The 72,089-nt window shown below is 42.8% G+C and overlaps 1 protein-coding gene across 3 annotated transcripts; it reads left to right on the top strand.

The window, feature by feature from the left end:
- The first annotated feature begins 39,717 nt into the window (after positions 1–39,717).
- On the top strand, positions 39,718–70,938 carry LOC121269701 (myb/SANT-like DNA-binding domain-containing protein 2). 3 transcript variants are annotated; one of them, XM_041174526.1, is made up of 6 exons: positions 39,718–40,103; positions 41,929–41,991; positions 45,852–46,200; positions 60,961–61,021; positions 62,964–63,104; positions 68,416–70,938. In XM_041174526.1, exons 1-6 carry the CDS (start codon positions 39,732–39,734, stop codon positions 68,432–68,434), a joined length of 1,005 nt encoding a protein of 334 aa, XP_041030460.1. In that variant the 5' UTR covers positions 39,718–39,731; the 3' UTR covers positions 68,435–70,938. The 3 variants fall into 3 exon arrangements, with proteins under 3 accessions (XP_041030460.1, XP_041030457.1, XP_041030459.1); XM_041174523.1 differs by having other exon boundaries at positions 62,964–70,938; XM_041174525.1 differs by lacking the exon at positions 41,929–41,991 and having other exon boundaries at positions 62,964–70,938.
- The last annotated feature ends 1,151 nt before the right edge of the window (positions 70,939–72,089 follow it).

The following is a 72,089-nucleotide window of genomic DNA, read 5'->3' as shown; positions in this document are numbered from 1 at the left end:
AAAAGAAGAGGTGTTAGGCGTCTTGAAGAATATTAAGGTGGATAAGTCCCCAGGGCCAGGTGGGATCTACCCCAGAATACTGAGGGAGGCAAGGGAGGAGATTGCTGGGGCCTTGACAGAAATCACTGCTTGTTTGTCCCTACAACTACACCCCCGCCCCCCCGCTCCACCTCTTTGTCTCTCTATCTCTCCGCCCCCCACACACACACCTTAAACCAGCTTATATTTCAACTCTTTCTTGGACTCGAACGCAAGTTCTGTCGAAGGGTCATGAGGACTCGAAACGTCAACTCTTTTCTTCTCCGCCGATGCTGCCAGACCTGCTGAGTTTTTCCAGGTAATTCTGTTTTTGTAATCGTTGTATCCTCACTGGCTATGGGTGAGGTTCCAGAAAACTGGAGAATGGCCAATGTTGTTTCATTGTTTAAGAAGGGTAGCAGGGATAATCCAGGAAATTACAGGCCGGTGAGCCTTACGTCAGTGGTAGGGAAATTATTGGAGAAGATTCTTCGTGACAGGATTTACTACCATTTGGAAGCAAATGAGCGTATTAGTGAGAGGCAGCATGGTTTTGTGAAGGGGAGGTCGTGTCTCACTAACTTGATCTAGTTTTTTGAGGAAGTGACAAAGATGATCGACGGTGGAAGGGCAGTGGATGTTATATACATGGATTTCAGTAAGGCCTTTGACAAGGTCCCTCATGGCAGATTGGTACAGAAGGTAAAGTCGCACGGGATCAAAGGTGAGCTGGCAAGATGGATACAGAATTGGCTTGATCATAGAAGACAGAGGGTAGCAGTGCTGGGACCTGTGCTGTTTGTAGTACACATAAATGATTTGGAGGAAAATGTAACTGGGCTAATTAATAAGTTTGCAGCGACACTAAAGTTGGAGGAGTTGCAGATAGTAACGAGGATTGTCAAAGGATACAACGGGATATAGATTTGTTCGAGACTTGGGCGGAGAAATGGCAGATGAAGTTTAATCCGGACAAATGCAAGGTAATGCATTTTGGAAGGTCTAATACAGGCAGGAATTATACAGTGAATGGCAGAATCCTTAAGTGCATCGACCGGGCAGAGGAATCTGGGTGTACAGGTCGACAGGTCAATGAAAGTGGCAACGCAGGTGGATAAGGTAGTCAGGAAGGCATATGGCATGCTTGCCTTCATTGGCAGGGGTATTGAGTATAAAAGCTGGGAAGTCATGCTGCAGCTGTATGGAGCCTTGGTTAGGCCACACTTGGAATATTGCATGCAATTCTGGTCACCACATTACCAGAAGAATATGGAGGCATTGGAGAGGGTGCAGAGGAGGTTTACCAGGATGTTAAACAAAAACAAAAATACATGGAAAAACTCAGCAGGTCTGGCAGCATCTGTGGAGAGGAATACAGTTAATGTTTCGAAACGTTAACTGTATTCCTCTCCGCAGATGCTGCCAGACCTGCTGAGTTTTTCCAGGTATTTTTGTTTTTTTTTTGGATTTCCAGCATCCGCAGTTTTTTGCTTTTACCAGGATGCTGCCTGGTCCAGAGGTTATTAGCTATAGGAGAGGTTGGAGAAACTCGGATTGTTCTCACTACAGCGACGGAGATTGAGGGGCAACTTGATAGAAGTTCACAAAATTATGAGTGGCACAGATAGAATAGATAGTCAGAAGCTTTTTCCCAGGGTGGAAAAGTCAATTACTAGGGGACATAGATTTAAGGTGAGAGGAGAAAACTATAGAGGAGATGTGCGGGGCAAGTTTTTTTATGCAGAGGGTAGTGAGTGTCCGGAATTCGCTGCCAGAGGAGGTGTGGAAGCAGGTACAATAATGGTGTTTAAGAGGCAGCTTGAGAAATACATGAATAGGTTGGGAATAGAGGGATACGGACCTCGGAAGTGCAAAATGTTTTAGTTGACGGGCAATATGATCAGCGCAGGTTTGGAAGGCCGAAGGGCCTGTTCCTGTGCTGTACTTTTCTTTGTTCTTTGTTCTTTGTTCTTTGGATGCTGGCAACCATGAGCCAATGTGATGGTGAGCATTGGCCTGAACCTGGCTATATCGCAGGTGGTGCAGCTACCTACAGATGAAGGAAAAGCAATGCCTTTCCCAGAATATAGTTGCGTCTGCAAGGACTAGGAGGTAATTCCATGTCAGTGGACATAAGGATACAAAAAGATATAGATAGGTTAAGTGGGTGGGCAAAGATCTGGCAAATGTTGGGAAAATGTGAAATTGTCCATTTTGGCAGGAAGAATAAAAAAGAGGCATATTATATAAATGGTGAGAGATTGCAGAGTCCTGAGGGGCAGAGAGATCTGGGTGTCCTATTGCATGAATCACAAAAGGCTAGTATGCAAGTTCAGCAAGTAATTAGGAAAGCTGATAGAATGATATAATTTATTGGGAGGGGAGTTGAATACAAAAGTAGGGAGGTTATGCTTCAGTTATACAGGGCACTAGTGAGACCACATCTGGAGTACTGTGTCCAGTATTGGTCACCTTACTTAAGGAAGGATTTAAATGATTTGGAAGCAGTTCAGAAAAGGTTTACCAGACTAATACCTGGAATGGGTGGGTTGTCTTGTGAGGAAAGGTTAGACAGGCTAGGCTTGTATCCACTGGAGTTTAGAAGAGTAAGAGGTAACTTGATTGAAACATATAGGATCCTGAGCGGTCTTGACAGGTTGGAAATGGAGAGGATATTTCCATTTGTGAAAAAATCTAGAACTAGGGATCACTGTTTAAAAATAAGTGGTCACCCATTTAAGACAGAGATGAGGCAATTTTTTTTCCCTGAGGGTCATGAGTTTTTTGGAACTCTCTTCCTGAAAGGTGGTGGAAGCAGAGTCTTTGAATATTTTTAAGGCAGAGGTGGATAGATTCTTGGTAAGCAAGGAGGTGATAAGTTATTGGGGGTTGGTGGTATGCAGATTTGAGGTTACTATCAGATCAGCCACGATCTTATTAAATGGCGGAGCAGGCTCAAGGGGCTGAATGGCCTACTCCTGCTCCTTGTTCGTATGTGCATATGTATGTACATATGGTCGGAGGCATTAAAAGTCACCGCTGCCCTAAGCTTCTTTCAGGGCTCCACTGGGGACCTGTGTAGCATCTTCCAGTCAGTGATGCACAAGTGCATCCAGGAGGTAACAGATGCCCTCTTCAGGAGAGTGCACCAATTTGTCCAATTCTGCTTGGATCCCAAGAGTCAAGGCAGCCAGAGTGTTGGGTTTTTCAGCAATCGCAGGATTCATGCAAGTGCAAAAGGCTATTGACTGCACACATGTTGTGTTGACAGCTCCCTGGCATCAGCCAGTCACATTCGTCAGCAGGAAATATGCAGCTGATATGTGATCACACGAGAAAAATCCTGCATGTTTATGCCCAGTTCCCAGGGAGTTTTCTTGATGCCTACATTCTGAATCACTCCCAGGTGCCACATGGTTTTGAAGGGCCTCAGCGATTGGAGGGCTGGCTCCTTGAGGTCAAGGGATACCCTGGCAGATGACACCAGTTCACCGTCCCCAGAGTGCTGCTGAGGAGAGATACAATGCCACACATGCCTCCGCATGGCCCATCACTGAGCAGACAATGGGCCTCCTAAAGATAAGGTTTAGATGTTTGGACTGCTCAGACGGGGCACTCCAATATTCCCCACAAAGAGATCATTGTTGTCTACTGCGCCCTGCACAACTTTGCACTGAAAGGGGGATATGTTGGCTGAGGGAGACTTGGAGGACCAAGATGTCCCTTCCAACCATGAAGACGGGGAAGGGGATGGTGATGACGAGGGCCAGGATGTCGCAGAGGGACATGTAGTGGCCCTTGACAATCTAATAGCTAGCAGATTCCAGGCAGAGTAAACTGCCGGTACTTATCCTTTACTATTTGGTTGTCAATCTTGTCCTGGCTGACAGCTGTGGTTGCTCTTTTGTAACCCACATTATAATTTGCTCTCATGTACCTTGATTTATGAGAGCTGAATTAAATTGCACTACTTAACGTCTGCCTTGCTAGTCATGCAATTCTTTGCATGCTCCAAACTGTGCTCCTTGTGCCAAATGCACACATCAGAACCTGCACTGCACTTCACTGTCCTGTGACCTCAGCCACCTATAAGTAGAAATGAAATGTTTCCCATGCTGTCACAAAGTCTGTAGGCATGGCACATTGAAAGCAACCTGAAATCGTACCTTGACAGGGTGCACTCTGGGCACCCTCACACCTGCTCACAATGGGAGTAGACCTTGCAGAGAGCTCTTTCAGGCAGAACCAGAAACCTGGGCACACAGGGAAGAACAGCATGAGTAGACCAGTTGGCCCCATGAGATTGCTCCTCCATGCACGTTGATCAGGGAAGTTCTTATAACTGGCTCCCGATTGCTAATCCCTTGACATCTTTATCATCACAAAAAGTATCAAAGTAACTTTGGAATGCCTCAACAGTACTGTGGGGTGTGGAGGCCCAACCACTCTGGACCCTCCAATTGCAAAGAACTCTACAAATTTTAGTCCTAGAGGCCTTAGTATTACTGCGAGACTATGATCCATTATTCTGGACACCCCAGCCAGGTTAAGCAACTTTCCAACATAGACCCTGCAAAGCCCTGGAGCAAGAGCTCCACAGAGACGCTTCACATAGAGAGACTCTGAGTCCTCCACAAAGTCCAGCTCATAGGTCCATTCTACTCGATCTCACCTCGTGGGATAACACCCCAGTCCTTTAATGATGTCCAGTGCACTTTGGTTACAATCTGTTTATGCAAGGTCTAATCCTGCCCTTGATAAGGAGATGAGCAGGCCAAACAACTCTCCATGTGAAGTCTCAAAAAGGCTGCAGTCAACTGCACACACACACCTCTTAATCCTACACTCAATCCCCTCTTGCAGTCAAGGCCAACTTGCCCATTGCCTCCTTACTCGTAGCCTTCACCCACATATTAGCTCAATATTACATTTGAACAAGGACAGCCAGGAATGGTTGGAAGTGCAGACCTCGTCATTCTCCTAACATCTAAGGAAGTCTCTTGTTTTCTATTGTCAGGCCACAGTGGAGTGGGTTGGTTAGTCGGAGTGGGGGGGTCAGGCGGTCAGTGGGGGGGATGGAGGTTGGGTTGTCAGGAGGTGGGGGTCAGATGGTCAGTGCAGCTGTGAGGGTCAGGTGGTCAGTGGTTGGGGGGGTCGGGTTTGTGTGACCAATGGGGGAGTCGGGTGGCCAGTGGGGGTTGGGTGGTCAGTTGGGGGAATAGGGGGTAGTCTGGTTGGGGTGGGAGTAGTTGGGGCATCCCGTGGAGGTTTGAGAGAGTGTGGGGAGTCCTGTGGTGGGGGTAGTTGGGGGGTGGCCATCAAGTTTAGGGGAGTCATGTTGGGGGTTGGGGTGGGAGTGAGGGGTCAGTACTATAGTTACACAAGATCTAGAAGTGGTTTTAATTCTTCTAATGTTTCCTGGGTAACTATTATTATGGGACAAACGGAATGATCTGAAGTTTGCGATTTATATCATACTTTGAATGGTTCTGATTGCAGGGCAATTGCCCAACAAAAGTTTGAACTTCCCGGGCCAATGCCATGCAATCCATTCCTGGGGATTTTGGATTTGGGGGGCTCCTCAGCACATCTTTGGGGTAACCCCCAATTACAACGTCCCAGAGCTTAGAAGTTATGGGCCTCTATCAACTCAAGCTCCGCATTTCTTGCCCGAACTTCTGAACTGGGCCTCTTCAGATATGTGGAATGTACCTGTTCTGAGAGCCCTTCTTCAGAGTGCAGGATTGTTGGGGGAAGCCATGCCATACCCTCTTTTTATGGCATTAACTGAAGTATTTTGCGTTTTCACCTATGAAGAGCATCACAACGAAGTCTGTTGATAGGGTAGGTAAGAAGAATTCTTTTTCCTGTTGGTCTCTGTTTCTGTCTCAACTGGCTTCTACACACTGGATGTCCTGTGCGCGATGCCATGGAACACTTAGATAAAAGCAAAATACTGCAGGTGCTGGAAATCTGAAACAAAAACAAAAATACCTGGAAAAACTCAAGTCTGACAGCATCTGTGGAGAGGAATACAGTTGACGTTTCAAGTCCGTATGACTCTTCATCAGAACTAAGGAGATAGAGAAATGAGGTGAAATATAAGCTGGTAAAGGGGATGGGACAGGTAGACCTGGATACATATTTCACTTCATTTCTGTATTTCCTTAGTTCTGATGAAGAGTCATACAGACTCGAAACGTTAACTGTGTTCCTCCCCGCAGATGCTGTCAAACCTGCTGAGTTTTTCCAAGTATTTTTGTTTTTGTACCATGGAACACTTGGTCATCTCAGGAGCTAGGACAGAAGAGAATAAGGGAGAAAAATCCTTACTACATGAGTGCCTGAATGATGTTATCTGTTTTTGGTTACCTGTCTCTCTGATATCAAGAGAACTCTGAAGCAGCAAAATTGGAATGTTACACATATCAGATCTAATAAAAATCAATCCATATATCCAGTAACAACTACAACAACTTGCATTTATACAGTGCCTTTAATGTAGTAAAATATCCTAAAGTGCTTCTCAGAAGCAGTATCAAACATATTTTAACCATGAGCCATGATGGGAGATATTTGGACAGGTGATTAGTTAGACATATTTTTTAAGCAATTCGTAAAGGAGGATTGAGATTTAGAGACATGGAGAGGGGTTGGGAATGAATTCCAGAGCTTAGGCCCTCAGAAGCTGAAGGCACAGCCACCAGTGACGAAAATCAAGAATATGCAAGAGGCCAGAATTGGAGGAGCACTGGGATCTTGGAGGGTTGTAGGTCTGGAGGAGATTACAGAGATAGGAAGGGGCGAGGCCATGGAGGATTTGAAAATTAAGAATGAGAATTTTAAAATTTTGTATTCCACACTGTCCTGCCAACTCCCCACTGTTGCTTCTGTACATTTTTTTTTAAACTTCAAAATAAACACTTCCTTTTTGCCAGGAAACCAATTTGATCATGCTTGGTTTTGCACAGCATATGGTACAGTTATTTGAAACAAGGTTCAATGAATGAAGAAAATTTCTATACCAGACTCAATCATTTCCATTCAGTGTGTATAGGTTGCCACTCATAGTACACACATCAATAGTAGATTTGATCCAGTCAGTCCCAAAACCTTCTTAAAATGCAAAATTACCTCTCATTTTCTTCTCTTTAAAAAAAAATCTAGCTTCCCTAGTGCACTGCCATGTATCATGCTGAGCCACACCGACCAGATGTGTGATATGTAGGCTGTGCTTAGTTAGCCAGCTGGAGTGGTGGGAGTCAACAATTGAGGGGGAGGTGGGTTCAAATCAGCCAAGGTTCCTGCTCTGGATTGTTATTGAGTAATCCTTCCAGGAAGAAGTCAGTTTGAGAGAGTAAGAACGAGTTACAGATAATGAGAGAAACAGTGAGAAGGTGAGAGACAGTGAGAATGAGGGTGAAAGTATGTAAGAGAAAGGGAAAGTTTGAGAAAAAGAAAGAGACAATGAGAGAGAAAGAGAAACTGTGAGAGCTAGAGAGTGAGAGTGTGCATACATTGCATAAGGGAAAAATTAGGCTTAGCTATGTTGCTCTTCATGGAAGAAGAAGCCACTGAGATTCATTGTCTATGCTAACATGGCAACATTATGGTGAACTACAGGAAGGTGAATAGTACCCATGGAATTGTGTCCAGTGCCTTCAGGAGTTCAAGAAAACTGGAACGAGGGGGTGGATGAATAAAACTTTTAATATTCTACTCATCTAATTATGCATTAAAAAAATCTGTTCTTTCAATTTTAATGTTAGAATGAGACACTTCTTTTTCCAAATTCCACAGAATGATATGAATTGGAGCAGATGATGTAAGGATCATATGTGAGATTGCAACTACATTAGTGAAAGATCCTGGTGAGAGGCAGTGAATTAAACATGACAATATATATTCTCGATTTTAAACCTTTGATTCTGACAGTTTTAGTAAGTGATATATTACCTGTCAGCATTGTGGAAAGTTTGCTGCTAGTAATTTTATTTGGGGATTTAACTTAATCTGTTGTTTACGTGCCAAGCTACATTTTTTTCGAAGTCGAATAACTTGCCTGATCTGATTCCTTATCTTCTTCCCTCCATATTGCTGCTGCTCTCCACAACATATCTTAACCTATTTTTAATTAGCTGCAGGATTTGTACATGAATCACACTCTAGTGAACAGGAGTTGGCTGGTTATTAGGAGTGCCTATTTGTCCTCAACAGTCCTGGGCTGAGATGCAGTAAAGGCGCCTGGGTGTGAATGCCAGGTGTGTGTTGCAATTCCCTCACTCCACATGATAGAAGATTAGCCTCCTAACACTATGTTTAAGTGTCTCCATACCAAACTGCATAGGAAAGTAAGAAAGAAATACTTGCATTTATATGGAACCTTTCACCATCTCTGGACATCCCAAAGAGCTTTACAGTCAACAAAAGGCTTTTGAAGCATTGTCATTAATGTAATGTAGGATTTGGTGCAATCACTTTGCACACACCAAGTTCCCACAAAACAGCATTATGATAATCACCAGATTGTCTTATTTTTCCGCTGATGCAGTTAAGAGATAAACATTGGCCGTGACACTGGCGAGAATCTCCTGCACTTCTTCAAAATAGCATCGTAAGGTATTTTGCATCCCTCTGAGAGTGCTGAAGTGGCCTAAGTTTAACAACTCCTCTGAAAAACAGCACCTCCAGCAGTATAGTAACTCCTGGAATATCAGCTTGGATTTTGAGCTTAAATCTCAGCAGTGGGACTTGAAACCAAGACCTTCTGACTCAGAGGCAAGAGTGCTACAGATGAAAACTGACCAATAGTCAAATGATGTTGAGGAGTTGTGTTTCCCCTGTGGTGACGCAGTCTCCAAGCTACTGAATGGCAGGAGCCAAATCTGAGAATCTACACTGATATCATCTACTGTTTATGCTTGTGTGAGAAGAATGCCTAATTGGTTTCAGAATACTGGATTATGTCAGTGCCTTCAGGAGAGAAGAAACATAGGAACTGGAGTTTTAGCTCCTTGAGCGTGTTTTGCCATTGGACGAGATCATAGCTGATCTGCGACCTAAATCCATATACCCACCTTTGCCCATATCCCTTAATGTCATACCAAAAATCAATTGATGTAGCATTAATTGCCATTTGAGGAAGAGAGTGCCAAGTTTCTATCACCCTGGCCAGGATTTTATGGCCCCTCCTGCCGAACTGAATGGAGATTTATATGGCTTGTCTCATCCTCCGGGGGAGACATGCTGCTGTAAAATCCTGGCCCCTATGTGTCTAGAAATGTTTCCTAGTTTCATTCCTGAAAGGCCTGACTCTAATTTGTAAGCTATGCTGCCTAGTGCTATACTCCCCAAGCAATGGAAATAGTTCATCTCTGTCTCTGCTATCTGGCTACCCTTAATATCTTAAAAACCTGGTCAAATCTTACTTAACCTTCTAAATTCCAAAGGGGAGACGTATTTGGAAATGATTTCCTAACTGACAGTTAACTTTGATGAAAGGTTCTTTGAAACACTAACTTTTTTTACATGACAGTTTTTCACATGCTATTAACCAACTTATCTATTAAGAAATAAAAGCCTAACGAGTTGTAATAGAATTATAGAATACATGCCATTTGATCCATTGTGCCTGAATCAGTTCTTCAAAAGAGTTATCTAATTAGTTCCATAACCCTACTCTTCCCCACACTTCCAAAATGTTCTCCTTCAAGTATTTATCCAATTTCCTTTGGAAAGCTATTATTGAATCTGTTTCCAACAGCCTTTCAGGCAGTGCATTTCAGATCATAACAACTCGCTGTATAATAAAAATTCCTCATGTCACCTCTGGTTCTTTTGCCAATTACCATAAATCTGCGTCCTCCTGACCCTCCTGCCAGGGAAATAGTTTCTCCTCATTTACTCCATCAAAACCCTTCATGATTTGGAACGCCTCCCTCAAATCTCCCCTTGGCCTTCTCTGTCTAAGGTGAACAACCCTAGTTTCTCTTGTCTTTCCAGGTAACTGAAGTCCTTCATCCCTGCTCCCATTCTAGTAAATCTCCTCTGTAGCCTCTCTAAGGCTTTGACATATTTCCTGACTATATGGTGCTCTGAACTGAACACAGTATTGCAGCTGGGACCTAACCAATGTCTTAGAAAGACCCAGAATAATTGCTTTGTTTTTATTCTTCATGCTTCTAAAATTAAATACCCAAAGATTCTCTATGCCTTTTTAACAGCATCCCTATCTAGCCATGCCACCTTTGAAGATTCTTGTTTGTACATCCCCTGATATCGTTGTTCCAGCACCTTTGAAAATTATACTATTTAGTTTATGTTGCCTTTCCTCCTTCTTCCTTCCAAAATGAATCTCTTCATGCTTTTCTGCATTCATTTCCATCTGTCAATTGTCTACAGATTTCACTAGTCGGTCCATTTTCCTGAAGCTTGTTACTATTTTTCACACTGTTTACTAGCTTTTCATGTTTCGTACTATCTGCACACGTTTAATAGATGAATAGCATCTCCATGTCCAGGTCTTTTATATATACTAAAAAATGCAAGTTGTCCCAGCACTGACCCATGGGGGGATGCAGATTTATACTTTCCTCCAGTCTGAAAAACAAATGTTCTCCACTACTCTTTGCTTTCTGTCTTTTAGCCAATATCTTATTGACGTAATTACTACCCATGTAACCTCATAGGCTTCAATATTACTAGCATCTCTATTATGAGGTACTTAATCTTACGCCTTATGGAAGTTCATATACATATCAACCACATTATCCTCAACAACCTTTTCTTCTACTTTTGACAGACTGCAATTGCTTGGTATATTTTTCTCCCCTTTTTTTTACATTTGCAATCTCCAGTCCTCTGGCACCTCTCCCATATTCACAATTTCAACTCTTATTTCCCTCAGTAACCTGAGATGTATTCTATCTAGACAAATGGCTTTTCTACTTCGAACATTGCAAACTTTTTTTAAAGTATTTCCTATTTGCCAATTTTATCCTATTCAATTTTTCTACTATCATCTCTTTTACTCCGAAATTGGAAGCGTCTTCTTCTTCAGCGAAGACAAATGCCAAGTACCTGAGTTCCTCTGTCTGAAGAAAATCTTTTTAGGCCCTCATTGACATCAACTTTCCTTTCACTACCTTTTGATCATTTATATGTTTGTAAAAGATGACTGGGTTCTCTTATGTCAGCTGCTAATCTATTTGCAAACATCTTCCTTGCCCCTCTTATTTTCCTTTCCTGTTCTCTTCTGAACTTTCTGTACTCTACTTGGTTCACTACTGAATTATATACCTTTTGGTGCTTCATTTTTAATTGCTATCTCTTTGGTCACCCTGGGTGCTCTAGCTTTGGATGCCCTTCCTTTTCCCGTCATGGAAATGTGTTAAAGTCCATACTCGAACAATCTCCTCTTACTCGGTTAATGTTTTGCATGCAATTCTTTAATTCCAATCCACCTGCGCAAGAGCACTTTACAAATCACTGAACATACCCCTCACCCAGTTGAGTATTTTCGCTATTGATTGTTCCTTATACTTTTCTTTAACTACTGTAAACTGAATGATATTATGATCACTTTTTCCTAACTGTTCCCCCCAACTGAAACGTGCTCAAATTGTCCCAACTCATTTCCCATACTAGATCTGATACTGCTCCCCTCCTCATTGGGCTGGGAACATACTGATCAAGAAACTTCTCTTATACGCTTTTCAGGAATTCCTCCTCCTCTTTGTCCTTCACACTGTTATTTTCCCAGTCTCTGTTAGGAACATTGAAGTACCTCTTTATCACTTCTTTTTCATCACTTCATCTTTCTGCAACTTGCCTGAAATTCTGCAAATACTATAGCACAGCAGGAGGCCATTTGACCCATTGTAGTGCCAGCTCTAGAAAGAGCTATCCAATCAGTCACACTTCCCTGCTCTTTCCCCATAGCCCTGCAATGTGTTTTCTTTTCAAGAGTATATTCAATTCCCATTTGAAAGTTGTTATTAAATTTGCTTCCGCCTATTTGGAGCAGAGTCTAGGTACCTCCCTGAAGGAGAACATGTTGGAAGACCATTCTCACTCATCTCTTAGTGCCTGAGTGACATAGGGTTGTTAACAGAGCTCAGTAGTTGCCTGACTTGCTTCTCAGAGTAAGGCCTCTGGATCTCTTTGGTGAAAGAGTAAGAAAAAAAGTGTTTAATACTAATCACAAAACAAAAACAGAATTATCTGGAAAAACTCAGCAGGTCTGGCAGCATCGGTGGAGAAGAAAAGAGTTGACGTTTCGAGTCCTCATGACCCTTCAACAGAAGTTTTTATCTCTTTGTTTAATACTAATGTTCAGTGCAGACAGATGACAATGCTTTGGACAATTTCCTTTTCTCTAGTCTTGGTGCTAGAAATCGGATTGTCTCCTATCAACATATCAGCTTGTTAGCACTTAGCAAGGAAATGAAAATTGGAAAATGTGCATGTGAGATGAGGATGTGATAGCCTCTGCAGTCAAACAGCCTGCTGATATTCTCTGCCGAGCCTCACAAGTAAAAACTGACCACTTGAATCAGGTACAGATAGCCATTGATGCCCATGAAACTGTACCACAGTAACAGACAACACCTTCAAGCAAGGAACAGAAAAAAGATGAATGGTGGAAAAGCACCAACAAGGCGTCAAATGGGACAGCTGTGGCTCAGTCAATAGCACTCTTACCCCCTCAGTCTGAAGATCATGGGTTCAAGTCCCACTGCAGAAACCTGAGCACAAAGTTCAGGACAATACTGAGGGAGTGCTTCACTGTCAGAACTGTTGTCTGTCAGATGATACATTAAACTGAGGCCCTGTCTGCCTTCTCAGGTGGATGTACAAGGGGAGTTTTCCCTGATGCCATGCCAATATTATCCCTCAGCCAACATCTAAAAGAAAAGATGACTTGGTCATTATCACATTGCTGTTTCAGGATCTTGCTGTGTATATATTGGCTGCTGTGTTTCCTGCACTACAAGAATGATCACATTTCAAAAGTACTTCATTGGTTGTAAAGCATTTTGAGAGGCTTGAGTTTGGGAAAACACTAAATAAATGCAAGACTTTTTTTCTCTAAAGGAACAATGGCCTAAGAAATGAAACAATGAGAAAGAGAAAAACACAAGAATATGTCAAAGTTGTTGTGGCACAGGATACAGGACCCAGCTTACCCAGTTCTGGTTGTTTTTCTGTAGTGACACAAAGACCATTGTGTATCATTAGAAAGAAGCTCTGTTCCCTTTAGCCCCATTCACTCCCACTGACAGCACAACAGCATGCTCAAAAACACAGCTGAAGCAAATCACACCAAATTGCAGTACTATATGTATCATCGGGCTGTGTGAATCCAGTCCTCTGCTGGTCAAGCTATGCAGCTTAAAAAGGGAGCTTGTTATATGAAATCAAACTCATCCTTTACAAGTTAAGTCTTTCTGTTGTGTTTATAGAAACTCTTATTTTTCTCTCTCTCCACAGATGCTTATTATTTTCAACATTTTGCTTTCATCTCTCAATAAATACTGCTGACTCTGAATAACTATATGTGAAAGATAAACTCTGCAATGGGTTTGACCAAATAAAATCCATGAGTGTCAGTATCCGCACCTGCAATTTTGGTTTGAGGGCCACTGGCACTCTGTCTGGGTGGCAAAGGGGGCATTAATTTTCTTACTATGTACACATAAATACTGAAGCAAAGATCACTTGTATCACAAACAGCTGGACAAAATTCCAAGGAGAAGGAGGCATTGAGATACAGCTAATGATGAAAATCAAATCCTTCAACATCACATTTTATGGCATAGGAACTGAAGGAGGCCATTCTGCCCATCAAGCATGTCCAAGCATACAATTGGTCCATGGCTGATCTCTACCTCAATTCCATTTACCTGCTTTTGATCCACAACATTTGATAGCCTTTTCTGATTAAAAACCTACCAATCTCTATCTTTTTATATTTAATCTTAGGTTTAAGTTTAATTGTAAAACAGCATATAAAACGTCCAGAATCTTTATCTTTAAACAACAACTTCAATTGAAAAAACATCTATAAGTTATTAAAATGTCCCAAAGTGCTTCACAGGATTATTATAAAACAAAATATGGCACTGAGCTACACAAGCGGATAATCAGTCAAATGACCAAAAGCTTTGTCAAAAGGGTAGGTTTTAAGAAGAGTCTTAAAAGAGCAAAGTGAGGAACAGAGTGCTTGAATTTGCACTGGCAACTGTGGCGATTCCCTTGCAATTAAACATAAATCTATTATTAGATATTTTTATTCCTACAGTTACATTTATTACCCTTAAAGTAGTTTATCTGTTCCTTCCAAAATTAATCTGGTGATTAAATCCCTAAAATAATAATCAATTTTGCTCTTGGCTTGGAAGAGCACAGGTTTGCTCGTAACTGTTTTCACTCAAACATTTGAACACGATCCAGGAGAAAAAAAACACTTGGAAATCAGAAGAGCTAATTATTGAAGCTCAGCCAAATGCTGTCTCACTGCAGGCAGATGGACCAAACTCAGCACCAATACTGCCACCTGGTGTTCTATTTCTGTTTCACCACTCCATTGTGCAATAAGAACAAAACAGGAGGAAAGGTGTAAAAAGGGGTAGGTTTTGAAAACCAAAAGACCAGCAGTAATTTCCCCAATTTCCAACACTGTTCATGGATAAAGATTCAAGAATATTTATATGTTGTCTTACAATTGAAACAATTAAAAATAATTAAATGAATTCAAAAAAAGATAAATGGGGTTTCTCTGACTTTTTTTTTTAATTCTTCCTTACTAACAACTGGTGACTTTTTGTCAAATTTGGGAGAGCTGTCTCCCTAGTCAAGCAACAGTCTGACATAGCCATACTCATGAAATCATACCTTACAGACAATATCCTAGACACCACATCGTTCCCTCCGGGACACCCTGGTCCACTCCTCCATCACCTCCTACACCTCAACCATCTCCCACGGCACCTTCCCATGCAACCGCAGAAGGTGCAACACCTGCCCCTTTACTTACCCTCTCCTCACCGTCCAAGGGCCCAAACACTCCTTTCAAGTGAAGCAGCATTTCACTTGCACTTCCCTCAGTTTAGTCTACTGCATTCATTGCTCCCAATGCGGTTTCCTCTACATTGGGGAGACCAAACGCATACTGGGTGACCGCTTTGCGGAACACCTTCGGTCTGTCCGCAAGCATGACCCAGACCTCCCTGTTGCTCGCCATTTCAACACTCCACCCTGCTCTCATGCCCACATGTCTGTCCTTGGCTTGCTGCATTGTTCCAGTGGAGCTCAACGCAAACTGGAGGAACAGCACCTCATCTTCCGACTCAGCACTTTACAGTCTTCCAGACTGAATACTGAGTTCAACAATTTTAGATCATGAACTCTCTCCTCCATCCACTCCCCCTTTCCGATTCCCTCTTTTTTTCCAATAATTTATATAGATTTTTCTTTTCCCACCTATTTCCATTATTTTTAAATGTATTTCCAGCCATTGTTTTATCTCTACCTTTTAGCCTATTTAGATCCCTTCCCCCTACCCCACCCCCCACTAGGGCTATCTGTACCTTGCTTGTCTTGCTTTCTACCTTTAATGTCACCTATTAGCACATTCCTTAGATAATATCACCACCTTCAACACCTCTTTGTCCTTTTGTATATCTCCACCTATCACTGGCCCTCTATCCAGCTCTACCTGTCCCACCACCCCCTTAAACCAGCTTATATTTCACCTCTTTTCTATTTTTCCTTAGTTCTGTTGAAGAGTCATACGGACTCGAAACGTTAGCTGTGTTCCTCTCCGCAGATGCTGTCAGACCTGCTGAGTTTTTCCAGGTACTTTTATTTTTGTTTTGGATTTCCAGCATCCGCAGTTTTTTGCTTTTACCACCATCACCATCCCTGGATATGTCCTGTCCCACCGGCAGGACAGACCAAACGAAGGTGGTGGCACAGTGGTATACAATCGGGAAGGAGTTGCCCTGGGAGTCCTCAACATTGACTCTGGGCCCCATGAAATCTCATGGCTTCAGCTCAACACGGGCAAGGAAACTTCATGCTAATTACCAGGTACCGTGCAGCCCCCTCAGCTGATGAATCAGTGCTCGTCCATATTGAATACCACTTTGAGGAAGCACTGAGAGTGGCAAGGGCACAGAATGGACTCTGGGTGGAGGAGTTCAACGTCCATCACCAAGAGCGGCTCGGTAGCACCACTACAGACTAAGTTGGTCGAGTCCTAAAGGACATAGCTGCTAGACTGGGTCTGCAGTAGGTGGTGAGGGAACCAACAAGTGGAAAAAACATGCTTGACCTAAACCTCACCAACCTGCCTGCTGCAGATGCATCTGTCCATGACAGTATTGGTAGGAGTGACCACCACACAATCCTTGCGGAGACAAAGTCCTGTCTTCTCTCATAAAGCTATTACTGTATATAATATTATTGGAAAATATTTTTCTTTTAAAATAGAGGTTTAGTCTGTGGGTGTGTCTTAATTGGGTTAAAGCCAGCTAGACTGGGTGCTCTGTTGTGTTCTGGTTTTGGAGGTGTAAACAGAGAGGTAGAGGGCATTTGCATTTTTTGAATAGAGTTTTCAAGAAGTGGGGTAAAAATTGATATCTATCTAGCAGATACCAAGCAATATGTTTATATTACTAATAAAATTGGTACGATGAAAGGGCTTTTATTGTTAGAGAGGTTTAGTTCAGAGGTTGGTGATACGATGAGAATTTACTTCAATGGGCTGTGCTAGGTATAACTTCAGCAGTTGTGTGTGTGTAGAGGAGAGGCAATGAGAGATTAAAAGTAGCTGCAAGCCTCCAACTGTCTCCACAAGGACCAAAGTGAAAAGAACCTCATTTTGAATTCATAAGGTGAAACTGCTTTGCCTGGTGTCTGCTAAATCTATGGGTTGCTGTTGCCTTAATGGAGATTAGTTTGGGAATTTGTTAAAAGTTATGATAGTGGTAATTTGAAGCCATGCGTACATATATTGTAACCTGTGTAAATTAATAAAATGTTTCATTTAGTTTAGTGTAAAACATCGAGATCTGGTGGTCTAATTCCTGAACTTAGAATCACATCTCAAACATAACACTTATAGGTTATGACAATTATTTAAAGTTTCCCTCTGGGATTTTTAAATAACTCAGCTTTGCCAACTGCTTGGTCAAAGTACTTCATATTGAGGATACCCTCCATCATCATATTGTGTAGTTCTATCTAAATAGGATAGATTTCGAACAGATCTAGCAACTCAAAACTGGGAACTCATCAGGTGCTGTGGGCCATCAGCAGCAGCAGAATTATACTCAACCACAATCTGTTAACCTCATGGCCTGGCATACAACCCACCACCACCCCCCCCACCCCCTGCCCCCCCCTGTACTCTACCATTACCACCAAGCCAGGGAATCAACACTGGTTTAATGAAGAGTGCAGGAGGACATGCCAGGAGCAGCACCAGGCATACCTAACAATGAGGTGTCAACCTGGTGAAGCTACAACACAGGACCACCTCTGTGCCAAACAGCATAAGCAGCAAGTGATAGTCGGAGCTAAGTGATTCCACAACCAACAGATATGATATAAGCCCTGTAGTCCTGCCACATCCAGTTGTGAATGGTGGTGGACAATTAAACAACTCACTAGTGGAGCAGGTTCCACAAATATCCCCATCCTCAATGATGGGGTAGCCCAGGACATCAGTGCGAAAGATAAGGCTGAAGCATTTGTTACAATCTTCAGCCAGAAATGCAGAGTAGATGATCCATCTTGGCCTCTTGCAGAGTTCCCCAGCATCACAGATGCCAGTCTTCAGCTAACCTGATACACTCCACGTGATATCGAGAAACAGCTGAAGGCACTGGATACTGCAAAGGCTATGGGCCCTGACAATATTCCAGCAATAGTACCGAAGACTTGTGCTCCAGAATTTGCTGCGCCATTAGCTAGGCTGTGCCAGTACAGTTACAACACTGGCATCTACCTAGCAATGTGGAAGGTGGCCCAGGTATGCCCTGCACACAAAAAAACAGGACAAATCCAAGCCAGTCAATTACCGCCCCATCAGTCTACTCTCCCTCATCAGTAAAGTAATGGAAAGGGTCATCAACAGTGCTATCAAGCGGCACTTGCTTAGCAATAACCTGCTCACTGATGCTTGGTATGTGTTCCGCCAGGGCCACTCAGATCTTGATCCCATTGCAGCCTTGGTTCAAACATGGACAAAAGAGTTGAACTCCAGAGGTGAGATGAAAGTGACTGCCCTTGACATCAAGGCCGCATTTGACTGAGTGTGGCATCAAGGAGCCCTAGCAAAACTGAAGTCAGTGGGAATCAGAGGGAAAACTCCTGCCGGTTGGAGTCATGCCTAGTACAAAGGAAGATGGTTGTGGAGGTCAGTCATCTCAGCTCCAGGGCATCACTGCAGGAGTTCCTCAGGGTGTCGTAGGCCAAACCATCTTGAGCTGCTTCATCAATTACCTTCCTTCCATCATAAGGTCAGAAGTGGGGATGTTCGCTGATGATTGCACAATGTTCGGTACCTTTCATGACTTCTCAGATACTGAAGCAGTCCATGTCCAAATGCAGCAAGACCTGGACAATATCCAGGCTTCGGCTGACAAGTGACAAGTAATGTTTGTGCCATACAAATTCCAGGCAATGATCATCACCAACAAGACAGAATCTAACCATCGCCCCTTGACATTCAATGGCATTACCATCGCTGAATCGCCCACAATCAACATCCTGGAGGTTATCATTGACCAGAAACTGAACTGGACTAGCCATATAAACACTGTGGCTACAAGAGCAGGTCAGAAGGCTAAGAATCCTGCGGCAAGTAACTCACCCCCTGACTGCCCAAAGCCTGTCCACCATCTACAAGGTACAAGTCAGGAATGTGATGGAATACTCCCCACTTGCCTGGATGAGTACAGCTCCAACCACTCAAGAAGTTTGACACCATGCAGGACAATGCAGCCCTCTTGATTGGCACCACATCAACAAACATTCACTCCCTCCACCACCGATGCATAGTAGCAACAGTGTGTACCATCTCCAACATGCACTGCAGAAACTCACCAAGGCTCCTGTTACAGTACCTTCCAAACCCATGACCACTACCCTCTAGAATGACAAGTGTAGCAGATACATGGGAACACCACCACCTGGAAGTTCCCCTCCATGCCACTTACCATCCTGACTTGGAAATATATTGCTGTTCCTTCACTGTTGCAGGGTCAAAAGCCTGGCACTCCCTCCCTAACAGCACCGTGGGTGTACCTACTCCACATAGACTGCAGCGGTTCAAGAAGGCAGCTTGCCACCACCTTCTCAAGAGCAATTAGGGGTGGGCAATTAATGCTGGCCTAGCCCACATCCCTTGAATGAATTAAAAAAATCATGGGATGTGGGCGTCGCTGGCTAGGCCAACATTTATTGAAACAGCTGAAATGGATGCCACCCTGAGGAACTTTTGAAGTGATGTCCTGGAGCTGAGATGACTGACCTCCAAGAACCACAGTCATCTTCCTTTGTGCTAGGTATGACTCCAACCAGCAGAGAGTTTTCCCCCTGATTCCCATTGACTCCAGTTTCACTCGGGCTTCTTGATGCCACACTCGGTCAAATGCTATCTTGATATCAAAGGCAGTCACTCTAACCTAAACTCTGGAGCTCAGCTCTTTTGTCCATGCTTGAACCAAGGCTGTAATGAGGTCAGGAGCTGAGTGACTCTGATGGAACCCAGACTGAACGTAAGTGAGCAGGCTATTGCTAAGCAAGTGCCACTTGATTGCACTGTTGATGACCTTTTCCATCATTTTACTGATGATCGAGAGTAGACTGATGGTGCGGTAACTGGCCGGGTTGGATTTGTCCTGCTTTTTGTGTATAGGACATAGCTGGGCAATTTTCCACACTGCTGTGTAGATGCCAGTGTTGTACTGGAACAGCTTGGCTAATGGTGCGGCAAGTTCTGGTGCACAAGTATTCAATACTATTGCTGGAATATTGTCAGGGCCTGTAGCCTTTGCAGTATCCAGTGCTTTCAGCCGTTTCTTGATATCACATGGAATGAATTGAATTGGCTGAAGAGTGGCATCTGTGATGCTGGGGAAGTCTGGAGGACGGTGTAATAGCTCATCCACTTGGCACTTCTGGCAGAAGATTGTTGCAAATGCATCATCCTTATCTTTTGTACGGATGTGCTGGGCTCCCCCAGCATTGAAAATTGGGATATTTGTGGAGCCTTGTCCTCCAGTGAGTTGTTTAATTGTCCACCACCATTCATAACTGGCTATGGCAAGACTGCAGAGCTTAGATCTGATCTGTTCTTTGTGGAATTGCATAGGTCTGTCTACCATTTGCTGTTTATGCTTATTGGCATGCAAGTAGTCTGGTGTTGTAGGTTCATCAGGTTGACATCTCATTTTTAGGGATGCCTGCTGCTGCTCCTAGCATGCCCTCCTGCACTCTTCATTGAACACCAGGATTGATCCCCTGGCTTGGTGGTAATGGTAGCATGGGTGATATGCCGTGCTATGAGGTGACAGGCTATTGTTGAAAAAAGAGAAATGTCAAAACTTTCCATCTTGCACTCATCAGGACACATCGGAAGAATACCAATACAAAGGGAAAACAATTTAAACTGTATGAAAAGAGAATGTTGATTGGTTGGCAAGTGGCTAATTGGTAGAGGCCATAGAGAATGCACCAACTGATGGTGACTGACAGTTAACTGACAAGCATTGTTTGAAATTTTAACCAGGCAAGTTGACCCTGATTGGTGAAGGCATTGACCTGAGGAATGAGTTAGCAAATGGCTGTCACTTATTTTGTTTGCTGAAACAGGTGCAATGTATGTACAAGTGTGCTTGGAGGGTATTCTCAATGTGAAGACGGGACTTTATCTCCAGAAGAACTGTATGGTGGTCACTCCTACTGATACTGTCATGGACAATTGCATCTGCAGCAGGCAAGTTGGTGAGGATGAGGACAAGTATGTTTTTCTCTCTTTTTGTTTCCCTTACCACCTGCCACTGACCCAGTCTAGCAGCTATGTCCTTTAGGACTCGGCCAGCCCGGTCTGTAGTGGTGCAATGAAGCCACTCTTGGTGATGGACATTAAAGACCCCCACCCAGAGTACATTCTATGCCCTTGACACCCTCAGTGCTTCCTCAAAGTGGTGTTCAACCTGGAGGAGCACTGATTCATCAGCTTAGGGGTCGTAGTACGTGGTAATCAATAGGAGGTTTCCTTGCCCATGTTTGACCTGATGATATGAGACTTCATGGTGCCCACAGCCAATGTTGAAGACTCCCAGGGCAACAGTGACTGTATACCACTGTGTTGTTCACCACCTCTGTTTGGTCTGTCCTGCCAGTAGAACAGGTACAGACATACCCAGGTACCCAGGAATGGTGATGGTGGTGACTGGGACATTGTCTGAAGTTATGATTCTGTGAGTATGATTATGTCAGGCTGTTGCTTGACTATTCTGTGAGACAGCTCTCCCAATTTAGGCACAAGCACCCAGATGTTAGTAAGTGGGGCTTTGCAAGTTCAACAGGGCTGAGTTTCCTGATGTCGTTTCCGGTGTCTAGGTCCATCCGGTTTCATTCCTTTTTGAATTTTTAGCAGTTTCATACAACTGAGTGGCTTGCTAAGCTATTTCAGAGGCCATTTGAGAGTCAACCACCTTGCTGTGGATCTGGGGTCACACATAGGCTAGACCAGGTAAGGATGACAGATTTGCTTTTAGTGAATCATATGAGTTTTCATGATCTAGAATTACAAGTCTAAGATGACCATGAGACCATCGTTTTTGCATTTTTTTTGAACTCATCTCACTACCTGGGTGGGATTTTAACCCAAACCCCAGAGAATTACCCTGGGTCTCTGGCTTACTAGTCCAGTGCCAACGCCACTCTGCCACCACCTCCCCCCGTGTTATCTGTGCAGAAGGGTTGCAGCGCCTAATCACCACTGGAAGGATTAATGGACGAAGAGCAAGAAGGCAACAGTGAAGAAAGTAGCCAGGTAACATTAAAAGCTGGTTTAACCTGAACTCCAAAAACCAGGCCATCCACAGTTGCTATGATCGAAAGTTTGGAAGACATTGGTCATCTATGCCACGGCATTTAGACAGTGGTGACAACTTCCGATTAGAAATGAATCTATGATAAAATATTTTTATTTCAGCACTACAGAATTTATCTCAAGTAACTTTGGTACTATTTTTCTCATCTTTCTCTTGTCCTCCAACATCTGAAAATCAAATCGACATTCCAGTTATAAATTCCAGTTTTACCCCCTCCTCCACCTGTCTGTAAATCTCAGTTTTACCACCCCCTCCCCTGATTGTCTGTAAAGCTGTGCTATGTCCTGAATGTCTATAAATCCCAGTAATACACCCTCACTGTCAGTGTTACACCCTAAGGCACCGATATTGACTGGAGCAGATTTCATAAGCAGGTTCTTGAGGAGCTTTGGTTAGGCTTAGTGATGCTGTGAAGTTCTAACTCCACAGCGCACATCTTTTTGTCTTCTACTGGGTTCCTGTCTAGAAGTCGGCCTGATTAACAGGCTTGTCTCCCTGTTGGGTGGGGAGCATGCTTGAGAAGGCCACAGGTGCATGCAATGAGCTGACCCCATTTAGAGAGGGGCGTTCGGATGGTAGGGTCAGAGGGGGGGAACACTCAGGAGATTCGGGTTGTCAATTTGAATATGTGAATTGCACTTTTATAGTGATATTAACATTTTTTGGGGGGGGGGAAGTTAACTGTGGGTGCTCGGATTTCCACTTTGGAGATCTGGGCTAGGAATTTACGGCCCCCCTGTGGCATATCTTTCCCCCCCCCCACCATCCCTGCTGGATGCGACGAGCCGTTTAAATCTCCATTCAGTTTGGCAGGACTGTAATATCCCGCTGGGCAGGATGGGCTGTAGAATCCTGGCCCTGATCTATCAAATCAACATGGGCGGTTCTTACGCTATTTCACTTTGGCCCTCAGATGAGGCCTAAGATGGTCAGCAACATCAACAGCAGCAGACTGAGCAGCAGGTGCTGCACCAGCCAGTGACGGAAGCCAACAGTGAAGGAAGCACTTGCTAGTCCACAGGGCAGAGGGATTGAATTGAGAGTTGCAGCTCACAAGAGAACATATCCAGGGGAACAATCCCCCCCAACTGTTGGGGGGGGCGTAGTGCGTGGCCAGGTGCGCCTCCGATTGGCGTCCCCGATCGGGGGAGCACCATCATTTTACGTGGGCGAGCCAATTAAGGCCCGCCCAGTGTGACGTCTGCCAGAAAGCGCTATGCATTCCCTGTGTGGGTGGGGGGAGGATTCCCTCAGCCGGTAGTGCGCTCTATCGCACACACGTGCAAAAGAGTGCACTCATCTCCCTGAGGCAAAGTGCTGCCTCAGGGAGATCAGCTCCGAATTCAAATTTGCAATAAAAATGATAGGAAAGTTTCCCTGACAAGTCCCCTCATGTGATACTGTCACATGAGTTGGGACATGTCCATAACTTTAACTGAAACCTTTAATAAAAATTTAAATACCCTCCAGAAACCTTATCCCGCCCGTGGATGAGGTTTCATGCTTTTTCTGAAGCCTGCCAGGAATCCCGGCCTGCCCACCAACCTTAAGGTTGGATGGGCAGGTCCAGTAATGATTTTAATTAGTGTCTGAATGGCCTCAATAGGCCGTTGACAGGTCGGCGGGTGTGCAGCTGATGCGGCTGTGCCCCCACCAACTTGAAAATTGAAATGACGCGGGGTGGTGTCGGGAGTTCCGCCCCCTCTCACCTACCAGAAGATCCTGCCCCATATCATGAGTGTACAGGAAGCAGATAAACTTCCTCAGTATCAGAGGCTCAGAGTCTGGCATCAGAAACGTGCAGCCTGATTGAAGAAGACCTAAAGTCAAGTAGATCTGGTGACCATGTTTTACCAGTGACTGTCAAAGTCTCCACCATCCTTAACTTCTTTGTTTCTAGATACTTCCAGACTCTGCCAGAGATCTCACGGTCAGTGGCCCACAACTTCTTAAGAGAGATAGTTGACTGACGGCTAACTAATGATTAATTTTGTCACCTTTGCCACTGATAATGCCACTCAGATTGAGCAGCTGTTCCAGAAGTATCCTTCCTGTCAGCCCCCCAAAAGTTTCACATCTGTGTCCACTTGAGTAGAGCTTGGAGCATTCTGTGGCCTTTCATTCAGATTCTCCGCTACTGTCCTTTTTCCACCGTCTGCTCTTTCTCACTTGTGGTGGGTGAATCATCCATTGACAACCCAACTATTGGCTTTGCCAGTCCCACTGAAGTGAGAGTATCTGAGCTGGTACATGGCCTGCATGAGTCAGGGAGAACTAATGGATGTGGATAAAGAACCAATGGATGTGGATGGAGAACCAGTAGATGTGGTGTATTTGAATATTCAGAAAGCTTTAAATAAAGTCCCACATAAGAGGTTAATTTGCAAAATTAAAGCATTTGGGATTGGGTGTAATATATTGGCATGAATTGAGAATTGGTTAGCAGACAGGGAACAGAGAGTAGGAATCAATGGATTTTTTTGGAGCTGCAGCCAGTGATTAGTGGGGAGCCGCAGGGATCAGTGCTTGGGCCTCAGCTATCCACAATATCTATCAATAATTTGGATGAGGGAGCCAAATGTAATATTTCCAAGTTTGCTGATGATATGAAACTTGTTGGGTATGTGAGTGGCGAGGGGGATATTAAGAGGCTCCATGGCGATTTAGACAAGTTGACTTAGTGGGCAAATACATGGCAGATGAATATAATGTGGATAAGTGTGAAGTTATCCACTTTGGTAGGAAAAGCAGAACAGCAGAGTATTATTTAAATGATGATAGATTGGGAAATGTTGATGTACAAAGGGACCTGGGCGTCCTTGTACACCAATCACTGAAAGCAAGCAATGCAGTTGCAGCAAGCAGTTAAGAAGGCAAATGGTATTTTGTCCTTCATTGAGAGAGGACTTAAGTACAGGAACAAAGATGTCTTTCTGCAGCTGTACAGGGCATTGGTGAGACCACACCTGGAGTATTTAGTGCAGTTTTCATCTCCTTACCTAAGAAAGGATATATTTGCCATAGAAGGAGTGCAGCAAAAGTTCACCAGACTGATTTCTGGGATGGCAGAATTGTCCTGTGAGGAGAGATTGGGTTGACTAGGCCTGTATTCACTGGAGTTTGGAAGACTTAGGGGGGATCTCATTGAAATGTATAAAATTCTGACAGGGATGGACAGATGCAGGAATGATGTTTCCTCTGGCTGCGGAGTCTAGAACAAGGGGCCACAATCTCAGGATACACAGTTGGCCATTTAGGGCTGAGGTGAGGAGAAATATCTTCACTCAGAGGGTGGTGAACCTGTGGAATTCTCTACCATAGAAGGCTGTAGAAGCCAAGTCACTGAATATATTTAAGATGGAAATAGATTTCTAGACTCTAAACGTGTCAAGGGGTTTGGGGAGAGTGCGGGTGTATGGCGTTGAGATAGAGGATCAGCCATGATCATATTGAATGGTGAAGTAGGCTCGAGGGCCCAAATGGCTTACTCCTGCTCCTATTTTTGTTGTTTCTATATTTCAGTGAGTCAGTTATGCACTTGACAATATTTCACTCATTGCTGACATCAAGTCAATATTAATGAGTGTTGTATGCCATGTGGCTGTCTGATATTTAATTTTGTCACCATTAGCAGGGAGCCTCCTGTCTCCCCATCTCAGAGGGTCAGACACACTGAAACTCTGCTGATGTTCACTACCTCCTCCTCTGAGTTGTGAGCTGGTTAGGGGGCTACATCTGGTTCACTGTCTCTCCATTGTGTTGTGTGCTGTCTTCTCGTGCAAGGAGGGAACAAAAGAGTCAGTGAGTAGGAGTAATTATATGTGTTGAACAGATGGATCAAGATCATTTGCTGTGATTATGAGGGAGAGGCATGACATTGCATAAGGATGAGGGTGATTGTCAATGATGGATGGAAGATGGGGATGTGAGGAAGTGCAGAGTCAGAGAGGGATGGATGTAGCTGCATAGACTTCCCTAAGTTTTTTGTTATTTGTTCATGGGATGTGGGTGTCATTGGCTAGGCCAGCATTAATTCCCCATCCCTAATTGCCCTTGAGAAGGTGGTGATGAGCTGCCTTCTTGAACCGCTGCAGCCCATGTGGTATTAGCCTACAGTGCTGTCAGGCAGTTCCAGGATTTTGATCCAGCGACAGTGAAGGAACGGTGATATATTTCCAAGTCAGGATGGTGAGTGGCTTGGAGGGGAACTTCCAGGTGGTGGTGTTCCCATCTGTCTACAATAATGACTATACCTCAAAAGCACTTCAATGGCTGTGAAGAGATTTGAGACATACGGTGAGTGTGGAAAGCACTCTAGAAATGCAAGTCTTTGTTTTTTTCAGAGAGGGATGGATGCAGCTGTAAGATAAGTTTGTAAGAAGTGATGTGATGGAACAGGCTTGAGAAGGCAGTGTGAGGGGTTTCCTGTGATACACACATCAGGAATGTGCCACTGTACTCACCTTTCCTGCCCTGTTTAGGGTCATTATATTGCTTTCAGCATTTGAATCCATGAGCATGGTGTCACACTCCTGCTGCTGACCTCCTCAGCAACCTCCAGCCACATCGCCTTCGTTTCACTAGCAGGTCTCTTCCTCCCATCAGTAGGGAACGGTATCTCCCTGAGGCTCCCCACAGCTCCAACATCACAACCAGGAAGGCATCATTACAACGAGGTGCAGCTTTTGAACGTGTGCGCTCCAGCGGGTCCCAGCTACACAATCCATCTGATCTCTTGTTTGCAAAGTCTATTTTAATTTTTTAGTGGCATCTATGAAAGATGACGGACACACAGCAAACAATCCATTTTAGTTGGGGGTGTCTACATATGATGCATTGTTGTTGGTGGCTGAAGAGGCCAATCCTTGAGAGGCAGGTTCTACCACAAGTGCTGCACATCAAGCTACCAAGTGCCATTGTAGGTTATTATTTTCAGTGTTGGCGTCTGTTGCCAAGCAGCTGCAGGCACTGGTCATTCTAGTGGTGCACACCAGCCCACAGGAGGTGTTGCCATTTTCCTCTGTCATCAGCTAGTGACTCCCAGACATCTTGAGATATCTAGGGCCTTCATGTCACATTTGCAAACGTCCTTGAAGCGGAGCTTTGGGCATCCTACAGGTTGTCTGGCTCGGTCTACCTCACCATACATAATGTCCACGGGTACGCGACTGTCTTCCATCCCGCAGATGTGTCCAAGCCAAAGAAGCTGCCTCTGTTTGACAAGTACTAACAATACTGCATTTGAGATTGACTTGTGCATCATTACAGCCACTCAGGCTAATTGCTTGAGAAATCCAGAAATAATATGCTGATGTTTTGTCTGACTTAAAAGCTGCTGATGTACCTACCACTCTTCCGTCTAAGTTTTTCACACCCTAATGGGTCCCTCCAACAACCCCCACCCCACCCCAACTCTCAACACAAGGGGAATTAAAATCCAGGCCAGAGATCAGGTGTTACCCCATGACCGACTGTAAATCCCAGTGTTACCTCCGACCGTCTGTAAATCCCAGTGTTACCCCTGACAGTCTGTAAATCCCAGTGTTACCTCCGACTGTCTGTGAATCCCAGTGTTACCCCTTGAATGTTTGTAAATCCCAGTGTTACCCCCGACTATCTGTAAATCCCAGTGTTACCCCTGACAGTCTGTAAATCCCAGTGTTACCTCCGACTGTCTGTAAATCCCAGTGTTACCCCTGACAGTCTGTAAATCCCAGTGTTACCCCTGACAGCCCGTAAATCCCAGTGTTACCCCCCGACTATCTGTAAATCCCAGTGTTACCCCTGACAGTCTGTAAATCCCAGTGTTACCCCCCGACTATCTGTAAATCCCAGTGTTACCCCCTGAATGTCTGTAAATCCCAATGTTACCCCCGAATGTCTGTAAATCCCAGTGTTACCATCTGACTGTGCATTCCTGTTACGCCGCTGCCGACCAACAATCTGTAAATCCGAATTACTTCCTGAACGTCTATAATTTCGTGTTACCCCCCCCACCCCCCCACCGTGAGGAATGAATTAACTGAGCCCTGAAGAGGGGCATGGGGATTGTCGTACACATTTTGAGGTGCAGATGGCAAATTATATTGGTGCTGCCTGCTGCTTTACATGTTTGCCATGTGCAGCCAGTAGTAACCGTGCTGTTCAATAGATCCTTGGTTTAGCAGGTAGCCCAACATTATAGGTGCTAATTAAAGCCAGCCTGTGCCTCTTAAAGAGAAGATGCATTATGGCTGCAAGAAGTTGTTGGAATTTCTTGAAAACTGAGGGATGAATAACACAACGCGTTTCGTTGGGTGTCCTGCCCCACCTGGAACTGGGTGGATTGCCGAACATGCAACCCCCCCCCCCCCCCCCCCCGCCCACCCCCCACCGCCCCCCTCCTGCAGATGTAGTACGTTGTACAAAACAGCAATACTCCAACTAGTGGCATCAGGGTGGATTTTCAGCCCACGGTGTTGCTGTAATTTCATTCCCCTCGCCCAATCAGAGAGAGCGGACAGAATGTCCGGCGGCTGAAATCGAAGGCAGTGACCCGGAAGGAGATCATGGCCACTCATTTCAATGGACACCTGGTGTCAGGTGACCCAGCGATTCACTGAAGTTCAAAGCCAGAAGGAGATTTCTTGTTTTCAGCTAGATTCTCAGGCATTGTCTGAGGGAAGTATTATTATTCTGGAAAAATGTTTCAAATTCTGCAGAGGCTTAGTGTTAAGTGTTTTTGGCAGTGAATACACATGGCATGAATTTTGATCATCTAAATAATGTTAAGATCTGAATCTTGAGTAGCTGCTTAGTGCTAACATGCCTCTCTCCACAGATGGCTGAGAGAAGGGAGCGAAAGGAGAGGAAGGGAAGGAGATCCCAAAAGCGGCCCACATTTCTCTCCACACCCTCCCCTTGGCTGAGTCCACAAGGTCCTGATGCCAGGTGACAGGAAGAGTGGACCTCCCTCAATCACCCGACCTGCCTGGGTGGAGATAGCCATGGAGGTCAGCAGCATTGGTATGGTGCCTCAAAACTGGAGGCAATGCGGGAAGAGGCTAAATGACCTGAGATCCGCAAGGGTGAGTAATTCCTCAATCGTGTACATGGAAGGTACAGGGAAGCTTCAATAATGCTCGAGCCTTGAGAGTACCAATGAAGTCCGAGGCATCATTTAGCACCAATGCCTCTGCTTGTGGCTCCCATGTCTCTGTGGAGGAGTTGTTGTGATTTGGTGGATTGGTGGTGGTGGGGGGGAGAGTTGCGGGAGGGGGTGTTGGCCTTAGATTTGAAGAAGTTATGCAGCGACAATTGGCTGCCAACCATTGTGCAGTTTATGCGTTTCTCGCAGAGCTCGTACGCATGTTGAACTTAAGGTACCTGAGAATAAACACCATAGCAATGTCACACCTCATTTCAGGAAAAGCAGGCCCACAATGCCTGAGAGGGAAACAGGACTAGAGGAGGTGTGCCTGATCTGGCAATCCTCGTACTGCTCGGGGAGGAAGTTCTGCTGTCATCCTCCATAGGATGGAGTTGCTTCATTGGCAGAAGCAAAATTGGAGGAAGGCCTGGGGCTGGTGAGATTGCAAGTGGGGCTTTATCCAGATCTGGGACACAGAGGGGGAGAAGTCTAGGGGAAGGTGACTGAGGTCTGGCGTAGTTACATAAATTGTACATGTGTGGTTGATGCCTGGAAGCTTCCTGGTAAAAAACCTTGTGAGTTTGTCATAAGTGGTTTAATTCTTGCAAGGTGTCATATCTCATAGTCCATATAGTGGTAATGGTGTTGAATGCTGCGTTCTTGCTGACCCCATGAAAGCTATGAAAGGCCAATTAACATCCTTTGTTCTGTGTGTGTGCTATGCAGGTGAACCTTCGTCTGCTGAGCCCACCAGACCTGAGGGACCAACGCTAGCCTCCGGTAGGGAAGAGGGAACCTCGAAGGGAGCATTGTCACAGCCTCTTTCTGCACCAAGCACCAGCATAGATACTGGCACCTCGACAGGGATTAGTGCATTGGGATGAGGGCACAATCTGGTGTGGGCACTTCTCATTCACATGTCGTACAGGCAGCATACACAGCTCTAGGGCCAAGAATGCCTGGCCTACTGGAAACCCTGCCTTATTAAGGCCTCCTGTGTGCTACAGCCATCCATGTGCTCCAGTGCATGCCCTTGCACCTCTCTGTCGGAGTGTTCCCTCACCTCCTCATCTACCTCATCATTAGAAGAATGTCCACTATCTTGTGCCTCCACTTCGTCTCAGGCATTCCCTCTCTGAATGGTGAGATTATGCAGATTGCGGCACGCAACAGCCATCAGTGAAAGTCTGGATAGAGCATATAGCAATGTTCCTTCTGATCTATCCAGGCATCGGAACCTCATCTTTCGCAGCCCAGTTGTCTGCTCGACAGTTGGCCCTGGTGGTGCTGTGGTTGTCATTATTGCTGCTCTCCACGTCTGTCCTCACAGGCATCATGAGCCATCTCTTCAAAGGGTAACCCTTGTCACTCAGAACCCAAGCATCCAGGTCCAATAAATATGTCTGGCATCTGGGAGTTCCAGAGAATTTAGGAGTCATAGCTGCTGCCCAAGTCCCTAGTGCATTCCTGCATAATTCTTCAATTGTAGTTACATACCAACTGGACATTTAAGGAATAATAGTCCCTCCTGTTAATGAATGTACAGGGCTGGCCTGCTGGAGCCCTTATGGTGACACGAGTGCGGTCTATTTCTCCCTGAACCCTGGGAAATTGTGCAATCGCTACAAAGCCTCAGGCTAGTTCAAGTTGACTGTGGCGGTCTACTGAAAATGCAATGTACTGACCTGCCCTTTGGAACATTGCATCTTAATGTAGTGGTGTGCAGCAGGCTGTGTAATGCCACTGAGGTCTCCACAGGATCCAGTAGCAAAGAAATTCAATGCAACAGTCACCTTTACGGCTATCTGTATTGGGTGACCACTCATGCAATTGGAAGCTATCTCCCCTGCCAGCATCTCACAAGAGTTCACTGTGGCTCTGGACAGCCTGAGTCTCCTCCAGCACAATGTCTCTGACCTTTTTTTAGATAACTCAGTCTCTGTCTATATATTTGATTGGCAGCATAGATCCTTGTTTTGCGCCCCTGCTTTTGCAGCATCATACCTCCATCAGCTACTTGCTCTGGGGCAAGTCTGCCACCCTTATGCACCAGTGCATACTGCTTCTGACCATCTGGCCTTCCTCCTCTTCCTCTCAATCTCCTTCTCCTCCACCTCTCTGGAGGATTTGTCCCTCATGGAGACCACGATGTTCTTACAATGAAACAGGCTGAGATGTAGCCGAGGCTCTAAGTGCACTTTTCTGCAGACTAAATGAAGCCTCAAAACAGCAAAGGTATCCCCTGGAAACACAGCTTCTAATAGCAAATGATAGCAGCACTGACAGCAGCCTAAACTGCTGAGGTCAAACTAAGGACCCAGCTCGTGACTTTTAACCCATCCTTACAATCTTTCAGAGAAAGGAATGAGATTCCTACCTGGCACGATTCACACTTTCCAATGTTTTATTGTTCCAAAGAAAATATTATTCCAGTTGCACCATTAGCCAAGCTGTTCCAGTACAGCTATAATATTGGCATTCAACCGGCAACATGGAAAATTGCCCAGATACATCCTGTACACAAAAAGCATGACAAACCCAACCGGGCCAATTAACACCTCATCAATCCACTCTTGGTCATCAGCAAAATGATGGAGAGTGTCATCGACAGTGCTATCAAGGGGCACTTACTCAGCAATAACCTGTTGGCTGACACTCAGTTTGGGTTCCATCAGGGGCACTCAGCTCCTGACCTCATTACAGCCTTGGTTCAAGCATGGACAAAAAGCTGAACTCCAGAGGTAAGGTTAGAGTGACTGCCCTTGACATCAAGATAGCATTTTGACCGAGTGTGGCATCAAGGACCCCTAGTGAAACTGGAGTCAATGGGAATCGGGGGAAAACTCTCTGCTGGTCGGAGTTATACCTAGCACAAAGGAATATGGTTGTGGTTGTTGTGGGGAGGATTTTTCCCTCATCGGGTGGGCTCAATGGGGGCAGGCGGGAAGCCAACCACCTCCCACTATCGGGGTCGGACCACGATTTTGCACTGGCAGGCCAGTTAAAAAAATTTCTTTCAATGACCTTTTTAAGGGCCTTAATAAGCCTTTTAGTTGTCGGCAGACACGCTGCCAGTTCCAGCCTACTGACGAAAATATCGTGCGAATGCGTGATGGCATCAGGACGCTCGCCTGACATCATCGCATGTCATTTTACGCTCAGTCGGGTCAGGCGCATGCCCGCCTGATGAGCTAAAAATTCTGGCCTTGGAGATCAATCGTCCCCGCTCCAGGACATCACTGCAGGAGTTCCTCAGGGTAGTGTCCTAGGCCCAAACATCTTCAGCTGCTTCATCAATGACCTTCCCTCCATCATTAGGTCCGAAGTGGGGATGTTCACTGATGATTGCACAATGTTCAAGACTACTTGTGACTCCTCAGATACTGAAGCAGTCTGTCCATATGCAGCAAGACCTAAACAATATTCAGGCTTGGGCTGACAAGTGACAAGCAACATTCGTGCCACACAAGTGCCAGGCAATGACCATCTCCAACAAGAGAGAATCTAACCATTGCCTGTTGGCGTTCAATGGTATTACCATCTTTGCCCCCAGTATCAGCATCCTGGGGGTTACAATTGACCAGAAACTGAACTGGATCAACCATATAAATACTGTGGCTACAAGAACAGGTCAGAGGCTGGAAATTCTATGGTGAGTAACTCACCTGCTGACTCTGCAAAGCCTGTGCACCATCGACAAAGCACAAGTCAGAAGTGTTTTATTTTTTATTATTCATTTATGGGATATGGGCATCATTAGCTAGGCCAGCATTTATTACCCACCCCTAATTGCTCTTGAGAAGGCGGTGGTGAGCTGCCTTCTTGACTACTTCAGTCCATGATGGAATACTCCCCACTTGCCCGGATGAGTGCAGCCCCAACAACACTGAAGAAGCTCAACACCATCCAGGCAAAGCAGCCCGCTTGATTGGCAACCCCATTCACCATCTTCACCATCCACGCACCCCACCACTGACAGTAGTGTTTACCATCTACAAGAAGCACTGAAGGGTCTCACCAATGCTCCTTTGATATCACCTTCCAAACCCATGATCACTACCATCTAGAAGGACAAGGACAGCAGATGCATGGGAACACCGCCACCTGCAAGCAAAACACCATCCTGACTTGGAACTATTCTTTCATCCCAGTGATTCTGTCATTGAGTCAACATCCTGGAAATCCTTCCCTAACAGCACCGTGGGTGTACCTACACCACATGGACTGCAGTAGTTCAAGAGGCCAAGCTCACCACCACCTTCTCAAGGGCAATTAGGGATGGACAATAATTTTTTTTTATTTATGGGGTGTGGGCATGACTGGCTAGGCCAGCATTTATTGCCATCCCTAATTGCCTTTGTTCAGAGGGCATTTAAGAGTCAACCACATTACTGTGGGTCTGGAGTCACATGTAGGCCAGACCAGGGTAAGGAAAGGACAACAGATTTCCTTCCCTGAAGGATATTAGTGAACCAGATGGGTTTGGTTTTTACAACAATCGATAATGGTTTCATGGTCACCATCAGGCTTTTAATTTCAGATATATATTAGTTTCAAACTTCACCATCTGCCATGGTGGGATTTGAACCTGGATCTCTGGAATACTAGCCCAGCTACAATACCACTATGCCACTGCCTCCCCACAATAATGCCCATTATTGGCCTAGCCAGCAACGCACATATCCCATCACCTTGCCATTGTAGAATTTGATCTCCAGCATCGTATCCACAGTAATTCATGAAGTAGTTCATGTCAGAGCAGTGCTGTGGATCAGGAAGTGAGCATCAGCTCAGAGCAGGCTGAGAGGCAGCAGCAGGCATTGTTTCACTAAAAGACAGAGTTTAACACGGACATGAAAACAGTCAAGGAACAGAACTGGAATTTATAAATAGTGCATAAAATGGTTAAAAACAGGATGGATTTAGAGATGTTCAGGAGTAGAAGTTAGGTTCCATAATGTCTGTTTTCTGGGCACTAATTAGCCTCCTTATGCTTGAAATTGGTGGCAGAGATGTGCACGAGTCTCTAATGGGAAATGTGCCAGACACCACCTTGGTAAAAGGATATATGTATGCGTGCCCATTGAATGCCAGCAGCAAGCAGAGCAGGTTGATTATGACGTTAATCTGTATAGAACACTGATCTTAGGCCAGCGGCGCCATTTCTGAATAGCCAGCCTCTTGCCAATGCCCTTTATTAACTTCGCACAGCTAAACATGGCATTAAGGGGCAGGAAAGACCCCCCACTTATACTAGATTAAAAGGATCTTTAACTACTTAGACCCTAGTTGCTGGATGATTTCTTCTTGTTGCTGAGCATTTCTATGAATTTTTGGAGCATTGTTTAAGGAGAGTATTGCTGTATTGACAGAATCGATTTGACTAGAGCTATGGAATAAGAAGGGTGCAATTACATTGCTCAGTGTAATATATAGGCCACCAGCCAGTGGGAAGGATGTAGGGGAACAAATCTGCAAGGAAATTACATAGAGATGTAAACATCATAGAGCAGTTATAATGGGGGACTTCAATTACCCATATAGACTGGGATATTGGTAGTGTAAGGGGCAGTGAGGGGCAAGCGTTCCTAGATTGTGTTCGGGAGAATTTCCTACAGTATTTGTCCAGTCCAACAAGAATGGAGGCTCTGCTAGACCTGGTTCATGGGAATGAGGTGGGCCAAGCAGATCGAGTGACAGTGGGGGAACATTTAAGGGACAGTGATCATTGTATCATAAAGTTTAGGATGACGGTAGAAAATGACATTGGTCAATCCAGAGTAAGAATAATCAACTGGCAGAGAGCAGACTTCAATGGGGAAAGAATGGAGCTGGGCCAGATAGACTGGAACCAAAGGTTGGCCAGAAACACAGTAGCTGAACAATGGGCCACCTTCAAAGAGGGAATGGTTTGGGCACAGTCAAGGTGTGTTCCCTCAAAAGGGAAGGGTAGGACAAACAAATCCAAAGCTGCCTGGATGACAAAGGAGATAGAAATTAAGTTAAAGAAGAAGTATGCTTACAATAGGTGTCAGGTAGCAAAAAAATTGAGAACCAAGCTGAATACAGAAAGTTCAGAAGGGGTGTGAAAAAGCAAATACAAGAAGCAAAGAGGATTATGAATAAAGACTGGCAGCTGACATAAAAGGAAATCCCAAAGTATTCTATAAGCATATCAATAGTGAAAGGGTGGTAAAAGGAGTAGGGCCGATCAAGGACCGAAAAGAGGATTTACACATAGAGGCAAGCGGCATGGCTGAGGTGTTAAATGAATACTTTGCATCTGTCTTTACCTACAAGGCAGATGCTGCCCAGGCCATGGTGACAGAGGAGGAAACTTAGTCACTAGAAGGGCTTAAAATTGATAAGGAGGAGGCATTGGATAAGCTGTCGGTGCTTAAAGTTGAATAGGCACCAGGACTGGATGAGATGCATCCAAGAATTTTGAAGGAAGTGAGAGTGGAAATTGCAGAGGTATTGGCAATAATCTTTCAATGTTCCCTGGATTTGGGGGAGGTGCCGGAGGACTGGAGAATTGCAAAGGTTACGCCTTTGTTCAAAGAAGATTGCAAAGATCTGCCCTACAATTACAGACCAGTCAGTTTAACTTAGGTGGTGTGGAAACTTCTAGAAACAATTATTCAGGATAGAATTAATAGTCACTTGGAAAATGTGGATTGATTCAGAAGAATTGGCATCATTTTGTTAAAGAAAAATCGTGTCTAACTAACTTGAGGAGGAAACAGAGATGGTTGATGAGGGCAAGGCTGTTGATGTGGTGCATATGGACTTCCGAAAGGTATTTGATACATGTCACACAACAAACTTGTGAGGCAAGTTATAGGTCATGGAATAAAAGGGATAGTAGCGACGTGGATATAAAATTGGTTAAGGGGTAGGAAACAGAGTAATTATTAATGGGTATTTTTCAAGCTGGAAGGTTTGTAGTGGAGTTCCCCAGGGGTCGGTATTAGGACTTTTGCTTTTCTGATATTTACATATAAATGATCTAGATCTTGGCGTACAGGGGACAATTTCAAAGTTTGTGGATGACACAAAACTTGGGAGGATTGTAAACTGTGAGGAGGACAGTGTAGATCTGCAAAAGGACATTGACACATTGGTGGGCAGATGGGTAGCAGGTGAAGTTCAATGTAAAGAAGTGCAAGGTGATACACTTTGTTACAAACAATATGGAGATACTATTCTAAAGGGTGTGCAGGAGCAGAGAGACCTGGGCATGTATGTACATTAGTCATTAAAGGTGGCAGGACAGGTAGAGAGAGCTGTTTCTAAAGCACACATTATTCTAGACTTCATTAATAGAGACATAGAGTATGAAAGCAGTAAGGCTATGATGAACTTATATAAGGCATTGGTTAGACCTCAGCTGGAGTATTGTGTACAGTTCTGGGCGCCACACTATAGGAAGGATGTGAACGCATTGGAGAGAGTGCAGAAGAGGTTTACGAGAATGGTTCCAGGGATGAGGCACTTCAGTTATGAGGAAAGATTGAAGAAGTTGGGACTGTTTTCCTTGGAGAGGAAAAGACTAAGAGGAGACTTGATAGAGGTTTTCAATATCATGAGGGGCCTGGACAGAGACGACAGGGAGAAACTGTTCCTGCTCGTAAATGGCTTGAGAACCAGAGGTGTTTTGCAAAAGAAGCAAATGCAAGCTGAGAAAAAACTTTTTTCGCACAGCAAGTAGTTAGGGTTTGGAATGCACTGCCCGCAGGTGTGGTGGAAGCAGGTTCAATTGAGGCATTCAAGAGGGCATTGGTTGATTATTTAAATAGAAACAATGTGCAGGATTACGGGGAAAAGGCAGGAGATTGGCACTAAGTTAACATGCTCAGAGAGCTGGTGCAGACACGATGGGCTGAATGGCCTCCTTCTACACCATAACAATTCTGTGATTTCTATAATTGTCTGAAGTTTCATGCATCTATAGGGAGTGGTTGGGCTGGTGCTGAATTACTTTTTTATTGATTTGCAAGGTTGCACTGAAACAAGTTGCTTCCAGACAGGGGTGCCTTGGTAGAGGGCTTCCTTCCTCTGGGAACTGAGTATGAGTGGGAGAGTGAAGAGAGGCCACAGAAAGCAGGAAAAGCAGCTGGAAGATGGAGGAGGAGGAGGGAAGTCAGCAGGAGCTATATCCACTGAGGGTCTTCATGGAGCAATTCTCTTACCTCAACATCAAGGATCACCAATGCCTGTGGTGTCTTTGCTTCACTAAAGAAGTTTGTGACTGAAATCTTCCAATTGTTGCAGCCAGGGCCATAGTCTCAAAGTGGGGAGAGGACCACATTGCCTGTGGCTGTCAAGGTGAGCATGGTGCTTAATTTTTTTGGGTACAGCTTCTTCCTAGGTGCTGCTGGAAAAATTAGTCACATCTCACATTTTGCAGTACACTGCTGCGTAAGAGGTCACTGATGCCCTCTATACATCTTATTCACTCTTGCCAGAGCAAACAAGCAAATTAAGCAGGAAGGTGTGCAAAGATTACAGACTTCCCCATGCCATTGATGCAAACATTGAGATGCATGTGCCTCATGTGAACTCTGCCATTTTCAAGAAGAGGGTTTCCACTCCCTCAGTGTGTAGTGCAGTGTGGCTACAGGCAGTGCATAGGTGATGCCTGTTATCCTGACAGTAGTTATGATTCCTTTATTCTACTCTGTGGCAGCTGTATTTGACTCATAATGACAAGGTTAAGAAGCTGCTACTGGGTGACAGGAGTTATTCACTCATGACATGGCTCATGACTCTGGTCCTGTACACATGCGCTCATACACAGCTTTTGCTTGAAATATTAGCTTTGGCTACATTACATACTACTCTTCAAAAGTACTTGAGTGCTTTGGGCAGCCTGAGGTCATAAGACACAATATAAATGCAAAGATTTCCTTTATTGATAATAACATTACAGTATAGCATTCTCTTTACACTTGGAAAAGATCAGATCACATCCTATCGTAAAGCAGTGATAAAATCTTATACTGAATTACATTCATGGGTGCAGGACTAAATAGCACCTATCGTATTTAGGTCAACCAATATCAAAGAGATGCAATGTTACTTCAGCTGAATTTGAGGTTGACAACTTAACATATTTTTTAAAAAGACGTGTTTAAAATTTATCTGGGTCTTGCCATTTAATATTTGTTGGGGAAGGCTCCTCTTTTAATGAATCTAGACAACTGATGCTTTACCAGGAGATTAAAAAGTCCCTCTTTGTCCCATGAGCCCCCGGTACATTTGCTGGCACCATCTTTCTGCGGGGCATGGTCCTGCCTTCCACAGTAAAATTGATATTACCATATTACAAACTCCACAACGCATATTTAAAAGTGTTTTTAAACTAATTTCGACTATATTAAATAAACAAGTGCACGCTTATGTGCAGATATGAGCAAGGGAAGTACTTTTTGAAAATCTGTGCCATCTTTGTAGGGGGCATAGGCGCCATCTTCCTTTTTTCTATCCCACAATCCAGCAGGCGGTCGTAACCGGCGCCATCTTTGAAGGGGGCGCCAGACTCGCTTCCCCTATGACCTGCTATCATTTAATCTAAAGTACGTACTTTCGTGTTTTCACATTACATGCAGTTCTGAATGTAATCGGGGTAAAGTTATTGTTTTAAGTTATTTTAACCTTGTTAAGTGTCAATTTGCGAATGCGCTTCGAACTACAGAAGCCATCCGCTCCCTTAAACCATGAACGTGGAATCATCTTTGTTGCAGAATCCATCTTTGTGGGGGGCACGGGCTCTTTCTTCCTCGCCCTCTTTCAGGAGATAACCTGCCGATTACACGCTCTCGATTTCTGATAATAATCCCCCGAGCTTTATATTTATCTTTGGAAGCATTTTGCACCCGTTCCGTGCGGATGAGCAGCCGATAACATAACTAAATAAAAGTATATAAACGGCCAGGGGCCGCCATTTCTGAGCGGGGCACGAGTTCTCGCGGCCCATGTGCTCGGCCCCGGAGGCTTCTCTACCGGACCGTGTTGGCAGTTTAAGATCTCATAAAACATCAGCTAATGACCTAAGAATACTGTTTAAGAGAATCGTGTTCGTCAGTTTTCTGTTTGTAAGCGTTTTACGCCCGAATTTAATTCGGCTCCATGTGACGGCGCCATTTTGTAGCGGGGCGCAGGCGGGACGCCGCCCACAATCCCCCGGGTGACTGGCAGCCGCCATCTTTGTGCGGGGCAGGAGCTTTCCTCGTGGAATGTGCGCCTTTGTGTTTACCTGTTAATCCCTACCCCTTGGCGTGGTGTCATGGAACCGCTTCGTGCGCCCGGTTGCCGTAAGTCAACTCTCTCCCGGGGGCTGTCATTAGGGTGGGGATGGGAGGTGCCTCCTCCCTGTGTGTGTGGAAGGGGTGTTGCCCCGCTGGATCCCACAATCCCCCGGGCAGGTGCCCGGATGTGGACGGTGGACGATGGCGGCGCCCAGCGCAGCGGACTCCCCGAGCCGGAGCTGGACGAGCGCAGCGGCCGAGGCCCCGCTGGATATTGCGGCTCCCGCCTGGGCCGAGGTGGCGGGAGACCCTTCCGCCGAACCTCCCACCCCCAGCTGGACGGGCGGGGCGGCCGAGAACCCGGCGCCTAGCCCCAGCCGGCCGGCCGCCTGCCGCGGGATCTCCTGGACCCCGGCCGAGACCAACGCGCTGATCGCTGTGTGGGGGGACGAGAGGCTGCAGGACGTGCTGGAGGGCAACCTGCGTAACTCGCACATATTCGACCGGATCTCACAGGCCCTGCGGGAAATGGGCTATGAGAGAAGCGCCAACCAGTGCAAGGAGCGAATCAAGGTACCCGAGACCCTAACTAGTAAAGTAACTAGTAACCAGCTTATTTAATACTTTGTAACTGGCGATCTCTGTGTAATAGCTACTATGTAGGCACCCCACGTTGCAATTTAGTTACGGATGCTAGTTACAAGGTGCTAACTAATATTCTGCAGTTAGTAACTAGCATCCTGCAACTACCTAATCTTCTACAGTCAATTACTAACTGCACTAAATATTGTGCGGTTAGTAACTAACTTTCTGCAACTGATTTAATGTTCTCCAACCAGTAATTAGCCTACTAACGTCCTGCAGTGAGTAGCTAATTTTCTGCAGTTAATTTAATGTCCTGCAGTCAGTAATTAGCTTTCTGCAACTAAATGTTCTGCAGAGAGTAACCAGTTTTCAGCAGCTCATTTATAATGCTTTGCAACTAATACCTCATTAATTGATTCAGTTTGGGTATTTTGTAGGACTTCTTAGGAGAAAAAAATGAAAAGGTCCAGCAACTGATTCATGCTCCCTTTGACCTGGAAATGGTAACTGGTTGAGTTGCTGGGCCAGAGGATTAATTAATACTGTCCTTGCAGTAATTGTTTCCTGGTTAAATGGAATCAAAGCGATGCTACCATACTTACAAGATCAGTACAAATGTGGAAAGTCTATTATGGTTTATCCATCTAAAAATAACCTTTACCATCCAATTGCTCCTTAAATGACTGGCGTTTTCCCTTTGCCTTCAAATCCACTCCATGTACTGATCGTTTATTTTTGCATAAAGCACTTATTGATATCTCACCTAAATTTTAATATTTAACCTTTTGTCTGACTCCCACATTTGGTTTTGAGTAATTTTTCTGATCTACTTTTGCACCCATGTATAATTTCAGAAGGTTGTGTCTCCATTGCTGCCTCCTGAGGTTAGTAAGGCTGGATTTCTCCAGACTTTTGTCATTTTAATTGATTTGACACAAGAGATCAGCCTTATGCTCCATCTTTGGATTGGATCCAGGGCTTGAATGAATCTCATGTCTCAGTATCTCAAATTGACTGCAATATTCAAGGTGTGGTCTGACTGGGGTATTATATAGCTTGAGAATGACTACTTCCAAGTTGCATTTTGCTTTTCATATGTGATTACTATACTGAGTGCTTAATTAAAGGCCTACTTCACATAATATCTAGTCTGACATTAGTACAATACTGAAGGAGTGTTACACCACGAAAGGTACCATCTTTTGAATGAGATGTTAAATTGAGGCCCTGTCTGCCCCCTCAGGTGGACGTAAGGTGTCCCCTGGCACTACTATGAATTTGCGCTCATGGTCTGGCTAACATTTATCCATCAGCCAACATCAGTAAAACAGATTATCTACTCATCTACTTCATTGGTGTTTATGGGACTTTGCTGCGTGCAAATCTCTTGCATTCCAACTGACTACGTATCTTTGGTACGTCATTGATTCTGAAACACTTTGATGTATAAATACAAGTTAGTTATTTTCAAGTAATTAATTTTAGTTTGGCTGATATTAATCTCTGATAGATTTCACAGGCAACTAATATATTTAGCTTTATTAAATAAAGGCGAGGCACAAAAGTTTGTCCCATACCAGCATTATTATTGAATGAACATACATTAAGAATAGTCCATTATGGATCAATTAGACGATGTAAGAAATTCTGTAGAAAAGTGTGACAGCTCTTTTAGTTGGAATAACAAAACCCAGTTAATGAAAAGCATTATGGTGAGGGAATTTCTTTAGGTTTCATATTCTGGTATCAGCATAACATATTAAAACATCTCAAGGAGGGCATTAAAAACGTCTTTTGTCGTATTTGTTATCAGAGAAAGCAAGAACTTGACTCCAGTTCAGGAGAAATAAAAACAGGCAGTGGAAACCCACAGCAGGTCAGTCAGCATCTTGTATGAAGGAAATGAACAGTTAATATTTTGGAGAATTTGCTTTCAGCCCCTTAATTCTTTTGAAGTTTGTTTTGTGACAAATTTAACAATGCTACATTCACAAATATAATCAAAATTCTACACCTGGATCAATGTATTAGTACAAGTGGTAATCTCAACCAGATTCTCAACAGTATAACAGACATGCATTTTTGTGTTGTAAATCCATGATGAAAGCAGATTGCTTCTCCAATTAAAAATTATATCATCATACATTATACAAGAGCCAATAAAGAGTAGCTTATATCTTGCACTTCACTGCTCTAATAACTAACATCTCTGCCTAAACAGATAACAAGTACAGTGCACATCACCAACTCTTAACCTAAAATGTGTGAACAATAGTATACAGTGACAGTAAGTAGCATCCTGTTCCCAAACCAGTGGCTTGCACCTCTGTAATCCTTTACTTAAATAAATGTAAACTTGTATTTATAAAGTGTCTTGTCATGGCTGAAAGCACTTTACAAACAATTAACTACTTTTTTGGAGTTCAGCAGCTGTTCTGTAGGCAGATGCAATAACCAATTCTCTCACAGCAAGGCTCCACAAATTAAAAGAGAAAATAATTTCTTTGGTCTTTGCCTCAAAAGCTTCCTGCTGTTTTTACAGTGCTAAGAGATCTTTTAGGAAGATAGGAGGAGTAGGCCATTCGTCCCCTCGAGCTTGCTCCGCCGTTCAACTAGATCATGGCTGATTTTCTACTTCAGTGCTATCTTTGTGCACTATCCCTATATCCTTTGATGTCATTGGTATTTAGAAATCTATCGACCTCTGCTTTGAACATACTCAAAGACTGAGCCTCCACAGCCCTCTGGGGTAGAGAATTCCAAAGGTTCACCACCCTCTGATGAAGAAATTCCTCCTCATCTCGATCCTAAATGGCCTGCCTCTTATTCTTAGACTGTGTCCCCAGGTTTTAGACCTCCTATTTCATTTATCTGAATAGGCAGATGGAGCCTTGCTCAATGTCTCAACTGAAAAACAGCAGCCCACCAATTTAGTGCTCCCTTAGCTGACTCAGCTGAACCAACAATTGAATCAGTAACTTGTACCTCGTGCCTCAATAGCCACCTAAACTAGAGTACCATACAGTAACTAGTATTCTGCTTGTAAACCAATAAGTAATACCCTGCATTAAAAACAAAAAAAACTGGAAATACTCAGCAGGTCAGGCAGTACCTATGGAGAGAGAAACAGAGTTAATGTTTCAGGTCGATGACCTTTTATCAGAACAGTAGATCTGTAATACCCTGCACCTCACCAACCTAGTCAAAACCACCTGTACTAGCACCATGCACACATACTGTGTCTCTCTCAAATCCTCAATTGGTAAATCATAACATTAATCAAGGTGTTTGCCCCCTCATCCATTCAGGGACTGGTTTGCTGTGGTGTGAGTTACTTGAAAGGAAGGTGCAGCTACCATTTAGTTAGTTGCCTTTAGAGTCGAAACCTTCCCTTTGCATGGTTTAGGTTTCAGGTCACTGGGTTATGAAAGGAAATCCTCTTTTTTTTAAAGAAAAATGAGGGAGTCTTGAACTTGCAAGCAACAGAGGACAGATATAAAAGACTAGTGTATCTTATCAACTCTAACCAATACAAAATGATGATAGTAAAATTAGGAAATGGTAATAGTCTATCTACCCGGTGAACTGGGGTAATGTGCACTCAGCAGGCTTAAAGTCCCAGGGTTGAACTCTGCTTTGTGCTGAGGTGATCTTAGCCAGAATGAGAAAGGGACATTACAATTATCTTTCAACTGTTGTTTGGCAATCAGAAGAGCGGGGCTCAAAAGACAAGTCTGGGGCCCATACATGCTAGAAAGATGAGCTGCTAAATTCTACTTGTATTTTTTTTTAAGTTCATTTTTGCCCTCATAATTTTAAATCGAACTCCTAGTTTTTGTGTATGACGAAGGTATCAATCCCCTAACCCCAGCTAATCTCACCTAGCTGTTGCGATATATGACATGGCGTATGTCATATTTCTCATCAGTATTATGTGTTACTTAGGACGTCAGACTTTTTTTTGATGGGCAGGAACAGAGTGTTCTATGCAAATATATGCAAAACTAGCAACTCCACGGAGCAGAGGTGCAACAGCCTGTGAAGCAATTATGTTATTACAACAGATTTTGGCAGAATCATCAGTATTTGTTTCACCACCCACAATTTCAAATTTAATGTGTTGCATCCTTCAGAATACATCAAAACATTTTAAAGAAAGACAATCTCATTATACTGCTACTTATAGCATAACTAGAGACACGCAAGAGTTGGAATATCTCTTGGTTTTAATTTCCTTTCCTAATTATACATCATAACCAACATATGAACATTTGATTACAATATTAGTACAACATTGATATTACTCTAAGCATTATTAGATACCACAATGCAATGTTAAACCAGCATTCCACTGCTAGAAGGTAAATTTATTTTTGAGTCTAAGCTGTCCACCTCTGTTGTGTGAATTAAATACTGTAGACTACACTATTGATTGCCAGTTACTCCACTTGTGATGGAGTCTGGGATAAATTACCAGTTGTATGGTCTCCTATGTGTGTCATACACTGGAATATACTGCAAAGGCACTGTAGATTGCACAACATTTGTAAGGAGAGATGTTGGGTTAATGTTTTTTGTATAGACCTTTTGTGAGGGGAATGTTTCAGATGTAGACTTGCATCTGAAATGTTACCTGGCCTTTTCTCTTCAGAGGTAGCATCTTCCACATTTTCTGTTTATATCTGTTTAAGGAATGGCCCTGTGTTGAATACCTCAATGTACAGTATCCTGTGTCACTTGGCAAGCACACTTAATGATTTCCAAAGTGGCCCTCCAAGCACACCCTTACCTGACTTAGACACAAGTCACCATTACTTCATTGTTACTGGATGAAAATCCTCAAATCCGTTGCCTAGCATGATGGGAGCACAGTTACCACAGCGGTTCAAGAAAGCCGATAAATAAGGTGCTCAGTCCACGTGGGAACAGGCCAAAAAAGCAGGCTTGACATTGTCATCCATATTTCCCTAGATCAAATAAAATTGATATTTTTGAATGAGTTTGTTTTAATGGGAAAGTGCTCTAAGTATGCAAGGAGCTCCTAATGACTTCCATTACCTTATGCAAGATTCACTACTCTCGACATAACCATATGCTGTCTTAAAATAGGCATTTGCTCTAAAAAGGTATGGGTGTCTAAGCTTCAGAATGCCGGTGTGAATATCTAGTCCTGGCCTGTATCCAAGAGAGAGTGAGCAATTGGGGCATTTTATTGTAATTTTCTGTTAGCCCTTTTATGGAAAGAAGCATGGTTCTGTTCCATATACAAGGTGGTACATGTAGTAGTGACAAAACTAGTTGGTTGGCACTCTTCTGTCTCTTGTGGGAGGCGTTTCTGTCACCATGGTGTAACATTTTGTGATGAATTTGATATTGTGAGAGAGTGCCACCTTTTCTGTCTTTCTTGTTTTATCTTTGCATGTGTAGGGTAATCAAAAATAATTGTGTACATCCAGCTTTTTGCAAAGTAAACCAAATGGCAAACCTAGGCATGTATTGCAAGGCAGCACTAGGAGGAGGAGAGAAGGCCAGGTCAAACAAGAATTAGTGATTAGGAGATAGAAAATTTGGGTTTCTGAACCTTTGCCTAGTGGGTGGATGGCAAGACTGAGGGAGTTCAGGAGTTTCAGAGTCTTGGGGTCCTGAGAGAGAATGAGTTGTTGTGATGTGTTTTCATTGCGACACGGATGTTTATAAACTGCTTTTAAGGTCTGACTTGTTTCTTTTCCCACACAGACTCTAAAGAGGTGCTATAGTCGGGTAAAGGAAAGAGGTCGTGGTAAGAGAACCTGTAACTACACGTTTCAGCAGCTGGAGCAGGTCTTCGGGCGGGTGCCTGTTGTGTGGGAACCGCACGCCTATCAGCCAGTTCTTATTGACAGCAGCGGACTGTACCAGGACACAAAATCAGACACTATTAACCTGGATGAAAGCCGGGAGGTGCAGCCAACTCAGTTAGAAGACTGGGGGAACCAGAAGCCAGATTTGCTCATTAAACAGGAGCTACTTATGAATCAGAAGCAAGAATTGCAGGCTTACCAGAAACAGGATCTCTCAGTCTACCAGGATGCAGATGAGGACATAGGTGAGCAACCTTTTTGCTTCATACTTTTAAGGAAAACCAGTGGTTTGTACTGTCCATGGGATCTGTGGCATTTGAAAGGGTCTGTGTCTTTGCTTTAGATCTGGTCAAACTTCCCCAATGTCTCCCTAGGTTAATTTATTACTTGTGAATTACACAGAGCCATGAAGATCACAGCTTTGTTTTAGAGTGGAGCCAATATATAACTGTACTCCACCGCCCTCAGGGGTAATAATTATCTATTGTCAACAATAATTACCCATGGCCATGAATAGGAGTTTCAACAATGCCCTCTGGCTACCTGTAGTGCTGAATAAGTGTCAGTATCACCATTGAACAGCACCTCATCTTCCGACTGGGCACTTTACAGACTTCCGGACTGAATATTGAGTTCAACAATTTTAGATCATGAACTCTGTCCTCCATCCCCACCCCCTTTCCGATTTCCCCCCCCACCTTTTTTTCCAATAATTTATATGGATTTTTTGATTCCTTCAGCCTACCCCACCCCCACTAGGGCTATCTGTACTTTGCTTGTCCTACTTTCTACCCTTAATTAGCACATTCCTTAGATAATATCACCACCTTCAACACCTCTTTGTCCTTTTGTCTGTGACATCTTTTGGTTATCTCCACCTATCACTGGCCCTCTATCCAGCTCTACTTATCCCACCCCCCCTTAAACCAGCTTATATTTCACCTCTCTTCTATTTTTACTTAGTTCTGTTGAAGGGTCATTCGGACTCGAAACGTTAGCTTTGCTCCTCTCCTCAGATGCTGCCAGACCTGTTGAGTTTTTCCAGGTATTTTTGTTTTTGTTTTGGATTTCCAGCATCCGCAGTTTTTTGCTTTTCTCTCAGTATCACCCTCCCTGATCAAAGGCTACTGGGGTCAATTGTACTTCCCGCCTTTCTGACTAAAATCAACTAATTGCACAGCCCAGGGATTGAGATGCTTCCTGGATCCACTACTCACACTCTAAACTTGTTAAGCCAAAGAGTCTGCAGTTCTAACCAAACGGGAGTCTTTCCATATCTTCTTTTGTGAAGGACAGCCACCCTAAAGGATTGTGGCCGATCATCAATAGCTTCAACATTCCTTTAAATCTGAAAAAAAAAAATCATTTTTTAAAATCACAGTGCTCCATCCAACAGCTTTGCTGAGGAAGTTGTTGGATGTATGGCTGTAAGTTGGATTTTGGGCACTGGAGACTAAGGTGTGACCAACATTGGTAAAGATTTCACCTCCCTGTGAAACTCGCTCCTCAACTCATTTTCCCTTCAATTGTGTTCTCTCTGGTCCTGAAGGTGCTGGTGCATGCAAGAGTATCTTGATATCCATTGTCCTCCAACACTTCATCCAGTCATCATATGTGACTCAAGGCAATGAATGCTGCACCCTGACTGATTATGGGAGGCACCAGTGCTAAATTTGATACTGTCTTCACCTGATATCCACACACATGCAGTCTCCATCAGAGTGCTCAACAGCAAGAACCACTGTCTGGTTTTTCATCCCATCCCACCAGCTCATTGCCCTGGATCGTTAAGGACGGTTAGAGTACTCTGACAAGCCCTTGAACTCAGCACAAACCACAGATTCTGCCTGTGAACCTTTTAACAGGAGTAAGGAAGATCGGAGAGGAGATACAGTGGCATTGGCTTTAGAGGGTATAATAAAAGTGGGATGCCAACCTAGATATGCTTCATTTTAAAAGAAAAAGCTTAAACGGATGATATGCTTAACAATTTTCTTGGCAAACTTTTCCCCTTTTTAGTCTCTATAAAATTCAATTTACTGTGTGGGGCGAAGAGTGTGAGGCACAAGTGAAATTGGCAGCACTGCTTACCCCATTTCTTGGCTGAAAACACTGAAGAAAGTCATGGTTTCACTTCCACTACGGAGTGTGGGTAAGAATGAGTGAGAGTTAAAATATAGTCAGCTTTCTCAAATGTGACTTCACCCCTGCTAAAAACCAAACTTTGCAACCCCAGTGAATTCTCTCAGTCTGCAGCCACTGAGGCAGGTCACCAATACAAACATGTTGGTGCCAGTGTTGTGCTGTTACGTCAGCTGCTGGTCCCATCACTGCTGCTGATCCCATTGCTGCTGCAGGATGCGGTTGGAGAAATTGACACTTTTTATTTTGTCTGTCAGAACTATTCAAGAACTGCCAAAATCAACAGCAAAATGTTACTTTGCGTAACCTACAGTGAGGTGAGTTTCCAAAACAAGCCTTTAAGACAGAAGCTTGATTTCAAAACTGTTTCCAGCACACTGATCCACATACATGGGAGCTTAAACATACACCTTACTCAAAGAAAACATTTCAGCATTGTACCTTACACTGCTGCAGGCTCGTTTATTTGTTGGAGATTGACCAGGTCACGTCACTGGCATGGTTTTGTCAGTCCACAGAAGTTGTGCCTTTCGTTGACTTTAAAACCAGCCTATAACAACACATGACTAGTGCTACAACATTACAAGCTTTCATTTGCCTGACAATGGATTCCCAGTTACACAGCAATAAAGAGTAGTGGTAAAAGAGCAGCACAATTGGTGTTGTGTGATATTGTGTGTGTGCTCTTAATTCTTTATCTCTAATTAAAATGCAAATATGTGTTTCCGCAGTAGTGATAAATATAAAAATTGAATAATGGAAATCTGAAATAAAACCAGTAAATCTTCTGGCATCAGGTCCCTCTGAAGTTTGTACTAAAGTGGCGTGGGGACAAAGTGCTAGAAATTAAAAAAGTGGTAGAATTATATATCTCTCAAAGATAGAGCCCACCAAAATGTTGTCCTCTTTCAGCTGTGTTGTTTGTTCCTTTCTGCATTTCCCACATTTTCTTTATATTAATTTCAGATAATCCAGTATTAAAGGCTTTTCCTTTCATTTCCCCAGTGGAAACAGTTGTGCTTTTTAATGATTAACATTCTGTAATATAGTATAATGATATGGCCAGTGCAGTGGATGTAAAAATCTTCCCTCTTGAGGCTGACCGTAGCCAGTCTGAGTTGCCCAGTTGTCCTCACTTTTTTAATCACTTCATTCCTGGCCTGTATGGATTTTCCAAACGGCTGCATCACATTTATTTTAAACTTATCTCTTGGTGTTAAAAAAATGCTGGTCAGAAGATTCAGACTATCGTCTGTAAGTGTGGTTTTAAATTGCATCTCTTGATGGCACCAATAACTGTGGTCAGGCAGCACGATTGCTGGCACATTATCCCTACCGATGCTAGTAGGATTTTAGTGAAGTATACTGATGGGCATGAGAAATTTCCATAATACATCACTTGAACTGTGGGAAGCATCCAGCAGCAAGTTCCGTTCTAAATTTGCACTTCTGAACTTGGGTAATGTCTGGAGAGAGCATTTTGACTGGTTGAAAGTGATGGTAACAACTCTGTCATTGGTGGTGGTCGAGGTATATTCAGAGGATCAGGTGGATGAATTGATGATCACAACATTAAAGAGGGTTAGCTTACAATAAATTTTATCCTTCAGACCATTGGCATGTCAGTGCCAAATATTCTCTGACTTTGCTGCACCACATTGTTACAGATGAACCTTTCATAGTTCTTAATGTATGGAAATTAACCCCTCTAGCTGGTTAATGTAGAACCTTGGGTTCGTTATTAAATACTCAATGACCTTCGGTTTTGTTTGCTCGGATTTTGGGGTGAGAATCACTAGTTCTTCTTGTGTGTGTTTATATTGATACTTACCGCATCTAAATACATCCATTCCACTGGCTGAGTTGAATAATTCTTGTGCAATGTTTAAAAAAATGAAAAGGGTAGGGCATACCAGCAGAGTGTGTATATACAGTTTGTGGTAATGCTGGGAAGCTATATATTGCATGCAACCCCCATGGCACAGATAGGGGTCCCAGTGGGTCATATTTCCTGATACTGATATAGCATATATTTGCTGAGGCCTGTGCCTCTCTCCTCACCTCTTTCGCGTGCAAATGCATCTCAGTTCCATCCAACAGCGCTTCTTCCTCACCAGATGAGAGAGAAAAATCAGGGCCTATAGTGGAGCATAAAAAAGCATAGAAATGTTGCAAACAATGGGCTAAACCTACTGTATCAATTTGCGGCGAATGGTGTATCGCAATTGATCCTTTCTAAAGTTGGACAATGGCGAAGGATTCTAATTAAAGTAGAAAAGTAGCCATTGAGTTGTCGCCGAATCCTAATTATTCAGAAATTGTCTGTTATAGTAATAACTGCCACTTCTCAATTTCTCCATTTTTTTTAGAAGCAGTAGAATATATGTTAGAGGCAACCTGGGTATGGGGGTGTTCTGGAATAAGACCTTTTGTATTTTGACCAGATGGGGCTTCTGAATGGTGATGATTAGTTGGGTTTGAGAATAGTGGCAGATACTCAGGGAGATTCTAAAATAGTAGGTTGTTGAGTGCTTGTCTTTGATCAGTTTAAAAGTGTGAAACTGCAGAACTATTGAGGGCTCATGGATACTAATACATCCTCTATAATATTGGGATTATGTTCAATAAACTACACTCCCTTTTCAATACTCTTTTGCTCAGATTGTTTCTAAACTAAAACGTTTTAAAATCATTAAATATATATAGTTATTACAACTATGTAGACATGTGTAACATATAGCTGATTCGGGAGAAGCTAATGAGCTTGGCTGAGTGAGGGAAATGTGGTAACATCTAGCTGCTGTAACATGTCTGCCTCAATTACTCTCCTGATATTGGTTCACTCACCTTACGCTGTCGCCCTTATTTCATTCCCCACTAATGACCTCAAATGATGTCAGCATTCTCGAAGCGTTGCTTTTGAAGGAGGGTGAGAGAGACTTCTTATAAACTTTCGCTCCCTGGCAGCTGTCAATGGGAGAGTGAATATTTGTATTGTTCCCTGTGTGGAACTTTTGAAGTAGTTTAAATGTGGTGGCTGGGATGCGCCATTCAGCTTGCCCAAGTGTGTCAGGGGCACCAACTCTGAATTGTTAGTCTGCAGAACATTCTTGTCCAACTTCAAGGAGAGTTTATGCCAAGAATGATGGATGATAAACTGTCCTTGAGCACAGGTTAAATCTGGCATGAATTAAAAACACGGTGAATTCAGAAATGAGGGTGCTGGACCATGTTGCTGAATGCTCCAATTGGAGGTGGCACCATAATGTAATCTGGGTATAAACAGAGGCATAAACAGTTACAACACCAGAAATCCAGGGACACAGCCCCTTTTGTACTGTGTACTTTGGCCTCAGACACAGTTACTGTCAATCTGCTGTACTAGTCAAACACAATTTGTACAGTCATGTCCTGGCTTCAACAGTTTGCTTATCAGTTGGTACCATGGTAACAGTCTAACTTGTAAAAGGGAACTGAAATAAAGTTTTCTCTTGAAGAAAATGATTCTGAAGAGCCAGTTAGAGTTGCACGTTGAAAATTTTACTTTTCTCTAGCAGCAAGGATAGAGCCCAATTTCCCCAAGAAATAGTAGATTGTGTGAACTCGCTACAAGTAGTGTGCTATAACAAATGGTCAGTTGTCTCCTTAGGAACCTTGGGTGCTGTTTGTGTACTCGAGATTTGTATCTTGACTAATTCAACAATTACTCTGCAATCTAGTTAATGATTATCCTCCTCGGCAAGTAAAGCTCCTCACAAACTCAACAAGAGTTGTTGAGTTTTATGTTGCGTATCCCATTGAATCTGTAATTGCATTGATCAACGAGCCTATGCAGTATTTTCATGGAGGGAAATAACTTTTGAGTTTTAGCACCGCAGTTTTCAACCGTTGCCATAAAGGTAAGTGAGCATGGATCTGTACCTCCAATATTTTGAACCGAAGGATTCTTCCGATGGAATTGCACAGACTTGCTCCTCCATTGTTGGGCTGCTGCTAACAAGTCTGTGCTGCCAGTTAAAAAATCTATAGTTGTCAATTGTACTTGCAAATCTCTTGACTTGTTTACATGGTAGGCAGGTAAAGGAAAACCTGAGCCTGAAATCTGAGCTATTAGTGGTGTCAAGATGGTTTTAAACGTCTGACTAGTCTTTAATTTCACAATTTCTGTTTGTACATCGTGCTGCATTACACATCCATAAGTGTTAGTGTAATTTTTCAGTTTTGATTTTTCCACTCTTCAAAGCCTTTGCATTGCCACAAATCACACTACTTATAGCGAGTTCACATAATCTACAAGCTAGGCTGCTCTGTTACCATGCCCAAATGAACTTAGTGAGTGTCAACCAGCAGCTATTCAACTGTGAGGAAATCGCAACTGAAGTATATATCATTTAGACACATGAATTTTCCAGCAAGGAAAGCAAGATCCCTGGCTGTGTATTTTTTCAAGGACACATATGCCCTTTAGTGCCCTTATTGCCACCTGAGCAGAGATTAACTGAACGCAGAGTATGGATGTAAGCTGGAATCTTTCTTTTCTATATGCTTATGTTCCACAATGCAAATTGCACTTACCATTAAGTATCAGCAGAACCAATAGTTTTATCACTATCCTTGGAGTTAGCATTGGCTTTACCTCTCCTTCCTCCTTTAGGACCATTCTAATAACCTATCATTTTTGACCAAGCCTTTAGTCACCTGTCCTAATGCCTTTGACTCTTTTTTTGTCTGATTATGCCCTTGTGAAACACTGAGATGTTTTACTAAATTGAAGTCACTACATAAATTTAAGCTGTCGTTTGACATGACCATATATCTCAAAACTGGAGCTAAGTGAACCCCATCAGTGTTCAACTAAATCCTTGTTTTATGTCATACAAATCAAGAAATATAAATGGTAGCTTTTTCATAATTTTATAAATGTCTACAGTAACATAAGTGGAAAAGAGAAGCAGCCTCTGAAGTGCATTCATCCACATAGCTACAAAGGCCTCATGTTATGTGTTTAGTATTTCTTGTACCCCAGTTTTACTGACTTAATGGTTCTGTTTTCTGCATCAGGCTTGCATGCAATTTTCAAATTCGTTCTATTCATTCAAAATAATTTCTGCTTGAAATGATCCAGTTGTTCAAATTCAGCAATTTAAGTAAAAATTAGGATGGCAGATAGTTTATGTTTTGAGGAAAAAGTTTGAATTAGCTGTTAGCCTTTCTGAATTATAAGTAGACTGTTGCATAATGGTATGTGGTTTTTGTGACTGAAATATCTTCATGATCAGCAGTATACGCATAACATAAACACATGCATTTCTTCCCCCTTGGGGCAGTGTGAGTAGGATAGTTAGCAGTTTCCTGACCAAAGTTATTCTTTCCCAAAATCACTGCTGACACCCCCCCCCCCCCCCCCCCCCCCGGACACAGTTGAGCCCAGTGCAGCCGGCTCAGGTCTTTTTTTTTTTTGAGAATAAGGCAAAACTGGTGTGTGGATACCCGGAATTGCAGGGCTCCTTTTGGGAAGTGTGGGGTGGTATGAGAAAGTGGGCTGCTGCCTTCAGGTGTGCAGGGATGGAAAAAAGAACAGAGCCACTAGAAGTGATGTTGGAATGCAGGAAATTTTTTAAAAATAGAGACTGGGGTAGCTTTGAAGTCAGACATGGGGGAGGTGGGGTTGGGGGTGTTGGGGCGGGGTGGTGAAAGAAGATGGAGCTTCAGAGCAAGAGTAAGATATCAGAAATTTCTCCCCTAGTGACCTTGCAGAGACTAACCCCATCACTGAAGCAGTGAGCAGATCTACAGAGAGGAGCATAAGCGAGACAACACAATGTATTAACTTTTATTGATTCATTGGATCCCATAGAGTAATATCTAGCAGCCCTAAAAAGATCAGCTGCAGGGTACAAAAGCATTTAAAAGGCTGGGGTTGGTAAAAAGTATTCTCATATTTTACATGTCACCCTATAATACCAATTCACAGAAATCCAATCAATATGCCCATGTTCTATACCAAGCAATCTGGTTGTTAGTACCAGGTCTGTGATTTTTTTTTGTCTAGGTCATGTAAAATGAAGACTTAATTTCCTGTAGTTGAAATCATAGAATTTTACAGCATAGAATGTAGCTATTCACCCACTTTTGCCTATGGCCATCTTCTTGAAAAAACTTACAGCTAATTCCATTCCCCTACCCTTCCCCCATAGTCTTGCAAATCCTCTTCAGTATTCATCTAATTCCTTTTTGATTGTTATTATTGAATCTGCTTCCACTCATTCTTTCAGGCCGTGCAATCCTGATCATAACTTGCTGTACAAACAAATTTCACTTCATCTCACCCCCTGGTACTTTTGCAGGTTACCTGTCCTTCTGCCACTGGAAACAGTCTCTCCTTATTCACTCTTTCAAAACCATGATTTTGAATACCCCTTTTAAATCCCCCATTGACCTCTTTTATGAGGAGAAAACTCCAGCTTCTCTATTCTTCCAACAGCAACAACCTGTATTTGTATAATGCCTTTAACATAATAGAATGACCTAAGGTGCTTCACAGGATTATCAAACAAAATTTGACACTACCAGATCAGGAGATATTAGGACAGATAACCAAAAGGCTTGGTTAAAGAGATAGGTTTTAAGGAGTGTATTAAAAGGGGAGAACAAAGCAGAGAGGTTGAGGGAGTTCCAGACCTTCGGGCCTAGGCAGCTGAAGCCAAAGCCATTAGTGCTGGAGCAATTAAAATCGGGGAAACGCAAGAGGCCAGAACTCTAGGTGTGCGGCTAACTCATAGCGTTACAAAGGTAGGGAGGGGCAAGGCATTAAAGAGGTTTTAAAACAAGGACGAGAATATTAAAACTGAGGTGTTGCCCGACTGGGAACCAACATAAGTCAGCGAGCATAGCTTTCCATGTAATTGAAGTTCCACATTCCTGGTACCATTCTAGTAAATCTCTTCTCCCCATTCTCAGGCATCCTTCCTAAAATGTGCCCAAAATTGTACACAGTCCTTCAACCAGGGCCTAATCAGTGATTTGTAAAAGTTTAGCACAACTTCTTTACTTTTGCACTTCTCACCACTAATAAAGTCAAGGATTCAGATTTTTCTATTTCTCAACTTGTCCTGACACCCTGTGTACAGACCCATCGAGTTGCTCTGTTCCTGCATCCTCTTTTATTTTAAATGTTAAATTTAGTAGTTTGCTCTACTTGATACCTGTTGAACAGGGATCTAACATTTAGGTGAAAATTATTTATACTGTTTAAGGAGGGACAAAATTCAGTTTGCTTTAATAAACTGAGCGTTTGTGGATCAGAGGTTGCAATTTGTCTTTTTCCTCCAAAGCAACAGATGCTGGAAAGGGTAGGAGAAGAATGTTATTTTACATTCTAATGATGAAGCACAAAAAAGTTGTAAGATTTTCTTGTTAAAATCAAGCACATAGGTCAGCGTTATTAGACTTATTTATTCAAGAACATTTTCAATAAAGAGATTTAATTTAATATATGTGTTCCAAAGTATCCTATGTGCTTGTCCATTTTTGAACATCTTAAATCCAAGATATTGTGACCAACCTCTCATAAGTTTAAAATAAAATAGATTAAAAATGTATCAACTGCTGGAACTGATTTAACATTAAGCAGAATGTATGGTTTATAATATTAAAAAAATTCAACATTTTTGACAGGCCAGGAGGAGGGATTAAACCCAGACAGCCATCCCCTCCCGCAGGAATGTATGATTTCCGCAGGGAGAGAGCAGCATTTGGAAGGAATGTGTACAATTTGAAATTTACTGCCTCTGTCCTTGCTTGTGATTGTGCCCAGATCCTCGTGAAGCAGGAACCAAACTCAGTTTGGTTTTGTTCTGAATTGCAGGTGTAAAGTTATTATACTAAAGCTACAATGCTATTATACTGCACTCTTTATTGGATCTCAGCCATTTTGGCTCAAATCAAGCAGCATAACTGCACTATCAGTCTTCTATTTGAACTTCTATTTGTTATGTGACTGGGAGCAGCCATTTTGTGTTAAATCTCTCCTTGAGGGCTGCTTTATGTTTCCCATTAGTGGTGGACCTGAGGAAAAAAAGCTACACACAGTTCCTGCTCCTGACTCTATCTGACACTGCCAGCAGTTTTTAAAAAAGCATGAGGGTAAAGCTGAAGTGTAACTAGTGAAGACCATGATATCTCCCTTTTATATCTTGAATTACGTGACCATTCAAGTGAATACACTTCCTCTTTCCTGCAGTTTGTTGGACCACATACACATCTGTTTTTCTGTCTTTCTGTGTGTCTCTCTCTCTCTCTCACATGCAATGCAGCTCATTTAAATGAGTCTTAAAGAGACACTGCGATTTTGTTGTTTGTTAACATTAGGGAAAATCTGTTCTAATTTTAATGGTGGGTTAAGGGTGCCACTTTAACCTTTCAGCTGATACTTTAAACCGAAGCCATACCTATCCTACCAAGTGGACATCAAAGATCCTGTGGAACTATTTCAGAGTAGTGCAGGAGAGATCTCTCCAGTGTCCTGGTAATATCTTTCCCTCAACCAACATCACTAAACAACAGTTTATTTGATTATTATCACGTTGCTTTTTGTGGGACCTTGTTCGCAAATTGATAGCTGTATTTCCTACATTACAATAGTTACTGAACGTGAAAAATGTTTAACTAGTTGTGAAGTGCTTTGGAATGTCCTGAGGTTGTGAAAGGCACCATATGAAGTCTTTTTTCCATAAAAGATTAACCCAGTGATATGGCTTGTGAAATGTTCAAGTTATCATCTTCATTTACATTTCTCTGCTTATTTCTTGAGATAAATGGGGAATGAAGTCCACCAGCTTCTGGGCTTCTGTCTCTAATATGTGTAACTGACTGGCGTTGTAAAAAACAGGTAGCCATGCAGACTAAGGCAAAGAGACACAAGTCATTAAGGCACTGAAAGATGCTACTCAGCCAATCGGGTCCATTCTCTGTAGAGCAAGCCAGTCAGTCCCATTCCTCCCACTCTATCCGCTAGCCTTGCAAGCCTATTTCCCTCAAGTGCCATCCAATTTTCTTTGATCACTCCACTTCCACCATCCTCATGGGCAGCTAGTTCCAGATCAGTACCACTCGCTGGATAAAAAAGTTTCTCCTCATATTCCCCTTGCATTTCTTATCTAAAACCTATATCTGTGTCCCCCTAGATCTCATACCATCGACTAATAGGAACCTTATCCAAACCTGTCATAATCCTGTGCACCTCTATCAAATCTTCCATCAATCTCCTTTACTCCTGTTTCTTTCAATGTAACTCTTATTTGTTTTATTTAATATGTCACTGTTGTAGAGAGCTGACTAAAATGAGTTACTTGTTGTATTCAGGATTGTAGGGGTGAGCTGCTGCATAGTAGATCTAGGAATAATCTATTACAGAATAGCCCATTGTGCTCTCCCCCTCTATCATTCCCTGCTATTTTTGGTTCATCAAAGTGAGTGCTTGGACAAATAATACACTTCCCGTTTCAGTCAGGTGGTGCCACTATGAAGTACAACCAGATTATGTGTAGCTTAAGTACATTGCAAAACTTACACCACACTGCCTCAAGTAAATGCTTTAGCCCCAGTTTCAGAAGCACACAAGGCATTGCATCAGTAAGACATTATTCATATAGAATATTAGAGAAAATACTTGCATTCTGAGTTATGAAAGGTCATGGCTTCAAACTCCACCCCATGGCTTCATCACATATTTAGGCTGGTATTTAAATGTGGTACTGAGGGAGTTTTTTAAAATCCTTTTTCCTGGGGTGTAGGCATTGTTGGCACGGCCAGTATTTATTGCCCATCCCTAATTGCACTTGACATGGTGGTGATGAGCAACCTTGGACCACTGCAGTCCATGTGGTGTAGGTACACACACAGTCAGGGGTTGAGTTACTGGCCACATCATTCCAAAGCACTGAACAAGTAATGGATGAAAGAACTGAATTCCAGAGGTGAGGTAACAGTGCTGTTAGGGAGGGAGTTCCAGGATTTTGACCCAGTGACTGAAGGAACAGTGATTATTGTTCCAAGTCAGGTTGATGTGTGGCTAGGAGAGGAACTTGCATTTGGTGATGTTCCCATGCATCTGCCTTCCTCTTTCTGGAAGTAGAGGTTGCAGGTCTGAAGGTGCTAACTGAGGAGGCTTGGCAAGTTGATACAATGCATTGTGCAGACAGTACACACGGCTGCCATTGTGCGCTGGTGTTGGAGGGATTGAAAGTTTAATGTGTTGGATTGGATGCCAGCCAAGCTGGCTGATTTATTCTGGATGGTGTTGAGCTACTTGAGCTTTGTTGGACCTGTACTCATCCAGGCACATTCCTAACTTGTGCCTTGTAGATGGTGGACAGACTTTGTGGAGTCAGGAGGTCAGTTACATGCTGCAGAATCCCCAGGCACTGACCAGGTAATGGTTTAAAGAGCTGAATTTTAGAGGTGAGAGTGACTGCCCTTGACATCAAGACAGCATTTGGCCAAGTGTGGTATGAAAGTGCCTTAGCAAAATTGATACAATGGGAGTCAAGGGGGAAACCCTCCACTGGTTCCAGTCATACCTCGCGCAAAGAAAAATGGTTGTGCTTGTTGGATGCTAATTGTCTCAGCCCCAAGACATTGCTACAAGAATTCCTCAAGGTAGTCTCCTAGGCCCAAACATCTTCAGCTGCTTCAGCATTAACCTTCCCTCCAACATAAGGTCAGATGGGGATGTTCACTAATGATTGCACAGTGTTCAGGATCATTCACAACTCTTCAGATACTGAAGCAGTCCTTGCCCACATACATTAAGACCTGGACAAAATTCAGGCTTGGGCTGATAAGTACCAGGTAACCTTTGTGCCACAGAAGTGCCAGGTAATGACCATCTCTAACAAGAGAAAATCTAACCATCTCCCCATGGCATTCAGCAGCACAAACATTTTGAAACCCCCATCATCAACATTCTGGGGGTTACCATTGTCAGAAATTTAACTAGATCGGCCTCATAAATACTGTAGTTACAAGAGCAGATAAGGCTGTGAATTCCGTGGAGATTTAACTTGCCTCTTGACCCCCCAAAGCCTGTTTACCATCTACACGGTACAAGTTAGGTGTGTGATGGAATTGCAAGGGTGGGTATAGCTCACCCACCACTCAAGCATGGCATCATCCAAACAAAGCAACTCCATCAATTGGTACGCATTCACCACTTTAAACATTAATTTCCTCCACCACTGGTGTACAGTAGGCTGCAGCGCATACCATCTACAATTCGATGTACTGTAGCAACACACAGAGTCTCCTTCAGCAAAACCGTCAAAGTCCGTGATCTCTACCATGTAGAAGGACAAGAGGAACAGTCACATGGGAGTACCATCCCCTGCAAGTTCCCCTGCAAGCCATATCTATCGTCCATATTTAGAACTTCACTGTCACTGGGTCAGAAACCCTGAGTGTTTTTCCTAACAGCACTGAGGTGTACCTACACAATATGGACTGCAGTGGCTCAAGGAGGCAAGTTGCCACTAACTTTTCAAGGGCAATTAGGATGCAGGTAAGCAAATTAGGAGCAGGAGTAGGGGGAGAAGAGAGCCATGATCTAGCTGAGATCTTCTGTGGCCCAACCAAATAAACAGTGCAATATCAATTCTACTGTCTTTGCATAAAACTGCCTGTTTGTTCCCAAGTATATATAAACTGACAGGTGCTTCCTGTTCTCCCTTTGCGATTGTCCAATGATTACATCGGTTGAAGTTGAGTAGCTTTATCTTGTGCTGAAAATCGATATGCGCCTCTTTTCTACTTGAACTGTTGGCGCATTTTTGCTGTTTTGCCTTGACTAGTTTGGAATAATGCTTCCCATTCAGTGCATGCAAGATTGGACATCAGGTGGTATTACTACAGTATAAAATTAGCTGTGTTCCAGCACATGATTGTATTACTCTTGAAGTTACCCATTAAAACTGGTTGTCTTAAGTGAGGACAACAAATTGAAATAATTTAAAACCAGAAGGCAAGTATTGGGATACATCATTAATGAGTTAATGGGAAGTATTCTGGATTATATCCTTCCTTTTGACTTGATCGCGTAATTTTCAAGTTGCCTACTGTTCCTAAATTGGTAAATTTATTGATGCTACATATTTTGTATGGTGCACTAATGAAGGGGAATTTAATAGAAACAATGATGGAGTTATGTGATAACACAATTTTAGATTTACAATATCATATCTTATTTAAATCTGTGCATTCAAACTTTAACATCCGGCTCTCTTAAGTAATAGTTCCTATGTTCTATTTTTGCGGGTCTGCAGGTGTTGAACCAGAAACATATTTTGGCAAAGAAAGACATTGTGCATGGCAAGACTTCGCCCCCAACAGTCGAGTTTTTTTTATTGTCTTTTTTTTTCTGATTCCTATGATGTAGTATGCTTGCCCTTACGTTCTACTGCTGCTGCTAAAATTTCCATGAAGCGTAAGGGTGGGTGTGTGAAATTTCTGTACTATGACCACTTGACCTATGAAAAGCAGCCAAACAGCAGCACAGTTACAGGTTTCAGAGTTGGGTTGTCTGGAGACAGTATTTTCAGCTGTAAAACATTGTGCAGTTTGCTTTTGGAATTGCAAAGAATTTGAGGGAATGAGTTAAGAGAATCACACAAGAAGCATATTGCTAAACTTTGAAGTATTTTGGTTTACTTGCAGTACTTTCTTCAAAATTGCAGCGCAAATAAATACGTTAAATGCCATAGAGAAAATGGGTTTGCTGCACGTACGGTAGTTAAATTCCTCTTTTCAAACTAAAATTGTCAAATTGGCTGCTTCTATATTTTTAATCGCTGTTCCTCTTTTGTTTTTAGAAGAAATGAATTTTGTGAAGAAGAAGCCACCAGCAAGGCACAATTCTACAGAAAACATGCAGTAAGTTGTTCACAATTTTGAATGCAAAACTGAGGTTACTATACACTGCTATGGATTTGAAAGCATGCAATCCATGTATGAATACAAGATTCATTTCAATGTTCCCCAAATGGTGTATTTGTTATAAAATACCTGTTTTAGTCCTTGGTCTGCATTGTAGGGGTGTTTCTAGTGTCTTTGGTGATCCTGAATAGAGATTGAGAAAAACTAGCCAAGGTTTGAACTCTACAGTAATTCCTGTTTACGTGCGTGTGCGTTTGTGTGCATATGAGAAAAAGAGGTACAGCACAGTGTAGTGACTGTATTTGGCGGCCAAAGGACCACTGGTGTCCATGGAATAGCAAAGATTGTACATGTTCCCAACACTGGATTCCAGTGTTAATAGGACCTTGCTTAACATTAGCCTGAAGGTGCTTTGCTAATTAAGTACAAGTTTGCCTCAAGCACAGTTCTGGTTCTGAAATATAACTTCTAGATTGAAAGAGAGATATTTGGGATGACAGCAAAGCAAGTGCCATGTCAATCTGTTGTTGCGTTTTGTTTCAGTTGCATTGACTCTCTTTCTTTGTGTAAACAATCTAATTTTACGGGCTGTGCGGGACTGAAACTGATGCAACTCTGCACTTAAAATGACACAGTTGGCAATGGCATTGACTCAATGAATCTGAGTTGTGGGAATATTTACTTGTCTAACATTGATGACAAGAGGGTTAGTGAATACACTGGCTGTTAAAAGTGAAGCAGTTTTTAGATCAGTTACTAAACTGCCAACCCTGCTAGTTTGGGTTATTCAAAGTGCAACCTGTGGGCCAAATCTCATCTGTCAAGCCCCTGAAATCCTTGCTGCTGGATCAATTCAATTTGCACCTGATTCCTGTAGGTTTGGGCCAGACCATTCTTAGTGTACCTCCTTGGTGGATAAATGCCAAATGCTTAACCCCAAGCTTCATCATAGCAACTTTGAAATGTGTATAAATTAATGGAAACATGCTGAGTCATCACAAGGACAAAAGGTTTGCTGCTCTGCTCTATTTGAAGGGTCCAGTGTCACCAGTTGCAAGAGCTGTTGGTAGTATGTAGATCTGGTCAAAGCCACCCTCAGAATAAAAAGTGGAGTACTGCAATTCATTTCTTGTTCCCTCCTGTGTATTAATTGAACCATTAATCTGATTATCCTTATCCAAGCTACATATCTTGAAATGCATGTTTATAATTAATATTCTTAAAATAAGTATTTTGTCACTTCTTCCTGCGCAGAGGAGCCATTCAATAACTATTGTGGCTGTCCCTGATTAATATTTACTGCACTCATTACTCAAAAAGCATTCTTCAGAGCAGAGCATTTCTAGACTAGTACAGTGCTCCATCTGTTGAGGAAGAATTGTCACAACTATTGGAATGAAGGGCAGTCTGGTGCTTGGGAGAATAATGCTCAGCTACTTCTGTTATATCAGTTTGGGAGAACAACATCCTGGTGTATGAAAGTCACATTTTCACATCACCAGAGCCCAGTAAGCAACTTGACTGGTGAAATAGTCAGTCTGCAATCCAACTTTTTAACCAGATTTTATGGTGCATGTAGTAATCTAACAGAGTAGAGACTAGCAGCAGCATGGGTAACCAGACACTGATTTAAGATAATTTTTAAAAAAAGCGAGGTGGGAGTGGAATTTATTTTTAAAAACAGCCAATTATTATGTTCTGGAAAGCCTAGCCTGGAAAGGGTGGTGGAAACAGTATTGATAAGTCAAAAGAAAATTTGTACAGCTACGGGTAAAGAGCAGTGGAGTTGAATTAATTGGATATCTGTTTCAAAGAGCAGACATGATGGGCTGAACAGCCACCTTTTGCAGTCTGTGATTCTGTGTAAGTGTTACAGTTGATGCGCTGTTCACTTTTTTTTTCCTCACTTGTTTATTGTTTCTTGTTTCATCCTTTCAAGGAAGCCGGAGATTCTGCAGGCCCTCACAGCATTGTTAGATGCCGTCCAGCCAAGATGGCAGGAGTTCCAAAGTTATGATGACCTCAGCAATACACACTTCACAAATAAACTCGGAATCTTTGCCATTGGTTACAATACAAGGTGGGTTGAGGACATCCGGTACCATTACGCGGAAATCAGCTCCCAGGTACTGGTTGGAAAGAGACTGAAGGAATATTTAAACCCGGATAAGCCAGAGGGCAAAGTGATAGCTATGAAACGTCAAAAAATGAACTGGAAGAAAGTCTATTACAAGCTTTTTGAGATCACTAAAAGCGAGGCACGCTGTCTCGAGCTGCACTTTGCTTTCGAATGGATACCCATCGCACTTTCCCGAGCGGCTGGCGACAACACTATACAGTATTTGCTTCCGGGCGGGATCCCGGACACCAATGGGCTCTATGTGATTGGCTGCGAGGAGGCAGAGGGTGAGGTTTTCTCCCCGCGGCGAGATTATGGGATACGGGTGCTGCCGAGGGTCTCGCTGCGGCGGGATTCTGGTGGTGCCACCGCAGGACCGTCTCTCTTGGAGAATGAACTCGCCGACAGCGGTGAGATGAAGTCAAAAATTCGCTACTGTTACTTGGGCTTAGCGGAGGAGACAACCATTCGCCAGTGTATACTGCAACACTTTCAACCACCTGTCAAGATGATGAGCATAGAGACATGTACCATCAACAGCTTCCTCTCTGAAAACTGCCGGGCGGGAGCCATCTCCAGATCTATTTACATCAAATTTATAGAAGTAGAAAAGGAGTCTCTCTCTGCCGGCTGCGTGCTTGAGTGTTTGGAAAAAGCCATGGGGTATTCTTTACGATTCACCAAGTAAATCCCAACCGTAGCGCACGTATCCAATTGTGATGTGCAAAGAGTTCTGCCTGGTCACATTTAGAGCTGTAATAATGTCAGGGTTTTGATTTTGAAGCTTCCCACACTCACTGTACTAAGGATTTCAATGCTGTAGTGACTGAGGACAGGGATGGGTGGAACAAAATTGAAGGCTCAAGACTGTGGGTGGATTCGATTGGAAGCACAAGGCAAGAGCTGAAATCATGGAGGAAGGAGTTTGCAGTTGCTCGGTTCTGTGGAAAGAAGGTTCAACTCTAGAAAGTGAATGGTGGAGCTTTGGTACCTTAAATGTTTTAACGGTCCAATGTCTTGGTTACTGCCCTTTTAATGTACAGTGCACTGTACAGTCCTACCAGTTTACCGTCTAGGACACGAATACAAGCTGTCGAGCACCTACCTGTCACACTGGTCCGGTCTATTGGGATGCATGCTTCACTTGTATTCTGTTGTCTTAGTGCTGCCCAGCACTCAAATCCACGAGCCACTCTTGTGATTTCATTGGGTTAGGGGCCAAGCTGCTAACTGATAAACTGAGTAGTCAATGTGCATTTTGATTGTGGGTGGGGAAAGAAAGGAGGAAGGGAAAGCAGAAACTGAAACGGGGCCTCGTCAGCTGCAACCATGCCTCTTCCACTGAAGTTAGCAAAGAACTGATGGTGGTGGGTGGGGGGAAGATAAATGAATACATTCGTGTTGTTCAGGTGGCTGCTCGGAAGTAGCCTTGGGAGGCCAAAGTGTCAAGCAAACCTCCTTTCTGTGGCAAACTATCATAACCTTCCCATTATCAGAAACAAAGTTCCGTGAACCTCATTTTATATTGGATCCTGACCCAGCTCTAACCTGCACAGCTGCGATTGTCCTGGCACTTAGTGATGTGCGCAGTGCCTTGAAAATACCCCAGGGTTTGGTTCCAGCATGTGCTGAACGATTTTGGGGAAAATGTGGTGTAAGTAGATGGCTGGAAGAAAATGTGTGAAGGAATAAAGACAGGAAGGCAGCAGAACCCTTAATGAGGAGAGCCCTGGTGCAAACTATTCTATTGGGCTTCCTAAGTATAATGATGGTGGTGAGTAAAGTAACTAGATGCCCTCCACTGGCCATTTCTACCTGGAGCATTATAAAATCAGTAATGCACTTCTACCTAGATAGATATCTGATACAATTTATCAATTGTACACCTGAGTATAAGCAACATCCTGGAATGAGATTTCAATGCAAAGCTTCCCAGAATGATTTGTATCTTAGTGATTTTCTTCTAAAACAACCCTAAGCTGATCTCTTCTATTTTTTGCAGTTTTCCTTTCTAAGCTTATATTTATTAATTGCAAAACGAGTGCTACTATTTGACAATCGGAAGTAAAATATACTGTGTTAGGACCAAATAGTTTGAAAGTTACAGCCGAAGTGGTCCTTTGCAACTAGTTAAATCTAACAACCCACTGTTCTGACACTGCGTTTGTGGCTGTTTGCATGATGGTGTAATCCACTGGGGTTTCCATTGCTGTTTGGGTACATTATACCCAAAGTGCAGTGCACGTAACTGAGATGTTGGGGGTGGGGAATTGAGGCTTTGTGTGTTGCTTTGCACCATGGATTAAACCTTTTGTGACTGATTAACTGTTGAGTTATGTGGGGGCACTTTTTATCAATGTAGATTCCAGTACAAGTTAACTGCCAAGGTTTTCCCTATGCAAAATGTATCCAGTGGAACCCTTTTGTTCTTTTTTAATTGTTTTCATTCTTCATTGTTTAAAATGTAGCGCTCACATCAGTTTTTATCTTTTGTGGTGTGGTTTCAAAGTTTGAGATACAGTGAGGGCTCAAGTGACTGAATAAGAAAAGAACCGCAGCCATCACACACCATTCCCTTTGGACCAGTTATTTTTACTAGAGAGAGCACTGATCTTGAAAGTGCCTCCCAACTCTGTCTTGTTAAATACATTGCATCCCCCTCCCACCAACTTGGAAATCTATAACCTTATAGTAAAACCCCATGGGAGGCTTCAGTGGATCATTCAACAGTACCTTAATATTCAGAAGTGTACTGTTTTCTGGAACATAACCGAGATGAGCCCAAATAGAAAAAAAATGTTAACATTAAAAAGCAAGTCCAATAAAAGAGAAGTCCTGTCAACAATATTCTTCTTGCAGTTCCTTACAACCAATAGGTGGAACTGCAGCAGCTGCAACCTTTTATTTCCCAAGCTTTAAAAAAAAATGCTTTCATCCTTAATAGTGTGAAGTTGATTACTCTTCTGGAAACTAGAACAGAACCAGGAAAATCTCAGGTTTGATCCCCAGCTTGTGCTGATTAGGTAGAGAAATGGTAGACTCATCAAGGGCCCTGTACCAAGTGGAGGTTGAAAGCATCAAGTTTCCTGTTACTTTTCAGCAGCAAACAGGATGGTGGTATCAGTCTTGTCCTCATTGACAATTGATAGCACACATCATTGGATATGCTGCAATAACTGAATCAGGTTAGGTTATGATGCTTTAACTTTATTCCTGTCCCTCACTCCCATTATGGTCAAATAATTTGCTGTCACTTACCGGTCTAGGCTTACATGAAGAATGGTTAGTTAGGTGAGATAACAGCAATGCAAACTGCACTTGATCCGTTCAAAAGAGAGAGAGAAAAGTGCGACCATAGCAAAAAGTTAAAGTATTTTGGGAATCGTTAGTCTGGATGGGTGTGTCAGAGACATTGAATTTTGGGGTGCAAGGTTATGCATGGGAGCAACTAAAATTTTGATTATATAAAGCAAGATACCAAGTGATTTGTTTCTGTACTTGCCACCACACTAAAATTTCTCTTTAAGGAGTTCAAAGTGTACTTTTCATTCCCTTCCTACCTGATGTCAATTGCAGTGCCGTTGCTCCATGATATTTGCTCGTTCATTCCTTTTAACCCAAATACATGACCTTGACTGACTTTGGTGTTGTACTTTGAGTAGTACTGCTATATTATAGTCAAAATGCAACTATTTTAATTTGCAATGCAATTTGTGAGGGATCATGCAATTACACTGAAGACAGGAGCACTAAAATTAAATGAAGAGCATCAAACCCCTCTTTATCTCTGACACATTCAGCTATTCAGGGTAAATGAGCCCCTAATCACCTGAGCCCAAAGAAATCAAACGTGCAAAATCTCAGTCTACACAACATTTTCAGGTAATCAAAAGAACTATCAGCCCTATCAACAGGGAGAGAGGTTCATGGGCAGGGGTTGCGCTTGTTATTTGATGGAAACACAATCATCAGTGTTTTGCACCGTCCACAATTCTCAATCAAACATGGAAAAATAATTGATGCAATGATACTTCAGCAAAGTATCATCGTAACCCTTGCAGTTGCCCAGGACTATGTTTTTAAGATTTACTGAGGCACTTAGTAAACATAAGTCTTGAAGCCATAGAGATAAGTATTAAAGCAAAGCCACATTGCTGCTTTTAATATGAATTTATGAGAACCAGGCACAATATAGGATGTGTTGATGAGTTGTTATAGTGTATTGCAATTTTCATAAGAGAGCATTTTTAATATTGGCTTTTCTCCTGTCAGATCTAGAAAGGGCATGATAATATATTCGTGACAGCAATATGGTTAAGATATTTTGGAAGCTTTCCCCAGGACATGTTATCAATTTGAGCCATTGAGTGCAGACCCAAGAGCATACTGTCAGTTAGAAGTCCTAACCTAGGCATTATTCTGTGGAATCTCTTTACTACAGTGGAACTAAAAGGTGTGACACTTAAAGTTGCAAACAAGATTTCCAAGAACACCAAAAATTAATGATGCAGGCCGGATTTGGTGTTCTGTTACTCTGTAGAAGGTGTCTTTATTGTTAATTGTGTACACTCACATATTTTTAAACAGTGAAACGTCCTATTGAAGATACTGCAACAGTGCCAGTTAGAGTCAGGAAGCTCGCTTTGACGAGCAAAATGTGACTGGTAGTACAGGCAGTTGAGCACAGTGATGTTGCAAGTCACAATAACTTGCCCTCTAAACATTCAGTAACTTACTTGATATTCTTATGTCACCAAGAGTAAGAATATTCTTGTATTAATCACGTTTTCAAGTTGCTTAGTTGATCTTGTCTCTCATACAAGAGCAGGAGTAGACTATGTGGCCTCTCGAGCCTGCTCCACCATTCAATAATCATAGCAGATCTTCTGCCTCAATTCTACTCTCCTGCTCACTCCCCATATCCTTTGATTTCCTAAGAGACCAAAAACTGTCTATCTCAGCCTTAAATATATTCAAAGATGGAGCATCCACAACCCTCTGGGGTAGAGAATTCCAAAGATTCACAACCCTTTGAGCAAAGGAATTTCTCATCTCAGTCCCAAAAGATTTTCCTGTTAACCTGAGATTGTGCCCCATTTTCTGGATTCCCCAGCCAGAGTAAACAACCTTTTAGTATCTACCCTGTCAAGCTCCTTCACAATCTTGTATGTGTCAATGAGATCACTTGAAAACTGACGAACATTCTTTAGATCCTGTTGCAACCTTGTAGAGCTGTCTCTCAAATTCTGTAACCGAAGTAATTGTCTTTCAGTTGGTTAAAAACACCCTAAGTCGAAGAAATCGTTTTACAGAATCATTAGAGGTAGCATCTACTTCAGGTAAATGAGCATCATTACGCCTTTCACATTACTGTTTCCTGCTTGAATATGAAAAGGAAGCAATTGAAAATTCTTAAAGCGTGCTTCTGAAACACTAAACTAACCCACAAATGTTGTGACTGGGAAAATTCTGGGTATGTTGCTAGCTACCTATGTTGTGACTGTTTCAGTGATGAGAGGTGGAACTTGGGGTTTAATTTTGATGCTTCATCCTAGGTAACTGCATAGATTACCCAGAGCACTCAGTTGATCTTTTTTAAACTTTCATTGGACACTATGTTAGCTTTGAAGTTATTTATGCCACTTTGTTGCTCTAAGCTAGAGTTACATAAAGTAGCAAAAGAGTTGAAAATTTGTCATAAAAAACCTAACTAAGAAGAAAATAGGTTGATCTAATTGAAGCCAACTATCACAGTACAAGCATGTACAGCTGCGAGCTAGATAGCTGAGAAATGGGTTAACCTGGATAACGTATGAACACAGTTCTAGAAAACTATGCAAATGACCTTGCTGAAACCTTGCTATGTGGCATTCGCATAAACCCTTTAGTTTGGTTTTCATCCCTGTTTTGCTGCTGATCCCAAGTGAAACACAATTTATAGTCAAGTACATGCAAATCAAATCCAAATTAAAATCATCCATCTCCCTTTCAGAAGCAACTTCATACATAGATTTGATTCCATCCAGCTGAAAATAGTATAGTTCCTTTTTCAAGTTTCTCCCTCATGTCCTGACAATGTTGACTGTAGTTGGAGTGTATTACTTTGGGTGGCAGGAGCCCTTCGGTATCTCGTCCATCCTTGGATGCTGCCAGGTGAAGGGCAGTTGAATCCAATCTTGATCTCTCCCATCAGTGTGTTCACTTTTACTAGTAACATCAAAGGATAATGTTGAAGAACATTTGCTCATTTTATTTTCTCCCCCCAACCCCCAGTCCCATTAAGGGCACTGAAACCAATTATACACTCTGCTATTACCTAGGGTATTAGCTCATAAAATATGGCTCAGGAATCAGATCTCGAACCTTGTGTGCTTAGTTTAGCTATGTACCTAATGGTCCTTGCCCACAAGACCATTGTGGGGGAGCTTCCAACTTTATATTTAGAACACTCTAAATGAAATCTCCAATTTCTCATTCTTTGGCAAAATATTAAATTCTTAATTCTGCTGATTTCAGCAGCTATCAAATTAACGTTATTAATTGGGTCTGTGATCCCTCCGTTTAGAAGTACAGTTTGTTAAGTGTGCACAAACAACCTAATCACAAACTGCTGATGAAAAGTTTCACTGATCTACAATTTGGACAGTCTGGAAACATTCCAATCCCACCACAAAAAGTGCAGGACTGCTCTGTACATAACATTTCAGCCAGTTAAGGCACCAATGCTTCGGACCCTGGACCTACAATAATCGTGTACAGCTTCCTTTGCTCTTGTGGATTGTCAGAGTGCACACTATGTTGAAACTTGCCTAGGTGCAATGTTCTTACATAGTGCAAGCATTCGAAGGTGGGAATTTTAAGTACTCTGTAAGTTACGTAGGACTACTGGAGTTCCCATATAAATGAAGACCAAATGAAAGTCAAAAACAAAACCAAATCACTGGAGAAAATCCCCAGAGCAAGCCACTGTTCTGAACGATGACCAACCAGGCAGGCTGAACTGTATCGTTCTTAGTTTAGACACTGTTGATCATATAAAGATGAAGATATAGTTAGACGTAACTTTAAACAAAAAAATTGTATTTTTTACATTTTTGTGTTTTGATTTTTCCAAAAAGTTTTATTTTGGATGTTTCTTTGCCCTCTGGTAATTAAGCTGTCTAAAGCTTTGATTTTAAACAGGGCAGCCATTCCTCTTGTGTAGCTGACCAATGATGCACACGCTCCAGATAATACAAACGATATGATGGCCACATCAGGACAAGGTGCAAAGTTGTTTCATCAGCAGTTGGCTGATTGTTGTACTGATGTCCAAATATCCACGTTTAACGGTGGAGTTAAAACCTAACTTTGAATTTGCAACAATAAAAGAAAATCACAGAATGGCAAAGAAAAACATGAACATGTTTTTTTCCCATTTTTCTTAACTGAAATATTATGTGGTATTTATCCCTGCTGTTATTGATTATATTGTAATACTTTATGAAATGATTTATCCTTTAAGAAGGAAAAAAAAAAGCATCTCTGCTGACTAGCAAATGCTTGTGACTAAAAATAAATATGGATTAGAATGTTGACTCCAAGTGAGAAAGACATAAGTTCATCTTTTGGTTCACAAAATTGGGGGAATATAATCCTCACTCACTGCCCCTACATAAGAATGTTAGGGATTTTCCATTATTTTCAATGGGAACTCCCAGCGGCTTTGGGAAATTTTGGTGAGATATGTCTTGTATTCTTCTCTTGATGCAGCATTAAGCTATAAATTATTAGATATTAAAGACCATTATGACTTTATTCTTGTTTGTGTGTGGATACCTGGAATAGTGAAACATTACCTTTTAGATTTTACCTTTTAAAGCTTTATGGGTTCCTTAAATTACAACAATGTACACTACTATAACATCTTCAACACAAGAGAATGTCATGAGGTGCTTCAGTGCTGAGCAGGACTTGGGAAAAGGGCTCATAGAAATGACTAAAGTGATGGTCTGAGAGGTATGGTTTACAAACTTTGAAAGCTGGGAGCCAACCAGCCAAAGGAGCCTAAGAAGAGAATTCCAGAGAAAGGGGGTAATAGCTGAAGGCTCTGTCATTGATGAGGCTGAAACACAACAGCTTTCAATTGTAGGATTTGCCCCTTTCTGCATTTTAACAAAGAATTTTCTTTGTAATTGTGTGCCATATGCCTAAAACTTTCGTATAATGTGCTGTTGACAAGGGAAGGTGATTGGTCCCTGTATTCTTACAACTGGGAAAAGATGGGATGTGGGACTGCTTGCCTTACCCCAGGTTTGACTGCCCACTGATAATTTCAGAAACTAGCATAACTTAAACTTGTTCTGTGGCTCTGAGCTCAATGCTACAGTACTTGTATGGTTTTCCACTTTAATTGCTATTCCAAGTTTCTGTTAACACCCAGTCAAATGTAATTGCAGCCAGAGTTGGCTCAAAAGCTAACCAGTGATACTACAGTGTAGTTTTAACCTTTTGTAGAGCCTAAGTTTTAAGGTGTCACTATCAATAAGGTGAGGTACCACAGAATCAATCAAAGAGTCAGAATTACATTGCTGTCTACTAAACCATTGGATGGAAACTTTATGGAAGCAGAGCATACCACCACGAAGGAAGACAAATAACATGTTTGGCCAAGCATATTGTGTACCTTGGGTCCTGGAGATGCCCTAGCACTGAACAAAGATATGACAATGGAGAAGTGATTATCCAAACTGGGAAGTATTAAGAGGTTTAAAAAAATAAATTTTCAGAATTGTTGGGATCCTTTTTATTTAAAACAAATTTCACGCCTGGGACCATTTTTTGTGCCCCTTTAAATTTTGTGAAGACTTGATTAATATGTTGTTGTTACAAGATGATATGAATTACTGATTGGCCCAGTGAAACTTTATGAATTTAAAACGAGAAAGCATCTTTAGTGAACGAATG

Source organism: Carcharodon carcharias, chromosome 25 (assembly GCF_017639515.1).
Source record: "Carcharodon carcharias isolate sCarCar2 chromosome 25, sCarCar2.pri, whole genome shotgun sequence".
Classification (NCBI taxonomy): Eukaryota; Metazoa; Chordata; class Chondrichthyes; order Lamniformes; family Lamnidae; genus Carcharodon; species Carcharodon carcharias.
Note: the sequence above shows the minus strand (reverse complement) of the source record. Positions and strands in the feature narration are given on the sequence as shown.

What these genes read in the sequence shown, in the direction of transcription:
- LOC121269701 (XM_041174523.1), top strand. Translation starts at nt 39,732, where the DNA reads ATGGCGGCGCCCAGCGCAGCGGACTCCCCGAGCCGGAGCTGGACGAGC. An exon ending in GGATGCAGATGAGGACATAG is followed by an intron (nt 46,201 to 60,960) that starts GTGAGCAACCTT and finishes TTTTGTTTTTAG; the next exon opens with AAGAAATGAATTTTGTGAAG. An exon ending in AATTCTACAGAAAACATGCA is followed by an intron (nt 61,022 to 62,963) that starts GTAAGTTGTTCA and finishes CATCCTTTCAAG; the next exon opens with GAAGCCGGAGATTCTGCAGG.